Raw genomic sequence first — 72089 nt, 5'->3', positions numbered from 1 at the left:
AAACCACCATTCCTGGCTTAAGCTGGCGTGGCGTCAACCACCTCTCGGCCTGCCCCTGCAGAGCTGACAAAACATCCGCCCCAGTGTGGCTCCTGTCCCCCAAACAAACCAGCGAAAGCACGGCATGGCATCGTTTTGCCTGCGTACTTGCGTAGCCCCTGGAACGCCTATGAAGCACCGCTGGTTCTGAGGACAGAGCACTGGAAGAAGCCATGGAGGAAGAAGAAGAGGAGGGGGTGGAGGAGAGAGGTGTGTCACAACCAATAGTAGCATTTTGGAGGCGTGGTGGCGGAACAACCTCCAACACTACTGCACCTTGTCCTGCATCCTTCCCAGCTGCCAGAAGAGTGACCCAATGGGCCGTGAAAGACAGGTAACGTCCCTGTCCATGCCTGCTGGACCATGAGTCAGCGGTAATATGCACCTTACTGCTGACCGCCCTGTCCAGCGAGGCAAGGACATTGCCTTCCACATGCCGGTAGAGAGCCGGAAACGCCTTCCGTGAGAAAAAGTGGCGTTTGGGGACCTGCCACTGAGGAACCGCACATTGTACAAACTCACGGAAGGGGGCCGAGTCTACCAACTGAAAAGGCAGCAGTTGAAGTGCTAGCAATTTAGCCAAGCTAGCATTCAACCGCTGGGCATGTGGATGGCTGGGAGTGAACTTCTTTCGCCGGTCCAGCAGCTGGGGCAGGGACATTTGCCTGCTATAATCGGACGTGGGTGTACTGCTAGCAGAGTGCCCGGAAGCACTTGGCTGTGACACACCTAATTCTACACCTTCATTCCTCTCAGAGCAGGTTTCAGAGAGGACTGAAGGTCTAGTGGGGTTGGAGATGCCAGCTGATGAGGAGCAAGGAGAGGTCCGCTTTGTTCTTTGGTGTGGGTCTTTGAGGTACGCTTGCCAACGAGCTGCATGGCAGGTCAACATATGTCTGGTCAAGCATGTGGTGCCCAAGCGGCTGATGTTTTGGCCACGCGAGATACGCTTGAGACATATGTTGCAAATAGCAGCGGTGCGATCTGATGCACTCGTCTCAAAAAAGGCCCACACAAAAGAACTTTTAGAATAACGCGCAGAGGCAGCGCCCTGCACAGGCGGAGCTCTGCGGTGTGATTCAGTCGGTGTGCTGCCCCTAAGCTGGCCCCCGGAGGGCATCCTGCCTCGTTGGACATGTGCCTCCTCCTCCTCCTCCTCCTCTCTCCTTCCAGGCACCCACGTGGAGTCAGTGCCCTCATCATCCCCTCCCTCTTCATCGCTGTAGCAAACCTGGTAGTATGCTGCAGCTTGTGGAACATGACTGCCAGATTGCTGTCCTTCTTGAGCATCCCCTCTCTCTGCGCTCATGCTACTGCCTTCCTCTAGCTGAGTGTCATCATCAGAGCCCACATAACACTGGGCATCCTCCTGGAGCATGTACAGAACACTGTGCTCAAAGAGTTCAGGAGACTCCTCAGGAGGGCGTGGTGGGTCTAGGGAAGGAGTCACTGATGATGACATTGAGAGGAGGGAAGACAATGCGTTGGCAGCTGCTTTGCTAGTACCCTGAGACTGGGTGAGAGAGGATGAGGAGGATGAAGAGGGCTTTGTCATCCACTCTACCAAGTCGTTGGCATGTTGCGGTTCAACATGTCCAGCTGCCGAAAAGAAGGACAAGCATGTCCCATGGCCACGTGCTGATGACAATGCACCGTGTCCACGACCAGCACTGTTGTCTCTAGACACAGAGCCTGCTTGCCCTCTTTTATCGGCTCGCGCCTGTCTGCCTCTCCTTGCTGGCCTTCCAGACATGGTAATGGCCTGAAGGGAGTTGGGTAAAACAGCAGTGTAATGGAGTCACACAACACCCACTAAGCCCTGCAGATGGCTCTATTAGAGAACAGCAATAAACGGTAGATACAGGTGTATATTGTGCTGGAGTCATACAACACCCACTAACTCCTGCAGATGCCTTTATTATAGAACACCAGAGATAAAGGGGTATACTGTAATTGAGTCACACAACACCCACTAAGCCCTGCAGATGCCTCTATTAGAGAACAGCAATAAAGGGTAGATACAGGTGTATATTGTGCTGGAGGCACAAAAAACCCACTAACTCCTGCAGATGCCTTTTTTATAGAACACCAGAGATAAAGGGGTATATACAGATGTATACTGTGCTGTGCTGGAGGCACACACAACTTCCAATAACTCCTGCAGATGGGCTCAAATAGAGAAGAGCTATGTAGGTGGATATAGCGGTGTGTACTGGGTACAGAGCACGCAGACAGCACGCAGACAGCACGCACAAGCTCCTAACACTACTGACTGCAAGCTCTATTATAAAAGATAGATCACTAGTTATATAGGTGAGGTGAATATAGCGGTGTATACTGCGGTCAGGGCACACAGACAACAACCACTACACAACAGCAAGATCGAAAATCGGCCGAAAACGATCGGTGTGTACTGTGTTGAAGGTACACAGAACACCCACTAACTGCTTCAGACACCAACACACTACACTAGGCCGCCTTATATAGTGTGGGGCGTGTACTACACAGCCTGAGCTATGATTGGCCACAGGCATCCTGCCTGTGGCCAATCATGGCTCTCCTCGCTGCTGGCGCTGTGATTGGCCAAGCATGCGGGGGTCACAGTGCATGCTTGGCCAATCATGAGCCAGCAATGCACTGCGATGATGCAGTGCATTGTGGGCCGTGAGCGCCACACGAATTTGGCGCGAACGGCCCATAACGTTCGGAATTCGCCGAACGGGCGAACAGCCGATGTTTGAGTTGAACGTATGTTCGACTCGAACACGAAGCTCATCCCTAGCAGGGATACAAGGTTTAGGAATCCATGGTAAGTTAATCAGCGGGAGAGGAATCATTTTTTGTTCTAACTGAACCCATCCTTTGGATTGATGATGCAGGTGCCAGTCTACTATCCTATTTAAAAGGTTAGCATGGTAATAAGTGTGAATGTCTGGCAACCCTAGGCCCCCTTTAGTCTTGGGAAGGATGAGTTTCGCCCAGCTTATTCGTGGGGATCTGTGAGACCATATAAAGTTCCTGCATATTTTTTTGTAGGTGTTGAAAAACGATTTGGGGAGATCAATGGGTATAGATTGTAGTAAGTAAAGCAATCTGGGGAGGATATTCATTTTTAAAATTGCGATCCTCCCAAACCATGAGAAAGACGTCTTATGCCATTTCAGGAGATCTTCTTGTATTTTCAGGAGCATTGGGCCGAAATTGTATTCATACAATTGGGAAAGAGTGTTAGGAAGTTTAATACCCAGGTAGGTTAAAGTATGGCGTTCCCAGTGAAAAGGATAATTCCCTTTACATTGTGTTACGAGCCGTTCTGGTAGGGTGACCGGTAATGCTTTCGATTTGTCTAAATTGATTTTTAAATTGGATATTGTGCAGAAAGTATCTGAGGCCGCGTACACACGCGCGGACTGTTGGCCCAACTTTGTCCGTCCAACAGTTTGAGCGAACAGTCCGCTCAAACTTAGCATGGACGGACATGGCCACACACGACGGACGAACAGTTTGCTGAAACCGTGCGCGATGACGTGAACGGCACGTACGACGGGACGAAAAATACGACGTCCTATACACTGCAATGCAACCTTCCGACGTGGAAATCCTTTCTGAGCATGCGCGAGACTTAGTTGGCCGAACAAGCCTACACACGAGCGAACAGTCCGCTGAAACCTTGTTTCAGCGGACAGTTTTTCGGAATTTCCGTAAGACCTTGTTCGGCCAACTGTCCGCTGAAACTGTCCGCTGAAGCCCCACACACGAGCGGACTGTCCGCCCAAACACTGTTCAGCGGACAAGGTTGGGCGAACAGTCCGCGCGTGTGTACGCGGCCTAAGTCGTGTAATAAGTTGGGTAGGAAGAGCAGGATATCATCTGCGTAAGCAGCGATTTTGTATGTCTTGTTTTTGACCATTATCCCAACTATGTTTTGATTTTCTCTGAGCATGTGAAGAAGCGGTTCTAGTGTTAGCACGAAAATGAGTGGGGAGAGAGGGCATCCTTGGCGCGTGCCGTTGGTAATAGAGAAGGCGTTCGACAGTTGGCCATTAACTTTTATCCTCGCTGTAGGGGATGAGTATAGAAGCCTTATCATTTGTAACATCCGAGGAGGGATTCCAATAAATTGTAACGTTGAGTTCATATAATCCCAGGCCACCCTGTCGAACGCCTTCTCAGCATCCAGGGAAAGGAAGAAGCCCTCTGTACAAAACGTTGTGAGCCAGTGGTGTATGTTTAATGCTTTGATGGTGTTATCCCTGGCTTCTCTGCCAGGGACAAAACCTACTTGATCAGTGGATATCAGGTCAGGGAGTAGTGGTGACAGACGATTTGCTAGGATTTTGGCATAGATCTTCAGATCAACATTGAGCAAAGAAATGGGGCGGTAGTTAGTGACTAAAGAGGGGTCTTTATCTGGTTTAGGTATTAGGGTAATATGTGCTTCTAGAAGGTCCGAATTATTTCTAGTAGATTGCGGGAGGGCATTAAAGGTCTCAACAAGGTGCAGGGACAAAAGTTCAGGGAAGGACTTATAATATGCAGTTGATAAGCCGTCTGGGCCCGGGCTCTTGTCTGCTTTTAATTGCTTGAGCGTCTCGTTGACCTCTGTCAAGGAAATAGGGGCATCTAGTGGAGACATATCTAGTGTATTTAAGGGTGTCGGGGAATATTGTGAGAGAAAGTTATTTATAAGATCAGCCCTAGGTGAAGCATCTGTTGTGGGAGAGGCCTGTGGTAAATTATAGAGTGACTGGAAATATTGAACAAATTGTTTTGCTATGGCGTCAGGTGCAACAATAGAATTCCCAGCTGGGGACACAATCTTATGTATAGTGTGTAACATTTTTTTTTTTCTGTAGGGCTTTCGCTAAGAACTTGCCAGCCTTGTTTCCAAACTCATAGAACATTTTGTGCGTGAGAGCAAATTTACGCTTAACTGATATTTGTAATTCCTCTAGTAGCTCTTCCCTGGCTTTGGTAAGTTCATTAAGACCGGATTTGGCGAGGGAGTGCTTATGAGCCCGTTCCAGAATATGTACCTGGTGGTGCAAGGCAGCAATACGTGTTTCTCTAATTTTTATTCGTTTTGCGGCTAAAGATATGAACATACCTCGCACCACACACTTATGCGCAGCCCAGATGGTTTCTTTAGAAGTGTTGTCCGTGAAGTAATGTCGTAAACAGTCTAAGATGGATTGTTTGTTGTCAGTGTCTAGTAGCAGAGAATCATCTAACCTCCAGACAGACGGACGAGGTGGTGTATTCGTCAGAGTAAGTGTGATGGTGATCGGATTGTGGTCTGATAGAAGGGCTAGTTCAATAGTTGCTTGTGTCAGGTAGCTTATATCAGCTTGCGTGAGAAAAAAGTGATCTATTCGGGAGTATTTGTTATGGGGGGGAGAGTAATATGTGAAGTCTTTAGTGATTGGATGTAGCATACGCCAGGCGTCGTGTAGGGTTAGGGATTGGAGTTCTAGTTTGATGGCCCGCAATGCTCTATACGTGATACAGGAGGTACCGTTGGAGGTATCTAGGGTCGGGGTGAACGGTACATTAAAGTCTCCCCCAATAATAAGAATCCATTGTTGGAAGGTAGTAAGTTGGGAGAGAGTATCTCTGAAGAATGGTACGTGTCTTGCATTTGGGGCATATATGTTGGCTATAGTAAGAGGTCTGTTGTGAAGGTGTCCTTTGAGGAAGAGGTATCGACCCTGTGGGTCCGATTGAACTGCTGTGACAGTGAGGGGGCAATGCTTGGAGATTAACACAGAGACTCCTTTGGATTTTTAGTCAGCAGTAGTAGCGTGATAAACAGTAGGGTAATGTAAGTCCTGTAATTTGGGAATGGAGTCAGTCCGAAAATTTGTTTCTTGTATGAGAGTTATCTGTGCGTGCGCTCGGCGCAAGGTGTAAAGCAGTTTGGATCATTTTCCGGGAGTGTTTAAACCTCTAGCATTTAACGAGTAAAATTTAGTACCGTTAGCACAGTTAGAAAAAGGTGCGAGGTTGTCTTGTGGTGAGTGTATGTCCGTCATGTTATGCTTAGTGCGGGTAGGTTAAGGAGAGGGGATTGAGGGGGGAGCGGATGGGGGTGATGAAATTGAGTAGTAACTGGCCGACACTTACAGAATCACTTGAGAGGGGAAAGCATGTTCCGCTTCGATGTGTACGGGGGGGGCGGGGGTTGGGGGGGGAGGGTCAGACCACTTGCTCAGTGGTACTAGAAATAGAGCGGAGTAGGATGAACTAGGGAGCCCACGGCTCTATTGGAAGGGGTTCCCGAGTATCACCCCACGGTGGGGTTGGCTAGAACCTAACCTAATGGCGGATCAAAGAGAAACTGTCGAGTGAGTGCCTGTATGGCAACCAAGGACTTTGATACATGCTGTGTACAAGTGAGGTATAAATCGTGGATGGGAGAAAATGTTTTAACGATGGGGTAGAGGTCTAAAGGGGTCCCCTTGTGTATGACATCTGTAGAAAGATTAGTATGTGAACATAAACAACATAAGCAGCAGACAATCTACAGGTAACTGTAAACTATAAAGTGAGAACTCGAGAGGAAAAGCATAATACACATTAATAGCGTATTGAGAGATTTGAGCTGCTTGGTTTAAACAGCGGGGGCACAGTATAACATAGTACCAGTGATTTACCAACAGGGACTGGCATGGGCGTCCGCAGAACTTTTTCCAAGGGGGGGCATCATTTCAAGGCCACTCATGCTCCGCCCCTTTTCGACAATCTCATGAAAATCTTTACACTGGTAATACATATGTGTTATATAACAGATAATTCATCTTCACTTTGTATTGGAAGTTACTCTGACTGTGTTCCATGCCCATATAGCCTAGAGAATGTACATCTTTTTACATTGCAATACATCTGTTGTGGCCATATTTTGATCTCATACTGTCACTGGATTGGCTGTTTTCATCAAGATAAAAATATGGCAACAACAGATGTATTGCAATGTAAAAAGATGTACATTCTCTAGGCTATATGGGCATGGTACGCAGCCACCTGAGTAACCTTGCGGACGCCCATGCTTTCAAAAACCAGCCCTGGAAAAAATTTCATACCAGCCTCACAGCATTATTATACCAGCCCAACAGCATTATTATACCAGCCCAACAGCATAACGTCATTATTTTCTGGTTCATGAAAGGGAAAAACCATACATTTTAAAGCACCTTTGATGAAGAGAGTATTAGATATAGATATGAAATCACATAGGGCTTTATATATATATTCAAATTCCAGTTAATAGTGGTAAGTGATCAATCATCAAGGGGGACCCCAGAAACTCAGAACGTGGGGGGGAACCACCTTCTTCAGAAAGAATACTCTAAGGTAAGGGGGGTGGGTTACTAATATAAGGAGGAAACCCTTTATGTCAGTGCCCCTTACATTATCGTATTCACTCCCCCCTTACATCAGTGACCCCCGACTGGCCTGGCCGTGCTTTCACTGACCTCCTCTCAGGTGCACTGTGCAGGGCTCAGTCAGTCGGCTCCAGCTTGGAGGTTTTATCCTATAGTCTCCTATCCACAGTCCACACAAGTCTGACTTCTCCCATGACCCCCATCCCGGCGGTGCTCCCACTTTTGACTCCTCTCCAGACTCCCTCAGGGACTTCAGACATGCTACAGGAGATGGACAGAGACTACAGACTTGATGCAAGAGCTCAATGCAGCCTCACCAGTGCCCATCAAATTCAGCCTCACTGTGCCCACCAATGCAGCCTCACTGTGCCAACCAAATGCAGCCTCACTGTGCCCATCAAATGCAGCCTCATTGTGCCCACCAAATGCAGCCTCACTGTGCCCACCAAATGCAGCCTCACTGTGCCCTTAAAATGCAGCCTCACTGTGCCCTTCAAATGCAGCCTCACTGTGCCCTTCAAATGCAGCCTCACTGTGTCCATCAAATTCAGCCTCACTGTGTCCATCAAATGCAGCTTTACTGTGCCGTGAATGCAGTCTCACTGTGCACATCATTGCAGCCCTTCCTGTGCCCCATGTCCCAGTCTGCAGTCCCTGTCTGTGGGAAGGTGTGTTGTTGATGCTTGGTACGGTACCTTGCATGCCAGCAGGATATCCATGACGGCCAGCAGCAGGCAGGGTCTGTTCTCGTTTTGGATGGGGACGGTGCTCCTTCCAGAGGATTTGTCTGCTGTGAGATGGAGTGGTCCCTGGCCACCTGCACCTTCAGCCGTCCTCATTTTCTGGCCCCAGTCAGCCTGCCCTCTGGTCCTGGGGAAGTGGAGAGCACTGAGTGGGAGTTGGAGAGAAGGGGGAGCAAAGAGTACTGGCGGGGTTAGAGAACACATGGGTGGGGGCAAAGAGTGAGGGGGAGTGGAGATCACAGGGGTGGGAAGCGGAGAGCACTTGGGGGGAACTTGAGAGCACTGGGGGGGCCAACAAGAACAGGGGTAGAGAGCACGGTAGGCTGAGAGCACTGGGGGGGCTAAGAGTGTGGGGTGGTGAAGAGCACTGGGGGGGCACAAAGAGCAGGGGTGAGTGGAGAGCAATGGGGGGGGAGCTTGAGAGCACCAGTGGGGGCCAGAAAGAACAGGGGTGGAAAGCATGGGGGACTGGAGAGCACTATGGGGGGTGGAGAGCACATGGGTGGGGAGTGGAGGGTGCTAAGGGGGAGCCAAAAAGAACAGGGGTGGAGAGCACGGAGGGTAGAGAGCACTGGGGGGGGGGCTGGAGAGCACCAGGGGGGCAGATAGAACAGGGGTGGGTAGTAAGGAGGGCTGGAGAGCACTGGGGTGGGGGCTAGAGAGTGATGGGGAGAGCTGAAGAGCACTGGGGGGGGGGAGAACAGGGGGGGAGCATTGGGGGGAGGGGAGAGCACTGAGGGGAGAGCACTGGAGGGGAAAGAACAGGGGGAGAGAGGAGAGCACTGGGGGAGAGCACTGGGGGGAGTGGAGGGCACGGGGGGGGGGGAGCACTGGGGGGAGTGGAGGGCACGGGGGGGGGAGAGAACTGGGGGGAACAGGGGCGGAGAGCACTGGGGGGGAAAGCACTGGGATGGTGGCTAGAGAAGGATGGGGAGAGCTGGAGAGCAGCAAGAACAGGGGAGGAGAAAACTGGGAGGGGGGGCAGGAGAGTGTGGTGGTGGTGGTGGAGGAGAGCACTGTGGGGGGGGGGGGGCAGGAGAGTGTGGTGGTGGAGGAGAGCACTGGAGGGGGTGGCAGGAGAGTGTGGTGGTGATGGAGACCACTGGGGGGGCAGGAGAGTGTGGCGGTGGAGAAGAGCACTGGAGGGGGTGGCAGGAGAGTGTGGTGGTGGAGGAGAGCACTGGAGGGGGTGGCAGGAGAGTGTGGTGGTAGAGGAGACCACTGGGGGGGGCAGGAGAGTGTGGTGGTGGAGGAGAGCACAGTGGTGGAAGAGAGCATGGGGGGCAGGAGAGTGCGGTGGTGGAGGAGAGCACTGGGGGGGGCAGGAGAGTGCGGTGGTGGATGAGAGCATTGGGGGGGCAGGAGAGTGCGGTGGTGGAAGAGAAGAGCACTGGGGGGGGGGGCAGGAGAGTGCAGTGGTGGAGGAGAGCACTGGGGGGGCAGGAGTGTGCGGTGGTGGAAGAGAAGAGCACTGGGGGGGGCAGGAGAGTGCGGTGGTGGAGGAGAGTACTGGGGGGGGCAGGAGAGTGCGGTGGTGGAGGAGAGCACTGGGGGGGGGGGCAGGAGAGTGCAGTGGTGGAAGAGAGCACTGGGGGGGTCAGGAGAGTGCGGTGGTGGAGGAGAGCACTGGGGGGGGGGCAGGAGAGTGCAGTGGTGGAAGAGAGCACTGGGGGGGGGGGGCAGGAGAGTGCGGTGGTGGAAGAGAGCACGGGGGGGGGGGGGCAGGAGAGTGCGGTGGTGGAGGAGAGCACTGGGGGGAGCAGGAGAGTGCGGTGGTGGAGGAGAGCACGGGGGGGGCAGGAGAGTGTGGTGGTGGAGGAGAGCACGGGGGGCAGGAGAGTGCGGTGGTGGAGGAGAGGAGCACTGGGGGGGGGGGGCAGGAGAGTGCGGTGGTGGAGGAGAGCACTGGGGGGGGGGCAGGAGAGTGCGGTGGTGGAGGAGAGCACTGGGGGGGCAGGAGAGTGCGGGGGTGGAGGAGAGCACTGGGGGGGGCAGGAGAGTGCAGTGGTGGAGGAGAGCACTGGGGGGGGGCAGGAGAGTGCAGTGGTGGAAGAGAGCACTGGGGGGGGGTCAGGAGAGTGCGGTGGTGGAGAAGAGCACTGGGGGGGCAGGAGAGTGCAGTGGTGGAAGAGAGCACTGGGGGGGGCAGGAGAGTGCAGTGGTGGAAGAGAGCACGGGGAGGCAGGAGAGTGCGTGGTGGAAGAGAGCACGGGGGGGCAGGAGAGTGCGGTGGTGGAGGAGAGCACTGGGGGGGGGGGGGGCAGGAGAGTGTGGTGGTGGAGGAGAGCACTGGGGGGGGCAGGAGAGTGCGGTGGTGGAGGAGAGCACTGGGGGGGGGTGTCAGGAGAGTGTGGTGGTGGAGGAGAGCACGGGGGTCAGGAGAGTGCGGTGGTGGAAGAGAAGAGCAGGGGGGGCAGGAGAGTGCGGTGGTGGAGGAGAAGAGCAGGGGGGGGGGCAGGAGAGTGCGGTGGTGGAGGAGAGCACTGGGGGGGGTCAGGAGAGTGTGGTGGTGGAAGAGAGCACGAGGGGCAGGAGAGTGCGGTGGTGGAGGAGAGCACTGGGGGGGCAGGAGAGTGCGGTGGTGGAGGAGAGCACTGGGGGGGGCAGGAGAGTGCGGTGGTGGAGGAGAGCACTGGGGGGGGGGCAGGAGAGTGCAGTGGTGGAAGAGAGCACGGGGAGGCAGGAGAGTGCGTGGTGGAAGAGAGCACGGGGGGGCAAGAGAGTGCGGTGGTGGAGGAGAGCACTGGGGGGGGGCAGGAGAGTGTGGTGGTGGAGGAGAGCACTGGGGGGGGCAGGAGAGTGCGGTGGTGGAGGAGAGCACTGGGGGGGGGGGGTGTCAGGAGAGTGTGGTGGTGGAGGAGAGCACGGGGGTCAGGAGAGTGCGGTGGTGGAAGAGAAGAGCAGGGGGGGCAGGAGAGTGCGGTGGTGGAGGAGAAGAGCGGGGGGGGCAGGAGAGTGCGGTGGTGGAGGAGAGCACTGGGGGGGGTCAGGAGAGTGTGGTGGTGGAGGAGAGCACGGGGGTCAGGAGAGTGCGGTGGTGGAAGAGAAGAGCAGGGGGGGGCAGGAGAGTGCGGTGGTGGAGGAGAGCACTGCAGCCCCCTCCCCCCTCGATCCTCCTATCCAGGCACTGTAGCACGGATGGGCATCTACTCCTGTGCATCACAGCGCTGGATGGCTGTGTTCGGCGGCCGCTCTGTAACTATCACGTACCTTCTAGTAGCGAGCCCGGATTGCGGAGAGAGGCCTCCTTTACGACTCCCACTACCGGTTTCCTGGCAATGTAACAGGGAACACAGGAGTAAGGAGGGGTACAGGTGCCTGGCAGGATCAACAGATGGGTAGGATGGGTAGGCGAGGTTCAGTGGAGCAGGTAATCACAGTGAAGGGATCAGCAGGTAGTTTATAGCAGATACACAGTTCAAAGGAGCAGGTAACTTGGCAATAAGCAGTGCAGGAAAGCAGGCCACTTGTAGCAGGTGAACAGTATAATATACACAAGTGCTTGCAGCAGATAAACAGTCAATATAAGCAGGCACTAGGAGCAGATGGACAGTGCAATACTAGCAGGTTACTTGTAGCAGATGACACAGTCCAGTATAAGCAGGTGACTTGCAGCAGATAGGTAGTTCAATATGAGCAGGCACTTATAGCAGATGAACAGTTCAATACTAACAGATCACTTGTAGCAGATGACACAGTTCAGTATAAGCAGGTTACCCTTTTAGCAGACGGATGGTCAGAGCAAGCCGGATCGGATACCAGACAGGAACGAAGTACAAGGGAACAGGCAGGAGCATAGTCACAACAAGCCGAGGTCGGGTGCAGGCGGATAGCAGATAGGTCACAGGCAGGCCGGGTCAAACAGAAACAAACAATACGGATCAGGTCTCACAGATATAACGCTGTAGAGCAGACAGCAAAGACTGTTGGCAAGAGGCTGGTTTAAATAGGCCTTTTGGCGCCAATACGGACGCACGCACGCGACCGTGCGCGTGCCCGCGCACGCGCACCTGTGTACGAACGTAAGGGCGTTCGTACGATCGTGCGTACCCGCGACGATCGTACATCAGAAGACCTGGAGGACAATCTCTTCGTGAGATTTTCATGACATTGCCCCCTCCCAAGGGGCAGCCTCCGGATGCCCTTTCGGGCAAACTTTTCCGGATGGGCCCTTTTAAAGGATCGAATCAAGTTTTTCGCATGAATGTTGTCCTCAGGCTCCCAGGAGTTCTCTTCAGGACCATATCCTTTCCATTTGATTAAGAACTGGTTCTGGTTTCCTCTTCTTCTAGATTTTAGGATGGCTTCAATTTCAAATTCTTCTTCACCATCAACCAAGATCGGATCAGGAGGAGTGGTTTTTCGGTTAGGAAATGGATTGGGAGTGAAAGGTTTCAATAAGGATACATGGAATACCGGATGAACCTTTAGTGAGTCTGGAAGTTCTAGTTCAAAAGCAACTTCGTTAATCTTCCTTTTGACTGAGAAAGGTCCTAAAAACTTGGGACCTAGTTTCTTTGAAGGACACGCCATTTTCAAGTTTACCGTGGATAGCCACACTAAATCACCAGGTACCAGTACTAACTCTCCTCGTCTCTTCCTGTCAAAGGTTGCCTTGTTGTGCTCTTGAGTTTTAGTCATTGTTTCTTGTAGAAGTTTGTTGTTGGTTGAAAAAAAGTTCATCTTTTCCTGGACCGCAGGTACTGAACATTCAGGAAGGGAGTTGGGTAAAAATGAAGGGTGGAAGCCATAATTGGCAAAAAAGGGTGTCTGTTTGATGGCGGAATGGAGAGAATTATTATACGCAAATTCAGCTACTGGAAGTAGGGAGATCCAATCATCTTGTGCAAAAGAGGAAAAACAGCGTAAATATTGTTCGAGAGTTTGGTTTGTCCTCTCAGTCTGCCCATTGGACTGAGGATGATAAGCGGATGAGAAAGATAGCTCAATATTCAAGGCCTTGCAGAGGGACTTCCAGAATCGAGAGGTGAACTGTACTCCTCGATCCGAAACTATATTGGCTGGTACCCCATGGAGCCTAATTATTTCTTTGATAAACACTTGTGCAGTTTCAGAGGCTGAAGGGGTACCCTTCATAGGAATAAAATGTGCCATCTTTGACAGACGATCGACCACCACTAAGATAGTGGTATGATCGTCTGCCAGAGGCAATTCAACAATGAAGTCTAGAGACAGCATTTTCCATGGCCTGTCCGGAACAGACAACGGTTTAAGGAGGCCCCAGGCCTTGGTTTTACAGTTCTTACTCCTAATGCACGTAGTGCAGGTGTTCACGTATTTCCTGCAATCTTCCCGTAACTGAGGCCACCAAAAAGTACGCTGTACCAAATCAATGGTTCTAGTGATACCAAAATGTCCGGCGAGTGCGTGGTCATGACACAGCTCTAGAACAGATACCCGCAGAGTTTCGGGGATGTAGATCTTGTCTTTATACCACAGTAACCCACCTCTGGTTTGTAGTTCTGGTTCTGAGAAGGGTCTTTGTCCCATGGAGGCTTGTCTAAGCCGAGAGAGAAGATCTTCCTGAAGCAGAAGGAAATTCCCAGGAGCGAGAATGGTATCCGGAGGAGAATTCTCCTGGGACTTGTGGAACATCCGTGACAAGGCATCTGGTTTTATATTCTTAGACCCTGGGCGATACGTCACATGGAAAGAGAACCGGGAGAAGAAGAGTGCCCACCTGGCTTGTCTTGGTTTTAGTCTTTTTGCAGATCTTAAGTACTCCAGGTTTTTGTGATCTGTAAATATTAGAATTGGATGAGAAGCTCCTTCCAACAAATAACGTCACTCTTCTAATGCGGATTTAATGGCCAACAGCTCCCGGTCTCCGACATCGTAATTTTTCTCGGCTGCAGATAACTTACGTGAAAAGAAAGCCACAGGATGAAGCAGGGCCTTAGTTCCTTGTCTTTGGGATAATATCCACTTCAGGACCGCCGTATTGCCATTGTACGTCAGCACAATGGCACAGGCAGGCAGAATCACGTACATCTACGTGATTGCCTTCCAGCGGGTGGGGGGTCCCATCGGACCCCCTCCCGCTGGATACGGCGGTCCGATTCGGTCCAGGAGCGCTCCGTGATGAGGGGATGGCCGTTCGTTTTCGGCCACCCCCTCTGGATCGCTCCTGGCCAATGAGAAGCTTCCTCCCCTGTGTATTGTTTACACAGGAAGGAGGAAGTGATGTCATTCTCCTCGGGGCGGTCTTTTTGACCGGACTACGAGGAGAAGAGTAAAAGTAAGTCTGCACGAACACTACACTGACATGTAGGTACACACAGGCACACAAACCCCCCCCGATCCCCCCCCCGATCGCCCCCCGATCCCCCCCCCGCCCCCCCTCCCCCCCCAGTCACAGTGTCACTGATTGCATTGATCATTTCTTTACTGATCAATGCATTCAGTGTCAGTTGTGACAGTAAAAACTGTCAGGACAGTTAGTGTTAGGTCCAGGGTAGCCCCCTATCACCCCCCAATAAAGATTTAACCCCCTGATTGCCCCTAGAGTTAACCCTTTCACCCCCTTTTGCCAGTGTCACTAAGCGATCATTTTTCTGATCGCTGCATGTGTCGCTAGTGTCGCTAGGTAGCTAGTTATTTTTTTAGGTTCACCGCCAGGTTTTTATATCGCTAGGTACCCCGATATACTACCCAATAATGTTTTTAACCCCCTGATTGCCGCTAGTTAACCCTTTCACCCCCTTTTGCCAGTGTCACTAAGCGATCGTTTTTCTGATCGCTGCATTAGTGTCGCTACAGTCGCTAGGTAGCTAGTTATTTTTTTAGGTTCATCGCCAGGTTTTTATAGCGCTAGGTACCCCGATATACTACCCAATAATGTTTTTAACCCCCTGATTGCCGCTAGTTAACCCTTTCACCCCCTTTTGCCAGTGTCACTAAGCGATCATTTTTCTGATCGCTGCATGTGTCGCTAGGTAGCTAGTTATTTTTTTAGGTTCACCGCCAGGTTTTTATATCGCTAGGTACCCCGATATACTACCCAATAATGTTTTTAACCCCCTGATTGCCGCTAGTTAACCCTTTCACCCCCTTTTGCCAGTGTCACTAAGCGATCGTTTTTCTGATCGCTGCATTAGTGTCGCTACAGTCGCTAGGTAGCTAGTTATTTTTTTAGGTTCACCGCCAGGTTTTTATAGCGCTAGGTACCCCGATATACTACCCAATAATGGTTTTAACCCCCTGATTTCCGCTAGTTAACCCTTTCACCCCCTTTTGCCAGTGTCACTAAGCGATAATTTTTCTGAACGCTGCATCAGTGTCGCTAGTGTCGCTAGGTAGCTAGTTAACTAGGCTCCCAAAAAGTCCCCCACATGTGGTATCCCCGTACTCGGGAGAAGCAGCAGAATTTATTTTGGGGTGTAATTTGACTTCTGCCCATAGCATGTGTGAGCAATATATCATTTAGTGACAACTTTGTGCAAAAAAAAAAAAGTTTGTAATATTCCCGCAACTTTTGGCAAAATATAAAATATTCCATGGACTCAACATGCCTCTCAGTAAATAGCTTGGGGTGTCTACTTTCCAAAATGGGGTCATTTGGGGGGGTTTTGTGCTATTTTGGCATTTTATGGCCTTCGAAACTGTGATAGGTAGTGAGGAGTTAAATCAAAAATTTGCACCCTTAGAAATCCTGAAGGTGGTGATTGGTTTTCGGGGTGCCGTGCGCGACTAGACTCCCAAAAAGTCCCACACATGGGGTATCCCCGTACTCGGGAGAAGCAGCAGAATGTATTTTGGGGTGTCATTTCACATATAACCATGGCATGTGTGAGCAATATATCATTTAGTGACAACTTTTTGTAAAAAAAATTTTTTATTTTTTTTTTTGTCATTATTCAATCCCTTAGGACAAAAAAAATAAATATTCAATGGGCTCAACATACCCATCAGCAATTTCCTTGGGGTGTCTACTTTCCAAAATGGGGTCATTTGGGGGGGATTTGTACTGCCCTGCCATTTTAGCACCTCAAGAAATGAGATCGGCAGTCATAAATTAAAAGCTGTGTAAATTTCAGAAAATGTACTCTAGTTTGTAGACGCTATAACTTTTGCGCAAACCAAAAAATATACGCTTATTGACATTTTTTTTACTAAAGACATGTGGCTGAATAAATTTTGCCCTCAATGTATGACTAAAATTTAGTTTATTCGATTTTTCTTATAACAAAAAGAAGAAAATATCTTTTTTTTTCAAAATTTTCGCTCTTTTTTCATTTATATCGCAAAAAAAAAAAATCGCAGAGGCAATCAAATACCATCAAAAGAAAGCTCTATTTGTGGGAAGAAAAGGACGCAAATTTCGTTTGGGTGCAATATTGCATGACCGCGCAATTACCAGTTAAAGCAGCGCAGTGCGAAATTGCAAAAAGACCTCTGGTCCTTAAGGTGTTTATTGGTCCGGAACTGAAGTGGATATAGCTCCTACGGCGATTTCGGATGCATCCACTTCTAAAACAAATGGCAGGGAGGAATCTGGATGTCTTAAAATAGGAGCGGAGGTGAAAAGTCCCTTGAGAGTCTCGAATGCTTTTTGAGCTTCAGAGGTCCAATGAAAATGGGTTCCTTGTCTAGTTAGTTGTGTGATGGGTGCAACAATAGCTGAGAAACCTTTAATAAATTTGCGGTAGAAGTTGGCGAATCCAATAAAATGTTGGATTCCTTTCCTGTCTACAGGAGTCGGCCAGTCCAAAATCGCAGCAATCTTCTGGGGGTCCATTTTTATACCCTTACTAGAGATGATCAACCCCAGGAATGGTATACTTTCCTGTTCGAACAAACACTTGTCTGCTTTTGCATATAGTCCGTGTTGGCGGAGCCGACCCAACACGCTTTTGACGTGCTTGCGATGGGCTTCAAGGGAGGAAGAAAAAATCAAAATATCATCTAAATAAACGACAGCAAATAAGTCCAGAAAGTCCCGGAGCACATCATTGATAAAGTATTGGAAAGTGGCGGGGGCATTACACAAACCGAAGGGCATCACCAAATACTCGAAGTGTCCGAATCGGGTACGGAAAGCAGTCTTCCACTCATCTCCGGCCTTGATACGGATCAAGTTGTAAGCCCCACGGAGATCGAGTTTAGTGAACACCGTAGCAATTCCCAGTCTTTGGAATAACTCTGGAAAAAGAGGGAGAGGGTACCGGTTCTTTATAGTGATGTGGTTTAATTCACGGTAGTCTACGCAGGGTCGGAGAGTGTGGTCCTTTTTCTCAACAAAGAAAATACCTGCACCTGCTGGGGACGTAGACGGGCGAATGAACCCCTTCTTTAAATTTTCTTCGAGGTATTCTTTGAGTTTCTCCTGCTCTACCTCTGTTAAGGGAAAAACCCTTCCAAACGGAATCTTGGCTCCAGGAAGTAACTCAATGGGGCAGTCATAAGCCCGGTGGGGCGGGAGCACCTCTGCCTTTTATTTACTGAACACGTCCAAAAATTCATGGTAGACTTCGGGAATGGCTTGACGTAAATCGATCTCTGAGTCAATAGATAATAAAGTTGCTGGTCTCAGAGAACCGGATGAACCACAGAACTTCTGGCAATATGGTGAAGAAAAGGTAATTTCTCCTGTAGTCCAATTTATGGTTGGATTGTGAGCCTGTAGCCAGGGCATCCCAAGGATTACAGGAAAAAGAGGGGAGGTGATAATGTCCATCCGGAGAAGTTCTCGATGAGAACCAGAGAAAACAGTAGGTAGAGGTACAGTTTCTCGAGTTACAGGACCAGATTTAATAGCGGAGCCATCGGCCAAATGAATAGAGAGTCCACGGGTCTTAGGTAGGAGAGGAATCTGATGTTGGGCAGCAAAGGATGAATCCATAAAACAGCTGCATGCCCCGGAATCAATAATGGCGGGTGTCTGTAAAGTCTTTCCTGGGAACTGAAAGGAGACAGAAATGATAAGGTGGGATGGAAACTTTATTAAAGAGTCTGGGAGATCAGGAGGCATGGATGGACACTTACGAAGTTTTATTGGACAGTTCCTGACGTAATGTCCAGATTCCCCGCAATAGAGACATAAGTTATTATTCCGCCGACGTTGACGTTCTTCGGGGGTAAGAGATGGCCGCAAGACTCCAAGTTGCATTGGCTCAGGTGTGTCAGACGTGGATCGGGTGGCAGGTGCTGGATGTAAATGGCTTGGGGCCTTTGGAAGCATCCAGGTTGGACGAGAGAAACCAGTGGCCCTCTCAGCTCTCCTTTCTCTCAGACGACGATCGATCTGTATCGCCAAGTCAATTAGTGCGTTTAATGTCTGTGGAACACCGACTCTAGCAAGCTCATCCTTCAAAGAATCAGAGAGTCCCATGCGGAACTGATGGCGAAGGGCAGCATCATTCCAGTTCGTATCCGCACCCCATCGCCTGAACTCGGCCACATAATCTTCCACCGCCCTTCATCCCTGCTGGAGGGTCCGCAAATCGGTTTCTGCAGTTGCTGAAAGTTGAGGATCTTCATACAATTGAGCCATAGCATCAAAAAAGGTAGAAAGATTAGTCAATGCTGCGTCCTTGTTTTCTAACAGGCGGTGGGCCCAGGTCTGGGGGTCTCCAGAGAGTAGAGACACCACAAAACCCACCTTGGTAACCTCTAAAGAGAAGGTCCGTGGTTGGAGGGCAAAATATAATTCGCAGGAGATGCGGAAGGCCCTGAAGCTACTGCGATTCCCAGAAAATCGCTCGGGTGTGGGAACTTTAGGTTCTGGTGGTAACATCACAACTGTAGGTGTTGGACCTGCTTCAGCTGAAGAAACTGATGGTTGAGGGGCCCCCAAGGATCCGGAGGGGTTGGAAAGAGCAATTACCCGTTCCTCCAGCCGAGTGTAGCCTTGTTGAAGGCCCTTAACTGCCTCAGACAGTCCTGCCAGGTGTTGACAAAGTTCTTCCATGGCGGAGGCTCCCCGCTCGGGCTCAGACACTGGCTGTCTGCTACTATCACGTACCTTCTAGTAGCGAGCCCGGATTGCGGAGAGAGGCCTCCTTTACGACTCCCACTACCGGTTTCCTGGCAATGTAACAGGGAACACAGGAGTAAGGAGGGGTACAGGTGCCTGGCAGGATCAACAGATGGGTAGGATGGGTAGGCGAGGTTCAGTGGAGCAGGTAATCACAGTGAAGGGATCAGCAGGTAGTTTATAGCAGATACACAGTTCAAAGGAGCAGGTAACTTGGCAATAAGCAGTGCAGGAAAGCAGGCCACTTGTAGCAGGTGAACAGTATAATATACACAAGTGCTTGCAGCAGATAAACAGTCAATATAAGCAGGCACTAGGAGCAGATGGACAGTGCAATACTAGCAGGTTACTTGTAGCAGATGACACAGTCCAGTATAAGCAGGTGACTTGCAGCAGATAGGTAGTTCAATATGAGCAGGCACTTATAGCAGATGAACAGTTCAATACTAACAGATCACTTGTAGCAGATGACACAGTTCAGTATAAGCAGGTTACCCTTTTAGCAAGCCGGATCGGATACCAGACAGGAACGAAGTACAAGGGAACAGGCAGGAGAATAGTCACAACAAGCCGAGGTCGGGTGCAGGCGGATAGCAGATAGGTCACAGGCAGGCCGGGTCAAACAGGAACAAACAATACGAATCAGGTCTCACAGATATAATGCTGTAGAGCAGACAGCAAAGACTGTTGGCAAGAGGCTGGTTTAAATAGGCCGTTTGGCGCCAATACGGACGCACGCACGCGACCGTGCGCGTGCCCGCACACGCGCACCTGTGTACGAACGTAAGGGCGTTCGTACGATCGTGCGTACCCGCGACGATCGTACATCAGAAGACCTGGAGGACAATCTCTTCGTGAGATTTTCATGACAGTAACACAGTCCCGCCCCCCCCCCAGACCGGCTCATGTGATAGGCGGAGCGTTGATTCTCTCTACTATCACACGAGATGGTCTGGGGGGGGGCGGGACTGTGTTACAGAGCGGCCGCCGAACACAGCCATCCAGCGCTGTGATACACAGGAGAGAGCGGACTCAGAAAAAAAATAGTGCAGCATGGCGGCGGCGGCAGTGGCAACATCTTGGGGATTCCAGGGGGGGGCACTTGACCCCCCTTGCCCCCTGCTGCGGACGCCCATGGGGACTGGTCTCTTAGGAATTTCAATTTAGAAGAAAACAACTTATAAACGATGAAAATACATGTCAACGTTTCCTGGCAATAATACTTATCTATAAGAGATACAGCATAAATCCAGTCTTAGGGAACAAGCGTATATCCGGGACCTACGGTGATTATATTTCTGTCGTAAATGTGTCATTGACACGGTGGAGACTATGCTAATAAAGATCTGAAACCAGAGAAAGCGCGACTCCCTGAGTCGCAGCAAATCAACAGCTCAATGTGTAGAGGGGTACAGCCAGCCTTCTCGAATCAAAGATGCAGAACGTAGAAGCGTCATGTGAGTAATCCATCGGGATATACATACCCAGTGCGGGACATCAAGTTACAAGTTGGCCGGTGGCTGAGTACGATCGGAGGCAGGAGGGTAATGAGGGTAGACCAAACTGGCTTTCAGTCCGCTGACAAAAGTTGCCGTCCGGAGGTAGTGGCACCTGGTGTGTCTGAGAGTACAGTGCTAGAAGCGCACTGTGCGGGTAAGTATAATAGCATATGATTGGACATAGAGTGAGATGTATGGCAACCTAACGCAATGCAAGCTGTGGCCTTTCTCCAAGCAGTGTGGGAATTGTAGTTTGAAAGTCAGAGTAAAGAATGACAACAGATCTCCTTTTGGTCATCCAAGCTGCTTAATACAAGTGAAGCAAGGTCTGAATAATGCATTGGCGACAACATAAAACAGATAGAGGGTGTGATCTGCAAAATTGAAATATGCAGCAGGCGAAAGTGGAAAAAGAGCCATATAACAAAAAAGGCATTAACTGAAAAATAAGCTCCGCTAATGTGCGGTAATCACAAACATACTCAACTTGCGTGTAGGGGAGATGTCCCAACTTGGTAGTAAAGTAATGAACAAAGGGTCAGTTATAGAGCTCCTGCCAGAACTGTGAAGTGAGGAGACCAGTAGATCGATTAGTAATCTCTCCTTGCTCGTCGGGCACGTGGAGACGAAGAGGGGCTATGATCCCTGCGGGCGATGTCAGGCGGGTGATATCCTCTGGGCCCAGAGGGGGATCTCCTTCTGCGGAAGGAGGAATCCTGAGCTTCCATCGGATCCACGCGTTGTTTGGGCGTTTTGGGTATCAGTGGGTGGAAGGAAGCATACCAATTAGGCACCTCAACCAAGGGGATGTTCAGGATAGAGCAGAAGTTAGGCAGGTCTTCCAGTACCTTAAGGTGTGCTGTACGGCCTAGCTGTGATGCTGTAAGGCAGAATTGGAATTTCCATTTGTATAGGATGCCGTGGGTTTTCAGGACATCCAACAGGGGGCGTAAATCTCTGCGATGTTGTAAAGTGATTCCAGAGAGGTCTTGAAATATTTGAATAGGTGCAGTGCCAAATGATATGTTTTGTTTAGATCTAGCAGCTCTTAGGATGTCTTCCTTAAGACGATAATTAACTAGACAACAGACGATGTCCCTTGGGGGATCAGTGTCTCTTCCTTTGGGCCTTAATGCACGGTGAATGCGCTCTATCTCAATGCTAGACTGAGGGGGTCTATCCAGCACGTCATTAAAGATGGAGATGACGGCTGGGGTAATCTGGTCATTTTCAACTGATTCAGGGAGGCCTCTAACTCTCAGATTATGACATCTCCCCCTATTGTCCAAATTTTCCAAATGTCGCTGAATATCTCTCATTTATAATGTGTGGGTATCCAGTTTCCTCGTAGTCTTGCGGAGTGTTATTTCATGTTGGTCAGTGATCTTCTCCACAGTGTGCATGAGTTCTGATAATCCTCTGATATCCACCCGGAGTTCCGCAATGGTCGCAGACAGGGTGTCTTTAATATCCGAAGCTATCGAGCGCAAGTCGTTCATGTTGATTGGTTGTGTGGAGGGAATCTCCTGTGAATGGGGACCCCAGGGATTTGAAATTTTGGGGCATTGTCCCTTATGCTAAACACTGGAGGGGTGGACATAAAGTGAGGACCCTGAGCCAAATAGAGTCGAAGTGGATATTCACGCTTGACACTTTTAGCCCCAGAGGATTAAATATTGAGTTCGACTTAAACTGTTTTATCAGTAATTTTTAACGCCTTTTTTCATCTCCTCTCTTATATTTCTTGCCTTGATTACATAACTATGATATATTCTTATTTTAATTTTTTAATCTTTGATTTTAAATTTTATACTGTATTTTAGAGGATTAATCTATGGAGAATGACTGAATTTCTATATGTTAACTGTACTGTTAATACATACGTCATTTCCGAGATCCCCCTATACGTTTAAACCTTAGGCCCTTGGAAAATTGAACTTTTTAATTTTTTTCTGTGATTGGTCTCGCCTCTCTATTTTAAGTATTTTTATCAAAAACTTTTTTTATATAGACATTAGTATAATACATTTTACTCGTATTGATATATATACATATATACGAGTGTTTTAAATTACCACCTAATTTTAAAGTAATAACTAAAAGAGAAAAAAAGTTTTTAAATTTTGAGATGTTTCATTGGGTCCCTAAATAGTAAAAACTACTACCTTTTTTGTACCATTAAACTAATAGCTGTCTTTGCGTTGATCTTAACCTGGCCCTTGCCATCAAAATATAGGCCGTTTTTTTCGATGATAATTTAGGACTTCGAAAAAATGGCCGACGGGATAATCGTATATATTAGAATATGTAGTACCTGTGTCTACTTCCGTCAGAGTGACATATGTGTAAGTACGTTATACGATGTGAACCTTTGTCTTAGTTTTACGGCGGATTCGTAATTTTATTTTATTGTCTGGTCGTTGTTTTCTCCTTTTTTTCTCCTTTTCACATTGTCCGCACCCACTCGTTACTCGTTATTCCAACGAATGTATTGTGAGTACGGTGGGAGGCGAGATATAGAGCAGGATATATCCCCGGCATTCGAATGGCCCGTTCTACCAACAAACGCCTTAGCTATGCTAATGCTGGGCGATTCTATTGCCTGTCTGTGTGATTACACACTCGAGTTACGTAAACAGTGGGCGGACGCGATCCGCCCAGTACTCTCATATAAGCACTTCCGATCCTTTTAGAAATATCCCAGTTGAAGTCCATTCGTGACGTAACGCGTAGGAAATCGGAAGTGACGTTTGTATCATCCATCGATCCGTCTAGTTGTGTGTGAGTTTGTGAGTAGATATAGTTTCTTTTACAAATAAATCGTTCGTTTAAAACTACTACACCATGGAGGATATCTTTTACTTGTTATTTTGAGCATTGCTGGTCGACCAAAACTACAAGGAAGAGCAGGCACTGTCAGAAGTCCCAGTCACAGCCTATCTGATCCCCCGGAATTCCCTCTGCAAATCTATTTTTTTGCTGTATACCTTACAGCTGTGAGGTAATTATTTAGGAATATCAGCACTTACACGGGATACCGCTTGGAGGAAAACTACTTTGGCACATTGCACTTTATGTTTGGTTGTGAAATCACATTTTAGATCTGCACGATTGGACTGTGTATGGGACACTATCGAGAGTCACAATTTTTTGCTGCTATTTTGCTGCTACTTCATTTCCTTTTTACCAAGGATTATATTGTTTCTGTATGCACATCTTTTTCAGATCTAAATTATCCACAGTATCTTTTTTGGATTATTTATTACACTATTTTATCGGTACATATATATTTTTGTAGCTTTATCTTAGATGTTTTAATTTTCCTTTCTGTTTTATCTTAGACGCTTCACCTATTTATATAGTTATTGTAATTAACTATTTGCACTTTATAGTCGTAGATCCCTTGTTTCCTTACTGTATAGACACTGGAATGATGCACTAGCAATATTATACACCAGATGTTCATTTGTATGCAATTTTTTAGTATCACATACTAAGCACTATTGCACTTGTTTTTCACATTTTGTGAATGAATTGACAGTCACTATTTATTACATAAGTTTATTATTTATTTTTTCTCTTGGTATCTAAGGAAGCGCAACACACCACCCTTCCCCCCTTTTTTCTATTTTTTGAGAGTTCACTCAAAAAAAGTGTCTGCTGCTCCGATTAGAACTACTTTTTTTACTTTACTTCCAAAATCGTTCTTCTAGCCATAGAGCGCAGGAGCCCCTCTACATACATTCTTTGAGCTGCCGTGTTCCCAGCCGGGAGAGCGCCTGATAGAACAATCATCCTCTGAGGGGTAGAGCACGAGTCTGAGGCCTGTGAGGTACTGTGGCGGGAGGGCGCCATGTTCCCTCGCTGCGTTCTGAACATCTCCGGGATGTTATGAGGGGTTTGTCCGGCTGTGTTCTCCCGCGGGGAACGGGATCGAGAGGCCGAGGACGAGCGGGAAGCTGTACCCATCGTTAGGCGAATAATATAGGCGAGAGTACCTGCGATAGACAGATGTATTTGTCCTGGGATGCCGGAGCTAAGAGCTTAAGCGACCGCCATCAAGCTCAGCCAGACCACGCCCCCCGCATCTTCTGAATTCATGGCCTTCACCTGTCAGAAACCATGAATCAGACGTGAAAAACATACAGTTAAATCACACTTACAATAATAATTAAAAAAATGTAAAATGTAGTCAAAACATGGTAGAGTTCAGGAACGGGAACACATAGTCAGACAAGCCAAATTGTCAGGAAGCCAGAAGGAATGTCAGCCAAGCAAGTCTTTAACAGAAATACAGGAGAGCATCTCTTGAGATGTGACCAAGGGGAAGGCAGAGATCATCTGGACTTGACCGCTTAAGTAGGCAGGACAGACGAGCAGGATCATCAACAGGTGAGTCATTGTGGAGAGATAGGAGTTGCCAGTTATCCAACAGCTGAGTGGCCAGCTCAGAGAAGGAAGGGCTAGGCCCAGCCCTGACACCCCCCAGTTAAGCCTAGCTGGGGCCTCAATGTCTGGCTACTCTAGCTTTTCTTCCCCATGTGCAGAGTCCCTGTACAGGGGTCCCCTCCCAAAGAACTGGACCCAGGAACACTTTCTACTACTCAGGCCTCAGTCTACTTATGGCCTCTCCCTCCACCTTCTGGACACCTCCCCAGAAATTTACTGGAGTGCCATAAACACTCAAGCTTCCTGTTCTGCTCTCCTCCTACTATGCTTCTAGAAGCCTCTAGAATACAGGCCTCTGTAGCAAAACATCAGCTTGTCATACACTAAGCAACAGCTAGCACAGGGATGGTGGGAGCCCCTCATAATAAGCAGCCCCAGGAGGAAGTCAGCACAGCACAGGGATGGTGGGAGCCCCTCATAATATGCACAGCAGAGGTACAGCCCCAGGAGGAAGTCAGCACAGCACAGGGATGGTGGGAGCCCCTCATAATAAGCAGCCTCAGGAGGAAGTCAGCACAGCACAGGGATGGTGGGAGCCCCTCATAATAAGCAGCCCCAGGAGGAAGTCAGCACAGCACAGGGATGGTGGGAGCCCCTCATAATAAGCAGCCCCAGGAGGAAGTCAGCACAGCACAGGGATGGTGGGAGCCCCTCATAATATGCGCAGCAGAGGTACAGCCCCAGGAGGAAGTCAGCACAGCACAGGGATGGTGGGAGCCCTTCATAATAAGCAGCCTCAGGAGGAAGTCAGCATAGCACAGGGATAGTGGGAGCCCCTCATAATAAGCAGCCCCAGGAGGAAGTCAGCACAGCACAGGGATGGTGGGAGCCCCTCATAATAAGCAGCCCCAGGAGGAAGTCAGCACAGCACAGGGATGGTGGGAGCCCCTCATAATATGCACAGCAGAGGTACAGCCCCAGGAGGAAGTCAGCATAGCACAGGGATGGTGGGAGCCCCTCATAATAAGCAGCCCCAGGAGGAAGTCAGCATAGCACAGGGATGGTGGGAGCCCCTCATAATAAGCAGCCCCAGGAGGAAGTCAGCATAGCATAGGGATGGTGAGAGCCCCTCATAATAAGCAGCCCCAGGAGGAAGTCAGCACAGAACAGGGATGGTGGGAGCCCCTCATAATGAGCACAGCAGAGGTACAGCCCCATTAGGAAGTCAGCATAGCACAGGGATAGTGGGAGCCCCTCATAATAAGCATAATGACTGGATTGTCGTCGATTCGACGACAACTGATCCGAAATTCGTAAACAAAGGTTCATATTCTGTACAGAATTCGGACGCACGGCAATTCGGAATTCGGATCCTCCCGAACGTACGAATTTTGGGAAATTCGTACGAATTTGAGATTCGTACGAAACGAATCGCACATGTCTATTGGCTGCTAAACCCAAAACTTAAGGATTTTCCAACAGTTAAAGAGTCCAGTTGCGAGCGGCTGTTCCCTGGATTGTGTACATAGAGTGAGACTTTATCTGAAGTCAGCAGTTCCAAGCACCTGAGCTAAACTCTACCCTGATACCCTCTATTCCCAATTTAGAGACTGAGTTTGTTCAACTGTTCTATGCAAAATAAAAATCCTAACAAGAAATTCAAGTGTCGGTCTTTAGATTTACTGGGTTATCAACCCTGGGAACCCCTAGACAAGGACAGCGAATGCAAGCAGGAGGAGGTAATCGGTAAGCCCAGAAAAATTCAGCCGCTCCTTCGGGGGTAAGTGCCACATATAAATGAAATAAAATATAATGTATGTACTGTATAAGCAGTGACCAAAGTTTATTTTCTTCATAACAACCATAAAACCATTTATACCTTTTCCTTAGAATGTATGGCAATGCATGTTGCCAATGCATGTTGTAATGGAAATTTGTAGGTTCTGTATATAATTGTATTCTATTTTATATGTATTGCACAATGCCCTCACTGTGCACACGGCACTAACAATGTTTTCAGTACATGTTTTGCATTCTTTCAAGTCATGATTAGAATTAGCCTGCCTATGTAGCGCCCCTTGTTACCATAAAGGTACAACTGTAATATTAATGTGATACCTACGTAATCATGTGTATAAAAACCTTCACATGCAGGCCCGGACTGGCCATAGGGCAGACCGGGCATTTGCCCGGTGGGCCGGGGCCACCCATGGCCTGTTGATGATCAGGCCGCACAGCGGGAGGTAAGCGGCGGCCGCGGCCTGATCGTGGGTAACACAGGCCACGGCCGCCACTCGCCTACCGCCATACGGCCACAGTTCCTGTGGAACTGGCGGCTGCATGGGCTGTGCTGTGTGTCTCTCTCACACACAGCTCAGCCTCAGCGCTGATAGTTCCGCTATCCTCCTCCAGCTGTGGGCGTCCGCGCGGTGGGGAGAGCTTCAGGCTGCTGTCACTATTCCCCCCGTCGCTCCCCCTCCCCTTCTCACGTCGGCAGCAGGGGAAGAGAAGGCGTTCCTTTTTGGTAGTTTTCCCTCCCCATTGGCCAACACAGAGGGCCAATCAGAAGAAACTAAAGGGGCATCATGGGAAATGTAGTCCCAGAGATACATGGCACCATTGGTCTCAGCAGGGAGCAGACTACAGTCCCCAGCATGCACTCTGCTGGGGTGAAAGAGAAAACCCAGAAACAAGCTGAGGAGTGCTTGTAGCAGCTACTACAGGAGACATGGCAAATGAAACAAAGGACTGTGCTGGGGGAACTAATAGCCCCAGCACAACCAGCCACGCTGCACCACACCACCAGAGAGAGAGAGAGTGATGCTGCACCACACCAGCAGAGAGAGAGAGTGACGCTGCACCGCACCACCAGAGAGAGAGAGTGACGCTGCACCACCAGAGAGAGCGCGACGCTGCACCGCACCACCAGAGAGAGCGCGACGCTGCACCGCACCACCAGAGAGAGCGCGACGCTGCACCGCACCACCAGAGAGAGCGCGACGCTGCACCGCACCACCAGAGAGAGCGACGCTGCACCGCACCACCAGAGAGAGCGACGCTGCACCGCACCCCCAGAGAGAGCGACGCTGCACCGCACCGCCAGAGAGAGCCACGCTGCACCGCACCGCCAGAGGGAGCCACCCTGTACCTGCAGCGCCAGAGGGAGCCACCATGTACCCACTGCGTCAGAGAGCAGGTCAGTGTCACTGGGCCATGGACACAATAGGAGACAGACAGTACTGGCCTGGCCACAATAGGACTGGGACACTATAATATAAAGGGGACTGCCCCGTAAAAGGGCACTGTAATCATTGCAGTGCCCCTTTTTAGTGCAGTTCCCTTTATATCACAGTGTCGCTGCACATTACAGTGTGGAGGACCAACACCAGCCACCCCCGGTCCCTGGAAAGGTTGGCTGCTCAATCTAAAATGCCCGGGCCTATTTTTTGTCCCAGTCCGGGCCTGTTCACATGCGTCATAATAAAGGAGAACGGTTATTTGGAAAGATGCTGAGCGTATCTTTTGTGTCTGTTCCCTACTGCAGTAGTTATTAATTTGGAACCACTAATCAATATGAGGATAGGAGTTGCCTATCATCAAAATATCCATTTCAATGTAAAGTGTTAACATGCTTTGTGGGTAATGCACGCTCATTATGGAGGCATGATGTGAGCAGGCCCTTAAAGTGGTTGTAAACCCTTACAAACCACTTTGACCTACAGGTAAGCCTAGATTAAGGCTTACCTGTTGGTCCAAGAAATATCTCCTAAACCTATACGGTTTAGGAGATATTTGCCCGAAGACAGGCACCGCTGTCTATGGCGCATGCGCCGTAGACAGCGGCGCGCAGGCACACTGAGCGCGGCATTTCCAACAACGGAGCTGCCGCGCGTGTCGGCTCCCGTGCGCATGCGCGGGAGTGACGTCATCGCGGCTCTGCCGAATGACAGCGGCGGAGCTGCGGGACCCCACCGAAAAGATGAATGCGCCGGACTACAGGGGACAGCGGTGACATCGCTGGCTCCTGTGTCAGGTAAGTGACACATAATGGGCTACTATGCGATGCATAGTAGTCCATTATGCTTTGCCTTTGCAGGGAATGAAAGAGGAAGTAAACCCATCAGGGTTTACTTCCTCTTTAAAACTAACTATACCATTGTCAACCTTACACATCTCTGCTTTCTACTCTGCTGGTTCTGACAGCTGTAAGTTTTACACATTGATTTGGCTTATCTTTCTTTTTTTTTTTTTAAAGAGTATTTATTGAGAAATAAATAAAGACAACAGTACAGATGCAACAATGACAAGTACGACATTGTGAAACCATCATCGCAGATGAGGCGCATAAGAATGAGAGCAGATTGTAGCTTTATCATATTGAACTAAGACCATTAACTGAAATACTTAAACTGAGAGGAAGGTAGTGAAACTAGTAGAACAAAGCAGCAATCTGACAGTGACTGGATGGATCCTGAGTAAGAGATAGTTGCAAAAGTAATATATATATAACAGGATAATGGCATTTCCCAAGATTGAGAAAAGTAACAGATCATAGGATCAGGAGTATTAACTGAATGTAGAAAATAAATAAAAAAAGGGAGGGGAGGGGAAGAGGGGGACACTTACAAAAAGGAAAATAAAAGGGGTGAAAAAGGGGGGGAGGGGGGATACGAGGTTTTCATGTAAAGTCCCTGAGGTAAGGGGTTCCAAAGGGTAGTCCCGGAGGTCAGTAGGTTGCTGGGCATAACTTAGATATTAGATTGGGGGCGAATCTGACCCCGAGTTTGGTTGTCGAGTGCCGTAGTAGGAGAAGGTGAAGTGGTCCAAGTTAATGATGTCCACCGGAGGGAGAGTGGCAGATATGAAGGGAAGCCACCGCGCATAGAAACGAGACTTCACTTTTTCATCCCGGAAGTTTGCGTTATAGCGATCTTTGTATAGGAGTGAAAGGAGTTCTTTCTGCGTCTGAGCGACGGAGGGAGGAAGAGATGAAGTCCAGCTCTTTAGAATGGATTTCCTGGCAAGTAGTAGACACAGCAGAGACCAGTCCACATGGGAGGGTTTGTACGGCGTGCCGCTTAAGGGCACGCGGCTGCTGATGGAAGACCATGGAAGCAGGAGAGGGTCCCAGTATCCAAAGATGAGAAGAAGGGGGTCCTTTGGCAGTTTCAGCAGGGTTACTTTGAAGATGTAGGAGAGGATCTGGTCCCAGAAGGATGAAATGAAGGAACAGGACCAGAAACGGTGTGCCAGCGAGGGCCTGTTCTGGAGACAGTGGGGACACTTGGTGTTGTCCTGATCGGGGTTGGATGGAAGGAAGGGAAGGTATGCCCTGTGGGCAATTTTTAGTTGCGTTTCTCTCCAGAGCTCGTTAGGGGTTAGGCGGTAAACTTTGTTAAGTCCTTGCAAGATTTTTTCTACTATATCCGGGTCAGGGAAGTCTTTCTCCCAGTTGGCGACTGATGAGGATGTCAGTGGAGGAGAAATCTGCTGGAGTAATGGTTTGTAGATGTCTGAAATTTTATAAGTATCGTCCTTGAGCAGTCGATCCAAAAAGGTTAGGGGGAAACATTTACGTTCATCTCTGCAGATATCCTTTAAGTAACTGACACATTGCCTGTAGTGGAAAGCGTGAGCTGGCGGAAGGGAGAACCTTTCCGCTAGGAGTGAAAAGGGCAGAGGGCGGCCAGAGTCCAGATCGCAGAGTTCAGCAAAACTGGTGATGCCCTTCTCTTTCCAGATGTGGAATGGCTTGTGGAGTAGGCCAGGGGAAAAAGTGGGGTTCCCCTGTATCGGAAGGTGTCTGGAGACAAAGGGGGGAGCTTGAGGCATTTCCTGGTTTCCCTCCAAGCTATGGCAGTGTCCCTGAGTAGAAGGTTATGTTGAAGCAGAGATGGTACTGACTTCCACCTGCAGTGGAGGAGAGCTTTCAATGAGAGTGGGGAGACCATGGCGGCTTCCAAGGAGTAGTTGGAGTATCTGGAGGATTGAGAGATCCAGTCCAGACCAGTTCGTAACAAACATGACAGATTATACAGTCTTACATTAGGCAGGCTGATACCCCCCTCGTGTCTGGGAAGATGCAACTTTTTTAAGGCTATACGTGGGCATTTGCCCTTCCATATAAAGGAAGAAAAAGCCGATTCCAGAATCTTAATGTCCTTGTGAAGAAGGAGCAGAGGAATGGTTTGAAGCGGGTACAGTAGCCTGGCAAAGCTAACCATTTTTAGCAGGTGGCTTCTTCCCAGAAGCGAGAGAGGCAGATCCATCCAGTTCACCATTTCTTGAGAGATTTTCGTGAGCAGAGGGGGGTAGTTGAGGTGGTAAAGGGAGGAAGGCAACTTTCCAATTTTAATACCTAGGTAGGTGATATATGAGTTGGCGGTTGAAAAGATAGAGTGTTGTGTCCAGGGGGGTTTGCGAGAAGACCCTATCGGGAGAATTTCGCTTTTACCATAATTTATACGAAGCCCTGAGCATGATCTGAAGACGTCAAAGACCTCTTTAATAACGGGCATGTCGGAAGCGGGGTCCGACGAGAAGATGAGCACATCATCAGCAAAAAGGGAGGTGCGCAGGTCATGGTGGCCAATGCGGATACCGTGGAGAGGGGCTGTTTGGGTCAGATATCTGGATAGGGGTTCTAGGGCGATATTAAAGAGGAGCGGGGAAAGTGGGCAGCCCTGGCAAGTGCCTTTATGCAAGCGAAATTCATCTGAGAGAACTCCAGCCGCGACTAATTTAGCTGCTGGGGAAGAGTACATGGCTTTGATGAGATGGCAGAAGTGCCCCGAGAAGCCCATTTCGGATAAAGTCATAAAGAGCCAATCAAAGCTGACATTGTCGAAGGCCTTCTCCGCGTCTAAAGTTATAATGGCAAAATCCCCATCCGGATTATTTTTAGCATGTTCCAGAGCGAGCATAACCTTACGTATATTCAAGGTGGCAGTTCTGCCTTTCACAAAGCCAGATTGGGCAGGATGGATAAGGGGGGGTATAATTACAGCTAGTCTTGTGGCTATGATTTTGGACAGGATTTTGACATCCAGATTGAGGAGGGAAATCGGCCTATATGAGCCTGGGTCAAGGGGGTCTTTCCCTTTCTTGGAAAGGAGTTTTATAATGGCCTGGTTTCCAGAAGGGAGATATGAACCACCTGACCAGATGCCATTGTACACCTTAACCACTTCAGCCCCGGACCAATAAATACCTTAAGGACCAGAGGTCTTTTTCCAATTTCGCACTGCGCTGCTTTAACTGGTAATTGCGCGGTCATGCAATATTGCACCCAAACGAAATTTGCGTCCTTCTCTTCCCACAAATAGAGATTTCTTTTGATGGTATTTGATTGCCTCTGCGATTTTTATTTTTTACGATATAAATGGAAAAAGAGCGAAAATTTTGAAAAAAAATGATATTTTCTTCTTTTTGTTATAAGAAAAATCGAATAAACTAAATTTTAGTCATACATTGAGGGCAAAATTTATTCAGCCACATGTCTTTAGTAAAAAAAATGTCAATAAGCGTATATTTTTTGGTTTGCGCAAAAGTTATAGCGTCTACAAACTAGAGTACATTTTCTGGAATTTACACAGCTTTTAATTTATGACTGCCTATCTCATTTCTTGAGGTGCTAAAATGGCAGGGCAGTACAAACCCCCCCCCAAATGACCCCATTTTGGAAAGTAGACACCCCAAGGAAACTGCTGATGGGTATGTTGAGCCCATTGAATATTTATTTTTTTTGTCCTAAGGGATTGAATAATGACAAAAAAAAATAAATGTACAAAAAGTTGTCACTAAATGATATATTGCTCACACATGCCATGGTTATATGTGGAATTGCACCCCAAAATATATTCCGCTACTTCTCCCGAGTACGGGGATACCACATGTGTGGGACTTTTTGGGAGTCTAGTCGCGCACGGCATCCCGAAACCCAATCACCACCTTCAGGATTTCTAAGGGTGCAAATTTTTGATTTCACCCCTCACTACCTATCACAGTTTCGAAGGCCATAAAAAGCCAAAATAGCACAAAACCCCCCAAAATGACCCCATTTTGGAAAGTAGACACCCCAAGCTATTTACTGAGAGGCATGTTGAGTCCATGGAATATTTTATATTTTGCCACAAGTTGCGGGAATATTACAAACTTTTTTTTTTTTTGCACCAAGTTGTCACTAAATGATATATTGCTCACACATGCTATGGGCATATGTGAAATGACACCCCAAAATACATTCTGCTGCTTCTCCTGAGTACATGGATACCACATGTGTGGGACTTTTTGGGAGCCTAGCCGCGTACGGGACCCCGAAATCCAAGCACCGCCTTCAGGATTTCTAAGGGCATAATTTTTTTATTTTACTCCTCACTACCTATCACTACCTATCACAGTTTTGACGGCCATAAAATGGCAAGATGGCACAAAACCCCCCCAAATGACCCCATTTTGGAAAGTAGACACCCCAAGCTATTTGCCGAGGGCCATCTTGACACTATTGAATATTTTTTTTTTTTGTCCCAAGGGATTGAATAATGACAAAAAAAAAAAAAAATGTACAAAAAGTTGTCACTAAATGATATATTGCTCACACATGCCATGGTTATATGTGGAATTGCACCCCAAAATATATTCAGCTACTTCTCCCGAGTATGGGGATACCACATGTGTGGGACTTTTTGGGAGTCTAGTCGCGTACGGCACCCCGAAAACCAATCACCACCTTCAGGATTTCTAAGGGTGCAAAGGCCATAAAATGCCAAAATAGCACAAAACCCCCCCAAATTACCCCATTTTGGAAAGTAGACACCCCAAGCTATTTACTGAGAGTCATGTTGTCTGAACGAAAAAAAAGAGATTGATCGGTGGGTATGCCCACCATTAGATACCTCCCTTCATCCACCCACTTCTAATGATGGACATACATGCACCATTTATATATGCCGAAGCATGGGGGCATCCTCCCGCAAAAAAGTTATGCCGCGTACATACGTTCAAACTTTTCCATGGGCAAGCCCCCTGTCGGAATTTTGACCGTATGTACGCGGCATTAGGAGCAAAATCGCTCCTCCACCCCTTATGCCCCCATGCTTCGGCATATATGCTCTTTTTTAACTGTGGTGGTGAAATCACCGCCTACAGCACTGGAGTCACGGCTTTATGTATCGTGGGAGCAAACGCTGTTGCTGTCAAGATAAATAAATCCGCGCTGCAGCTGAATGGCGTACCTGCTAAGCAAATTATGGTTAACGTTAAAACAAAGTAACATCCCAGTAAAACCTTACCATACCATACCTGCAAAGCAATTGCCAAAAAAAACAGTAAAAAATAAAACCTTTTTTAACACAACCTGTGCCTAAAATATATATATGCCGAAGCATGGGGGCATCCTCCCGCAAAAAAGTTATGCTGCGTACATACGTTCAAACTTTTCCATGGGCAAGCCCTCCGTCGGAATTTTGACCGTATGTACGCGGCATTAGGAGCAAAATCACTCCTCCACCCCTTATGCCCCCATGCTTCGGCATATATGCTCTTTTTTAACTGTGGTGGTGAAATCACCGCCTACAGCACTGGAGTCACGGCTTTATGTATCGTGGGAGCAAACGCTGTTGCTGTCAAGATAAATAAATCCGCGCTGCAGCTGAATGGCGTACCTGCTAAGCAAATTATGGTTAACGTTAAAACAAAGTAACATCCCAGTAAAACCTTACCATACCATACCTGCAAAGCAATTGCCAAAAAAAACAGTAAAAAATAAAACCTTTTTTAACACAACCTGTGCCTAAAATATATATATGCCGAAGCATGGGGGCATCCTCCCGCAAAAAAGTTATGCTGCGTACATACGTTCAAACTTTTCCACGGGCAAGCCCTCCGTCGGAATTTTGACCGTATGTACGCGGCATTAGGAGCAAAATCACTCCTCCACCCCTTATGCCCCCATGCTTCGGCATATATGCTCTTTTTTAACTGTGGTGGTGAAATCACCGCCTACAGCACTGGAGTCACGGCTTTATGTATCGTGGGAGCAAACGCTGTTGCTGTCAAGATAAATAAATCCGCGCTGCAGCTGAATGGCGTACCTGCTAAGCAAATTATGGTTAACGTTAAAACAAAGTAACATCCCAGTAAAACCTTACCATACCATACCTGCAAAGCAATTGCCAAAAAAAACAGTAAAAAATAAAACCTTTTTTAACACAACCTGTGCCTAAAATATATATATGCCGAAGCATGGGGGCATCCTCCCGCAAAAAAGTTATGCTGCGTACATACGTTCAAACTTTTCCACGGGCAAGCCCTCCGTCGGAATTTTGACCGTATGTACGCGGCATTAGGAGCAAAATCGCTCCTCCACCCCTTATGCCCCCATGCTTCGGCATATATGCTCTTTTTTAACTGTGGTGGTGAAATCACCTCCTACAGCACTGGAGTCGCGGCTTTATGTATCGTGGGAGCAAACGCTGTTGCTGTCAAGATAAATAAATCCACGCTGCAGCTGAATGGCGTACCTGAAAACATGTAAAATGGTTAACAATAACACAGTAAACAGTAAAGTATAAAAAATTTGAGAGAAGAGAGAGAGAGAGAGAGAGAGAGAGAGAGAGAGAGAGAGAGAACAATAAAACGACAACTATTTTTGGTTTTTATATTTTATATTTTTTTTGGTTTTTTTATTTTACTTTTTTTTTTTTTTTATACACTTTTTTTTGAACTGTAAACTGTAAGTGTAATGGTTCGGGTCTCTCAAAATGCGATGGCATCTTGGGAGACCCTGTGTAAGTGTGCCTAGCCTGTGAAATGCTGTACCCTACGCTAATACTTCACTAGTTCATGGTAGCGTTCAAAACACTCACCCTGACAAAGACCAGGATTGCCAGGACAGCGTGGACAATAAGAACGGGTGTCACGCCTATATCCACGCTTGCTACAGACACGACATCTTTTTTGGGGGGCTCGTTGGGTAGGGGTACTCGGGAGGACATAAGAATAATGCCTCTCATGCAGCCGGCTTACTGCATTTGGTTGGGAATGGTGAGGTACAGAACCGTCTGGAAACAGAAGCTCTGTGACAACCTCTCTTTGGAAGAAAAGAAAGGTTAATGTTCCGCCTGAAGTTTTGTATAGCACAAAAGCATTCAGCAAAGCCAATTGAAATAAGTAAGCAGACACTTTTTTGTACCAGCGTCTGGTCTTATGGGAAGTTAGATACGGCGCCAACATCTGGTCATTGAGGTCCACCCCTCCCATATTTTTGTTATATTCGTGGACACAGAGGGGTTTCTCCACAATACCAGTCGCCGTAGAAATTTGGACCGTCGTGTCTGCATGAAGGGAGGTAAGAACGAAAACATTCTTATTATGCCTCCACTTCATAGCGAGCAAATTATTACACCGATAGCAGGCTCTCTCCCCCAGCCTAAGACGGGAATCTACAAGCCGCTGGGGAAAGCCCCGGCGATTAGGTCGCACGGTGCCACATGCTCCAATCTGATTATCAAATAAATGACTAAACAGTGGCACGCTGGTGTAATAGTTGTCCACGTACAAGTGGTACCCCTTTCCGAATAAGGGTGACACCAATTTCCACACTATCTTGCCAGCGCTTCCTATGTAATCAGGGCAGTTCTCCGGCTCTACGTAACTATCTTTACCCTCATAAACCATAAAGCTCCATGCATAGCCTGTGGCCCTGTCACAGCACTTATAGAGCTTGACCCCGTATCTGGTACGCTTGTTGGGAATGTACTGTTTGAATGACAAGCGACCAGTAAACTTAACCAGGGACTCATCAACGCAGACAACTTTTTGGGGAGTAAACAAGTCTGCAAAACGTTGGTTGAAGTGGTTTATGAGGGGCCGAATTTTGTAGAGCCGATCGTATTCAGGGTCTCCACGTGGACGACAAAGTTCATTGTCACTGAAGTGCAAGAACCGCAAGATCTGCTCGTATCGTTTCCTGGACATGGAGTTAGAGAACACGGGCATGTGGTCAGCCGGATGCGTGGACCAATAAGCCTGCATCCGCATAAATTTATGTGTGCCCATGTTGAGGGAAAGGCCCAAAAACGTCTTAAATTCGGAAACCGTAACTGGTTTCCAATCTCTGGCAAGAGACGGCAACTGGGGATTAGCGGCGATGCGTTGACCAGCATATAAATTGGTTTGGTCCACAATAGATCTATAGAGATCTTCCGTGAGATACAGAGAATAAAAATCGAGTGGCGTAAAATCATCTGTATCCACCTGAATACCGGGTTGGGCAGTGAATGGGGGAAGTACGGGTTCTGCAGAAGTGGTGGGCACCCAATTGGGATAGGCGAATTCTGCAGGAAGGGCACTATGGGTACGACGGGCCTGTCTTTGTCTTCTTCTTGGTGGCAGCGGGACACTACTTGTGCTTGCCACCTCGCCAGCTTGAACTGCACTTATGGGACTCGCCACGTCACCACGTGATACTGCAGTGCTGGATGTACGTCCAGGGTGTACTAGGCCGCTGGTGCTTGCCAGTTCACTAAAAGGATGAGCGGCGCTAGTACTGGCTCTATACTCCATACGAGGGACTTGCGGTTCCTGCACCTCAACAACATCAGAAAATCGGGGTCGGGTACGCCTGACAATAGCAGGGACCTCTTCTTCGTCGTCAGAGCTATCTGACATGGAGGCGCTGTCCTCTACAGGTTCGTATTCTGAGCCTGAATCTGACAGATCAGTGTCTTCCTCTTCACTATCTGTCATGCTCAGAAACGTGTAGGCCTCTTCACTAGTGTACCTTTGCTTTGCCATTTTGGGCTCTAAATTTAGGGGTACAGTAGTGAGACTCACAGGTAAAAAAGCACCTAGCCTGTCAGCGACTGTATAAAACGCTACAAAAAAAAACTGTTAGCGATCGCAGGGATCAGGCCTGACTCTGCGAACGCTGCAGTTATGTGTGTTGTGTTTTGTAAGTGACAGTGATCGATCGATACTGCACTTGGGTGGGCTGGGCTGGGCTGGGCAGAGGGGCAAAACGCAGGTGCTAGCAGGTATCTGGATTGATCCTGCTAACAATGCGTTTTTTTAGAACCCTAAATTGCTGGGCACGCTAGTATAGATCTGATCAGATCAGATATTGATCTGTTCGGATACTATACCACTAAGGGAGGTGTATGCTTTGCGCGTGGGTGTTAGCGGTGCTGGCACTAACCTAGCACTGCCTGGGGCGACGCAGACCCTTTCTGACCCTAAAACCAAATTTATATCACCCGCCGGGTGATCAGGGGGTTAAACCTTTATTAGGTAATAAATGGCGGGTGCCCTGATGCTATAAAAAGCGAACTACCTAACCAGCGTCACCCGTAACACTTATACGGTGATCACTGGTGAAAGGGTTAACTAAGGGCAATCAGGGGTTAAAACCTTTATTGGGTATTTATATGGGGGTACCTGAAGCTTTATAAAAACCTGACGGGGAACCTAAATAACTAAATAACTAACTGGCTAACCAGCGTCACCAGTGACACTTATGCAGCGATCGCTGGTGAAAGGGTTAACTCTAGGGGCAATCAAAGGGTTAAAACCTTTATTAGGTTATATATCGGGGTACCTAACGGTATAAAAACCTGGCGTTGAACCTAAAAAAAACTAGCTTCCTAGCGGGACCAGTGACACTATTGCAGCGATCAGAAAAACGATCGCTTAGTGACACTGGTAAAAGAGGGTGAAAGGGTTAACTGGGAGGGCAATCAAGGGGTTAAACCTTTATTAGGGGGGGGTAGGGGGCTACCCTGGACCTAAAGGGGCCTAACACTAGCTGCCCTGACACTTTTTACAGTCACAACTGACACTAAATGTAGTGATCAATAAATAAATGAACACTGCATTAGTGACACTGTGACTGGGGGGGGCGGGGGGCCGATCGGGGGGGTGATCGGGGGGTGACTGGGGTGAAATGTGTGCCTGTGTGTACCTATGTGTCAGTGGACTGTTGGTGCACTTACTTGGACGTCTTCACTCCTCGCTGTCCGGTTCAAAAAGACCGCCACGAGGAGTGTGACATCACTTCCTCCTCCTGTGTTTACATTTTCACAGGGGAGGAAGTTCGTCACTGGCCAGGAGCGATCGAGAGGGGATGGGCGGAAACCAACGGCCATCCCCTCATCGCCGATCGCTCCGGCACCGAAAGGGACCGCCGTATCTAGCGGGAGGGGGTCCGATCGGACCCCCCACCCGCTAGAAGGCATTCACGTACATTTACGTGATTGTGCCTGCCTGTGCCATTGTGTTGACGTACATTGGCAATACGGCGGTCCTGAAGTGGTTAAGGAAAGTGGGTTCCGTGATGGAGGAGAGGGTTTTGTAGAATTCACTGGTGAACCCGTCGGGGCCTGGTGCTTTGGACGGGGTTAGTTTGCGGATCGTGGAGGAGACTTCATTAAGGGAGATGGGGGCATTAAGAGCTTCTAGTTGTTCAGGGGTAACTTTAGATAGGAGCACGCTATCTAGGAAGGAACGAGCAGCAGTATTATCTATGGGGTCTGGGGCGTAGAGGGCCGTATAGTAGTTTAGCATCGCCTTGTTAATTGCTTGTGGGGTAGATTGTACAACACCCTTCGCGTCTTTAAGGGAAGTGATGTGCGTCGGGTGGAATGGGCCCTTGCACAGCCTCGCTGGGAGCTTGCCCGCCTTGTTACCAAACTTGTGGAGCGTTGCGTCGAGTTGGGATCTTTTAGTTTGTTCGAGTGTATCCGCCCAAGTGTCGAAACTTTTCTTGGCCGCCTGCCATTCGGCTCTATTGTCGAGGGAATCGTTAGTGGAGAGGGACCTTTGGGCTAGATGTAGTTGCGCACTGGCCCGTTTGTAATGGGACAGGGCGTTTCTCTTAAAGGAGGATGCATAAGAAATGATCTGGCCCCTGAGGAACGCCTTACCGGCATCCCAGAAGAGGTTCGGAGAGTCCGAGTGGGTGGAGTTTGCCTCCGAGTATTCACGCCAGGAGTTCGCCATAAAATGTTGAAAGTCAGGGTTGTTATGGAGATACGAGGGGAAGCGCCACAGTCTTGGGTGAGGTGGGAGATCTAGGTTGTCAAGACTAACTGAGATTGGGGCATGGTCAGAAATAGCTATATCAAGCACTTCAGCTTCAGACAAATTGGGGATGAGATCGTCAGAGCCAAAAAAATAGTCGATTCTCGAGAACATATTATGGGGGTGTGAGTAAAAGGTATATTCCCTGTCCGCTGGGTGGGTTAGGCGCCACAGATCACGAAGATGAAGAGATTCCATGGTGGATGCAAAGTGGGAGGGAGTAGAGGAAGCACTTGTCACCCTGCGGTGTGGGGGAGGGGATCTGTCGTCCGTATGGTGCAAGATGTCATTAAAGTCACCGCCAACTAAATGGGGGATCTGGGTGGTGCGGAGTAGCCATGAGGTCAGGTCACTATAAAAAGACTTGCTAGGGTTATTGGGAGCATAAACGTTAGTAATCACTAGTTCTTTGATTCCCAGGCGGGCGTGTAGTGAGAGGAGCCTTCCCCGAGAGTCTGAGTGCGTGGACAGTACCTCGCACGGGAGGTTTTTGTGGATCAGCAGGAGAACACCCGCTTTACGACTAACGGCATCGGAGCCTAGGACTTTGCCGACCCAGAGTTTCTTCATGCGATGAAAATCTGGAGCGGATAAATGGGTTTCCTGCAATAGGGCGATATCCGTTTTCAATCTTTTTAGGTGCCGGAGGACTTTCATTCTCTTATTAGGAGATCTGAGGCCTTTCACGTTCCATGAGACTATTCTCATGTCAGGGGGGTCGAGAAGAGGAAATGGGCCGAATTTAGAAATATGTCGCCAGCCGGTAGGCAGGGCAGGAGAAGCTTTTGACTAAATGAGAGGGACCCGGTGGGGCTGTGGGACACGTTAAGCATGATGGTCAGAAAGGAGACGCTGTCTCCGATGGAAGGTAGGGGGAGGGGGCAGGTGAGGTGGGGAGCAAACTTAAACACATACAAAAACATAAACACTGGAGCGAACTTCACTTTTTTCCGCATGGAGTCACTGTGTAGGCCAGCCCCCAGTGCACGACCCAGAGGTATAGGACAAGAGCGTCCGGGCGGTGAGCATGAATATGAACAAGGGTGCGGCCATAAATCAAGAGCCAAAGAGGGCACGCGTCATGGTGCGGCAGTAGTCATGCACAGTGAGTCCAGGGGGAGTACAATACAGTTAATAGACATGTGAACAAAGAGTATCAAACCCACGTGTAGCGTGAAACATTTCAGTATAAGGACCCAAGAGAGTGGAATAATCCACAGGTATAGCATATAAAAATATAAACTAGAAAGTATAAAATATAGTGTAAAAATACAAAAAAACAAGATACAAAAATATAAAAATATAAAGTGGCCGCAAAAGCAAGAGCAGCGGGGACTCCTGAAACCGAAGCCAGGATGCCAAACGAGACAGAGGTGGCCAATAACACCCTTGGTGCGTCTGCTAAATGGGAGCAGAGCTTAGGGCCGATGGAAAACTAGGATCAACAGGCATAACAGTGACCAAACCTGAACGAAAACAGAAAACAATAAAGTAGCTTACAGAGACAAGTCAGGCTGGTGGTCCTGGCGAGAGGGTCACCGGTGAGGTGAAGAGAGGAGGATCCAAGGGGACCGATATGTCATCAACGAGGGGTACCCCGATGTTGGTGATCCGGGGCAGAAGGCCTGAAGCGTTTGGGCAAGTCCTTCCAGGGGCTCCTTTGGTCCAGGGAGCGATTGAGCGATGAGGACTTGGACGGGGTGTGGGGGTGTGTACCCTGGTGAAGAGAGCGTAGAAATGCCTCAGCTTCGGAGGGGTCTTGGAAAGATAGTTGGTCACCGTTCTGAGCCTTTAGGCGAAGGATAGCCGGGAAGGCCAGGGAAAATTTGAGTTGCATTTTGAAGAGTTCCGAGCACACCTGCTGGAATGCTTTCCTTTTCTTGGAGACCTCGATGGAGTAATCGGCAAAGATTAGGACCTTGATCCCATCCAATTGGAGAGAGCGCGTTTGCCTGAACTTCTGCAGGATCAGGGCCTTGTCAGAGTAGTTGAGGTACTTTGCGATTATAGGTCTAGGGGATTTGCGTTCTGGCGCAGGGGGACCCATACGATGGGCGCGTTCAACCGTGCAAGGGCCCGGAAGGCCCAGGGCTTCTGGGATGCGCACTGCGAATCGCAGATTGCTCCGTCTGGCCCTATTTTCCAGGTCATCTAGTTTCTGTAGAATATATTGATTCGTTCTTTCCTGGGAGCGCTCCGTGGCTTGGGCCTGGTAAAGTTCCTCTTCTATATCTGACAGACGGTGTTCCAGGTCATTTAATCTGGTGTGGTGTTCGCCTATTTGGGCCTTGAGCTGTTGCATGCCTGCATTTACAGCCTTTTCCACAGATGCAGTTATCATGGGGGATAATAGAGCGGCCACGGCCTGGGCAATGCACTCTGTAGGGGAGTCCCCTGCAGGCTGTGTGGAGAGACTGCCCTGGAGTGGAGGGGCTGGAGAGGCTGGCAGTGATTGTGGAGAGGGGGGAGAAGCAGTATCACAGCTCACCTCCATGTCCGCTGCGCGCTGCGAGGAGAAGGGAGCCGAGTAGGCCGGGGCCTCGATTTGCGGCCGCGCCGCGGTCGCGGGCGGCGCCGTATGCGCTCGCGAGCCGTTTTTTTCCACGAACCGGTCCATGGCTATGGGGGGTGGTTCCGGGGGGTATTTCGTTGGGAGCCCGGCCGCTCAGCGGGATTTAAAAGCCGATTTCGGGGTCGTGATGCGGGAGCTGAGGAGGAGAGCAGTCACTCCATGCGGCGCCGGAACCGGAAGTCTTAAAACGGCTTATCTTTCTTTACATTTTGTTAAAGTATATTTAGATTCAAACTTAAACGTAATATATTGCACCTTATGAAACTGTAAATGTGGTTTAAGCACATTTTTAGCTGTTATTTATTTTTTTTCTCTCTTTTTTTTAACAAACATGTTATACTTACCTGCTCTGTGTAATGGTTTTGCAGCCTCAATCTTCCTCTTCTCAGGTCCCTCTTTGGCTCTCCTGGGCCCTCCCACCCATCGAATGCTCCCACAGCAACCCATCGAATGCTCCCACAGCAAGCAGCTTGCTATGGGGGCACCTGAGCCGAGCTGTATTCATTCAGACACAGAGTTGCGGCCCGGACCGCCCTCTCTCTCCTCATTGGTTGACTGACTTTGATTGACAGCAGCAGCAGCCAATGGCGCCACACTGCTGTCTCAGCCAACGAGGAGGGGAGTCCCGGGCAGCCGGGACAATCCTACAACATCGCTGAATAGAGATGGGGCCCAGGTAAGTATTAAGGGGCTGAGGGGCGCTGCTGCACACAAAAGGATTTAAGTTAATTTTAAAAAGCTGTGGACTCCCTGTCACGAAGGCAACCAAACCTTCTCACCTGATATGCAGGGCATCCAGAAAGTATTCACAGCACTTTTTCCACATTTTGCTATGTTACAGCCTTATTCCAAAATATATTAAATTCATTATTTTCCTCAAAATTCTACAAACAATACCCCATAATGACAATGTGAAAGAAGTTTGTGTAAAATCTTTGCAAATTTATTAAAATAAAAAATGAAGAAAAAAAAATCACATGTACAAGTATTCATACCCTTTGCTATTACACTCAAAATTGAGCTCAGGTGCATCCTGTTTCCACTGATCATCCTTGAGCTGTTTCTACAACTTGATTGGAGTTTTTTTATTTTAATAAATTTGTGGTAAATTCAGTTGATTGGAGATGATTTGGAAAGGCACACACCTGTCTGAATAAGGTCCCACAGTTAATAGTGCATGTCAAAGTACAAACAAAGCCATGAAGTCCAAGGAAAGGTACAGAAAAATGTCTGCAGCATTGAATGTCCCAATGAGCACAGTGGCGTCAATCATCCTTAACCACTTCAGGACCGCCGTATTGCCAATGTACGTCAACACAATGGCACAGGCAGGCACAATCACGTAGATGTACGTGCCTGCCTTCCAGCGGGTGGGGGGTCCGATCGGACCCCCTCCCGCTGGTTACGGCGGTCCGGTTCGCTCCAGGAGCGCTCCGTGATGAGGGGATGGCCGTTGGTTTTCCGTTGGTTTTCGGCCACCCCCTCTGGATCGCTCCTGGCCAATGAGAAGCTTCCTCCCACTGTGTATTGTTTACACAGGAAGGAGGAAGTGATGTCATTCTCCTCGGGGTGGTCTTTTTGACCGGACTACGAGGAGAAGACTAATAGTAAGTGTGCACCAACACTACACTGACATGTAGGTACACACAGGCACACAAACCCCCCCCCCGATCCCCCCCCGATCGCCCCCCGCCCCCCCCTCCCCCCCCAGTCACAGTGTCACTGATTGCATTGATCATTTCTTTACTGATCAATGCATTCAGTGTCAGTTGTGCCAGTAAAAACTGTCAGGACAGTTAGTGTTAGGTCCAGGGTAGCCCCCTATCACCCCCCAATAAAGATTTAACCCCCTGATTGCCCCTAGAGTTAACCCTTTCACCCCCTTTTGCCAGTGTCACTAAGCGATCATTTTTCTGATCGCTGCATGTGTCGCTAGGTAGCTAGTTATTTTTTTAGGTTCACCGCCAGGTTTTTATATCGCTAGGTACCCCGATATACTACCCAATAATGGTTTTAACCCCCTGATTGCCGCTAGTTAACCCTTTCACCCCCTTTTGCCAGTGTCACTAAGCGATCGTTTTTCTGATCGCTGCATTAGTGTCGCTACAGTCGCTAGGTAGCTAGTTATTTTTTTAGGTTCACCGCCAGGTTTTTATAGCGCTAGGTACCCCGATATACTACCCAATAATGGTTTTAACCCCCTGATTGCCGCTAGTTAACCCTTTCACCCCCTTTTGCCAGTGTCACTAAGCGATCATTTTTCTGATCGCTGCATGTGTCGCTAGGTAGCTAGTTATTTTTTTAGGTTCACCGCCAGGTTTTTATATCGCTAGGTACCCCGATATACTACCCAATAATGGTTTTAACCCCCTGATTGCCGCTAGTTAACCCTTTCACCCCCTTTTGCCAGTGTCACTAAGCAATCGTTTTTCTGATCGCTGCATTAGTGTCGCTACAGTCGCTAGGTAGCTAGTTATTTTTTTAGGTTCACCGCCAGGTTTTTATATCGCTAGGTACCCCGATATACTACCCAATAATGGTTTTAACCCCCTGATTTCCGCTAGTTAACCCTTTCACCCCCTTTTGCCAGTGTCACTAAGCGATAATTTTTCTGAACGCTGCATCAGTGTCGCTAGTGTCGCTAGGTAGCTAGTTATTTTTTTAGGTTCACCGCCAGGTTTTTATAGCGCCAGGGACCCCCATATACTACCTAATAAAAATTTGAACCCCCTGATTGCCCCTAGTTAACCCTTTCACCACTGATCACCGTATAAGTGTTACGGGTGACTCTGGTTAGTTTGTTTTTTATAGCATCAGGGCACCCACCATTTATTACCCAATAAAGGTTTAACCCCCTGATCACCCGGCGGGTGATATCAATTAGGTTTTAGGGTCAGGGTCTGCGTCGCCCCAGGCAGCGCTAGGTTAGTGCCAGTACCGCTAACACCCACACGCAAAGCATACACCTCCCGTAGTGGTATAGAATCTGAACAGATCAATATCTGATCTGATCAGATCTATACTAGCGTCCCCAGCAGTTTAGGGTTCCAAAAAAACGCATTGTTAGCGGGATCAGCCCAAATACCTGCTAGCACCTGCGTTTTGCCCCTCTGCCCAGCCCACCCAAGTGCAGTATCGATCGATCACTGTCACTTACAAAACACTAAACACATAACTGCAGCGATCGCAGAGTCAGGCCTGATCCCTGCCATCGCTAACAGGTTTTTTGGTAGCATTTTATATTCAAATCCGGAAGGCGGTGCTTGGTTTTCGGGGTCCCGTACGTGGCTAGGCTCCCAAAAAGTCCCCCACATGTGGTATCCCCGTACTCGGGAGAAGCAGCAGAATTTATTTTGGGGTGTAATTTGACTTCTGCCCATAGCATGTGTGAGCAATATATCATTTAGTGACAACTTTGTGCAAAAAAAAAAAAGTTTGTAATATTCCCGCAACTTTTGACAAAATATAAAATATTCCATGGACTCAACATGCCTCTCAGTAAATAGCTTGGGGTGTCTACTTTCCAAAATGGGGTCATTTGGGGGGGTTTTGTGCTATTTTGGCATTTTATGGCCTTCGAAACTGTGATAGGTAGTGAGGAGTTAAATCAAAAATTTGCACCCTTAGAAATCCTGAAGGTGGTGATTGGTTTTCGGGGTGCCGTGCGCGACTAGACTCCCAAAAAGTCCCACACATGTGGTATCCCCATACTCGGGAGAAGTAGCGGAATATATTTTGGGGTGCAATTCCACATATAACCATGGCATGTGTAAGCAATATATCATTTAGTGACAACTTTTTGTAAAAAAATTTTTTATTTTTTTTTGTCATTATTCAATCCCTTAGGACAAAAAAATAAATATTCAATGGGCTCAACATACCCATCAGCAATTTCCTTGGGGTGTCTACTTTCCAAAATGGGGTCATTTGGGGGGGATTTGTACTGCCCTGCCATTTTAGCACCTCAAGAAATTAGATAGGCAGTCATAAATTAAAAGCTGTGTAAATTCCAGAAAATGTACTCTAGTTTGTAGACGCTATAACTTTTGCGCAAACCAAAAAATATACGCTTATTGACATTTTTTTTACTAAAGACATGTGGCTGAATAAATTTTGCCCTCAATGTATGACTAAAATTTAGTTTATTCGATTTTTCTTATAACAAAAAGAAGAAAATATCTTTTTTTTTCAAAATTTTCGCTCTTTTTCCATTTATATCGCAAAAAAAAAAATCGCAGAGGCAATCAAATACCATCAAAAGAAAGCTCTATTTGTGGGAAGAAAAGGACGCAAATTTCGTTTGGGTGCAATATTGCATGACCGCGCAATTACCAGTTAAAGCAGCGCAGTGCGAAATTGCAAAAAGACCTCTGGTCCTTAAGGTGTTTATTGGTCCGGAGCTGAAGTGGTTAAATGGAAGAAGTTTGGAACCACCAGGACTCTACATAGCGGGCCGCCCCGGCTAAACCGAATGATCGGGGGAGAAGGGCCTTAGTCAGGGAGATGACCAAGAACCCTATAGTCACTCTGACAGAGCTCCATTGTTTCTCTGTAGAGAGAGGAGAACCTTCCAGAAGAACAACCATCTCTGCAGCACTCCACCAATCAGGCCTGTATGGTAGAGTGGCCAGACAGAAGCCACGAGACAGCCCGCCTGGAGTTTTCCAAAAGGCACCCGAAGGACTCTCAGCGCCTTCCTAACGTAACCCCATAGAGGTAATCTTGATGAAAGCAAAAAACTGCAGTGATATGCACCTGTCAAACATGTGCTGAAAAATTGGTCTTTGGGTGCCCATGAAACCTATACCAAAAACATTCTTCCAGATGAAATGATTGAACACCCTCAAGGCTAGGCAGCCTCGAAGTCCTGCAGGGATTCCACATCCCAAAATGACTTAATTAGTGATATTGGCATCAGGGGCTTCATAGCTGGTAATTCAGGACTCATTCATTTTTATAAAAGTCAAATGGTCCACGGAGTCTGTGGACAGACGTGTTCTATGATCAGTAACAAAACCTTCTGCAGCACTGAATGCCGGTCTGAAAGCACGCTGGATGTAGGGCAGCCCAACAACTCAATAGCATACTGGGCAAGTTCTGGCCAGTGGTCTATTCTAATGACCCAGTAAGTCAGTGGATCGTCAGCTGGAAAGCTCTCCATCTCTGTTTTGGCCCCGAGGAATTCATCGCCTTCTCCAACGCTCCTCTCTTGACCAACAGAAGACTCAAAACAACGTTTTCCACCACACTGTAACCTACTGGAGTCAGGAAAAACGTTCAATAAAATTCTCTTTAACATGTCCTCAAGAGATTTTATCATCTGCACTCTGTGGGGACGGTTGAGTTCTGAGACCTTCCCCTTATAATGGTCCTTTATGCCACATATTCTTGGGTCCTTTCACAGGCTTTGAAGCATGAGGTTTCCATCTGCCACAAATTTGCCAAGGCTTGAGAAGTAGACACCTCGGGGTCACTCAGGATGACAGCATCTGGAACTTCCTCCTCCCAGCCACGTACTACTCCCAAGGGTCCTGGGGTTGAAAAGCCATGGCTTACAGATTGACGCATACAGTAGGTGCTGCCAATATTGTGTTTCCAGCGCGATTCCGTTGCGCTGGTTTCGGCAGCAGGCTTCTCTAACCAGCGCGATCCTGTCGTGCTGGTTCTCCCACTGGCTGCAATGTCACATTTTCCAATAGCAGCGAGCGCGAGAAATAAGCGACAATGTCGCCTCTCTAATAAGACCTGCATGCCTTCAGGGGCATACCAGGCCCTTAGGTCTGGTAGGGATTTTAAGGGGAACCCCCTCCTGAGCCGTACCAGGCCACATGCCCTCAACATGGGGGGGTGGGTGCTTTTGGGAAGGAGACACCCTGCACCCCCCCACCCCAAAACACCTTGTCCCCATGTTGATGAGGAGAGGGGCCTCTTCCCGACAACCCTGGCCATTGGTTGTGGGGTTCTGCGGGCGAGGGCTTATCGGAATTCGGGAGCCCCCTTTACTAAGGGGGCCCCCAGATCCCAGCCCCCCACCCTATGTGAATGAGTATAGGGTACATGGAACCCCTACCCATTCACCTAGGGAAAAAAGTGTCAATAAAAAAAAACACACAATGCAGATTTTCAAAGTAATTTATTAAGCAGCTCCGGGTGTCTTCTCGCTGGGCTCCTCCGTTATCTTCTACTCTTTTACCTCTCTTTTGCTAGCGGAGGAGCCTGGCTTTCTCCTTCGTCGCCGTCTCCATCCTGGGGTCTTCTTCCGACTCCCTTGCGCTCTCCGGTTCTTCTTCAGCCATTATCGGACACCACCATTCCTGAATCCAGCTAGCGTGGGGGCACAACAAGCTGCAGCACCGAGTCCTGTTCTGCATCCTTTCAAGTTGCAAGTGGCGTTACCCGGTGTGCTGTGAGCTAAATATATCGTCCCTGCCCATGCTTGCTGGACCACGTGTCAGCAGTAAGGTGGATTTTATGGCTGACTGCCTTGCCTAAGGATGCCATAACATTCCCTTACACATGATGGTAGAGAGATGGAATGGCCTTACGTGAAAAGTAGTAGCGACTAGGAACCTGCCATTGTGGTACAGCACATTGTGCGAATTTCATGGAAGGAGCAGAATCCACCAAGCTGAAAGGCAGAAGCTGGAGAGCCAACTGCTTTGACCAGCTTGCATTCAGATGCTGGGCATGTGGGTGGCAGAGACTGTATTTGTTTTTTCCACTGCCTTCTCTCTACTCTCTTGATGTCGGCCTCCTTGGGGTTGTGCTGCCTTACCTTCAGTTTCCTCCTCTGCTCTATCTGGTATGTTGTATCAGTGACCTCATCATCATCTCCATCTCCTCCTTCTACATCATTACCACTGGAAACAACTTGGGGAATATGCTGCGGCTTGGTGAACATGAATGCCAATTTGTCTACCAGTGTTCTTCCCTCTCTCTATGATCATGTTCCTGTCATCCTCAACCTCAGAACCAACATCTGAATACAGTAATGGCTGGGCATCATCAAGGAGCAAGTGGATGATGCTGTGGTCAAATAACTCAGCTGACTCCTCAATGGCTGATATTGGGGGGCAGGATTAGATGTGGACAAAGAGGTAGGTTTATCCACTCTTGCAATTGCAGGGGACTACACACGTGTCTCTATTTGCATAACAGAGGATGAGGAAGGTTTAGTAAGCCAGTCCACCACCTCATAATAATACCTTTTATTTATAATGCCCTTTTCATCAAAGGATCTCAAAGTGCTACAGGTTAAAAGAGAAATGAATAATTGATACAATGAAAACAAACATCTAAAAGGGACAAAAAGCTTTGCTAAAAAGAAATGTCTTAAGACCTTTTTTTAAAATAGTCAGTGGATTGAGGAGCCCTCAAAGCGTCAGGTAGGGCATTCCACAGGCGCGGCGCAGCTACACAAAAAGCTCGGTCTCCCATTGTCCTTAGTCTAGTTATAATTATATAAAGAAGGTTTGAATGAGTGGAGTGAAGCGAACGTGTTATGTTTTGTGATTTGAGAAGTTCTTTGAGGTGGGGGGGGGGGGCATGTTCATGGATGCAGTGGTGTGTGAGGTGGAAAACCTTGTACTCAATCCTGGTGGAGACAGGAAGCCAGTGGAGTGAGTGAAGAATGGAGGTAATGTGCTCATGTTTCCACACTCTCATCAGGATCCTTGCTGCAGAGTTTTGGATGTATTGAAGCCTCTGCAGACTCTTTCTAGGAATCCCACTGAGAAGTGCGTTACAGTAGACAAGTCTGGAGGAGACAAAAGCATGAACCAGTTTTTCGGCATCTGAGAAGGAAAGAATAGAACGGAGTTTAGAGATGTTACGGAGACGGCAGAAAGAGGTCTTACATAAATGATTTATATGGTCTTCAAAAGTGAATTGAGTGATCAATGAGTCGATTTTTACACCAAGATTTGTGACTGTTGATGAGAGGTGGATGTTAAAACCAGAAAAGCTGATGCTGATTAACAATGCTGTTTTGGTCTGGTAATGAGTAGCATGGGCAAACTCACTAAACAGAGGAAATGATGCACTGCTGAACCGTTCGCCCATCCCTACTGACAAGACTAGGCATGGAAGCTAATCCATCCCAGAATAGTCTGTTTTCAGGCTGTGCTGGGAGCTCAGCCTGCCTGTCCGCCAATTGTCAATTTTTTTTTTATAGATAACACAAATATGCTGCTTTTCATTTCTATTTTAAATTGAATGGGTTGTTTTAAACAGGTAAGGGTTCACATATGCTTTAAGAGCAACTAATATAGGTAAACACATCTGGTTGAATAAAAGTCACTACAAGCACGTATAAAGACACTACCAGAAAATAGACACCCATCAATAATTTTTTTTTTATTATTATTTTTTTTTTTACAAGTGTTGCATTTTACAGCCAAGCAGAGAAATTAACATACAGAGCATAATCAACATATAGCATTAAGAAAGAAAATCTCTCAATTAAAGTTGCAAACCGGCCGACCTAGCAAAACACAGTATAGACGGTCAAGTAGAACAAATCGAGTATAAGGATGGTCTACAATTATTCATACACGAGCAACACAGAAAACGTGAGAGACCAAGCACTAAAAATTCATAAGACACATACCTGTTTAGTGGTAAATAATATATTATGTGTTAGATTAAATATTGTTTTTAACAAAAAGGAGCATTCAACTGGCAAATTTGGACACAATCTGCTAAACAGAGAAATAACTAAGTGTCTAAGAGTCAGGTTCTATAGCACTGAGCTGAAATTTAAACATGAATCAGAAAATCAGCACTAAACTGTGCACTGAAATAAATTATCTAGGGTATAGTGTAGCATCTCCTGACAGGTACCTCTTCAGCTAAGTAACAGTGGCAAAGGTCACTGGGTAGCAACTGATAAGGGGCAGGGTTTAGTCCTGGTTAAATGCTGGGGCCCAATAAAAATCGGCACGCTTGTACACAAGGCATGAAGGCAGTAATAGAGCTTGGGGGTAGCTGTTAGGTAGCTCCTAAGGGCTCAGTCCCCAGTAGTAGCAACAAGTGATAGTCGAAGACCCTCTAACCAGACCCATCCCATAATTCCAAATCCCTATCTAAGTTCTAATCTCTCAATAAAATAACAAAAACGAAGTACTGGACTGTTTTCTGACTCTGAAAATTTGGCGTGCCTGGCTGTGCACGGTAGGGGGTCCCAATCTACTTGCTGCTCCTTAGGGAGTGTGCTACATTTGAGGAGTGGGACTATTATTGGCTTAACACTCACTTAGATCCCTCCTAGGCCGTTTTATGAGCCAAATGTTCTCTTGCAAACATTTAGTCCACATGGAACACATGCATAAGTTCAGTGCACATGCAAGAGATTAAGAATGCATATCACACTAAAATTACTTAGTCATGAGTGATAGCACACACCTAAAGTTCTTAAACAGATATGTGAGAACACACAAAGTTCTTAAACATAAAGAAACACGCCTTTCAATCTAAAAAGTATGACTGAACCTAGTGAGTAACTGATAAAAGGCATGATAGTGTACTATTTATATCCTGTCAGTAGGAAATGCTAATCTATTCATGAACAATGTTTTTCCACTAGTTATAAACAGTTTATTATAAAATGTCTATATTAGCACCACAAATCAAAGAATATTTGTACTTATACTTAAATATTAGAAGAGGTATGGACTGCAGAGAGAGAAACATATTTTGTCCCCTGTACCAAAAATTATTAAAGCGGGAGTAAACCCGCTGAAGGTTATTTTTTCAGACCTACAAGGGAAAAGGCATAATGAGCTAGTATGCACCGCGCTGACATGTTCCCTCGTCGTGTCTTCCGGGTATTGCGGCTCCGGCCACTGACAGCGCGGGAGATCTCTTTCCGGCAGGGTCCGGCGTCTGCCGGGCTTTCAGCCGACAATCCCCTGTGCACATGCACCACTGCAGTCAGCGGCTCATTGTGAGGGGAATATCTCCTACACCATACAGGTTTAGGAAATATTTTTTTTACCTACAGGTAAGACTTATTATAGGCTCACCTGTAAGTAAAAGTAAAAAAAAAAGACCATACAACCACTTTAAGACCACTTTTAGATTTGCAGTTCAGTTTTGGGCACCAGTTCACAAAAATATCTGGGAACTGGAGGAAATGCAGAGAAGAGCAACCAAACTTTTAAGAAGTATGGAGGAGCTCAGCTGTTTCCATAAGAACGAGCATGCACAATTTTAAAGAATGCCATGTTAAATATCTATTTACTCTACGTAACATCATGTTTTATATATTACCAAACAATTGTGATAAAAAAAGTATTATATTGTGTTTTTGTGCATTAAAATTCATTAGCCTAGGTTCACACATATGCAAACACAGACATTGCATGTGATTCGCACCCGCATTGCTGTGCCGATCACATGCGATGTCTGTGCAATTAGATTTGCACAGAAAAAAGGTGCAAAATCCCTTTTTTTCCCCCGCACTGGAAAAGGATCGCATGGGTGCGAACACCCATGCGATCCGATTTCTGTCCAAATTCACAGTTTGCACTGTGATCTGTGAACCGATCTGGGGGTGTCATTAACTTTGTTTTGACTTCTGCAGCAGTTCGCAGAGGGCAATGTGAACTGCCTGCTGGGGAGATGCGATGCAGGAACCAGCACTGGAATTGCACTAGTTCCGGCATCACATATATGTGAACCCAGGCTTAAAGTTTATATATTTTTTAATTGCTTTGAAAAACCACCGAGCTAATGCAGTGTGACATAATTGCAACACCCACGATTGTATTCTTTAGGGCCTCCACTTAAAAAATATGTAATATTTGGGGATCAAGCAATTTTCTAGCAAAAAAAAGAAAAAGCAGATTTTTTTCATTTACAGCATGTGAGAAGTTGTTAAAATAGGCTTGGGAAGCAAGTGGTTAAGGGAGGCTCAGATAAAATGTTAGCTCTCTGTCAATTTTCAGTGTACACAAAAATCATATGTAATGGCAGTTTAATTTTTAAAATAATGATTGTGCTGAGATTTTTTTTATATGTCTGTGAGACTCTGGCTTAGTACGAAAAGGCTTTTGTTTTATTTAACAAAGCCCCTTTAAGCCCCTCACACTCTTACTACAATTTGGCCCCATCCAAAATTGCCATGGTGCGCTGTGCATGCCGTATTACTGCTATACTTAAAGCGGAGTTCCACCCACATTTTTCACCCCTCACCACAAGGCACTAATGTGCATCCTAAAAATGAAATGCCAATTTATTTTTATTTTTTTTCTGTTAACTTACCTGATTTATGCTTATATCTAATTTCACTTCCTCCTTTAGGGGCCATGGCGCCATACGTCATTTGCGGTTTCGCATTGGATCCTGGGAAATCTTATTCAGCTTGGCATGGCACTGCTCCCGTAACATTAACATTGGCGTCTATGGAAATTCTTGGTTAGCTTGGCATGACACGGCTCCAGTATCTTTTAACATTGACGTCTATGAAAAATCTTGGTCAGCTTGGCATGACTGTGCCATGTCAAGCTGACCAAGATTGCACTGCACATGTGTGAGATCGGCTGGTGCGTGCTGGGTAGCCAGCATGAACGGAATCCAGGAACAAGGACACTGTCAGAGAACCATTGTAACTAACATTTGTTCCCACATGCCAGCCATCAATCTTCGTTCCTCCAATACGAACGTGCATAAGTCATGTCGTAGGCAAGAACGAACGAGTCCCGGACCAAGCATGCGCACTGGCGTACACCCACAAGAACAGGTGTGCGTGCGCACACGCCAACGAATCAGGGCACATGGCGCTCTGAACACCTGGCTTCGTTGGACCACTCTCTCAGATTATGCCCACATCCTTGTCTGCCTCTGCTACCTGCATCGACCCAGTCTTGGACTTTTGACTACGGTCTGTCTCCTGATCTTGTACCCCACCTGCCAGTCTGTTGCCAACCTCTGCCTGTCCCCGACTACGAGCCTGCCTTTTCGATTGTGTACTTCACTGCCAGCCTGTTGCCGACTCCTGCCTGCTACTGACTCTGCAAGTGACCCTGCCAGAATTCTTCCAGACTAATCCGGTGATCAGTGTCTCGCCTTCTCCACGAAGGCTCTGGTGTCCCTGACCTTCAGCCACCTGTCTACAAACACCTGCACCCTTCCGTTGCCCTAGCAGCTCCTGTCTCAACCTCCAGGGGTGCTAGGACCGGGACCATGCAAGGGGCCGTCCTCATCATTTTGGACTCCGCTGCAAGGTACATGCCAGAAACTGTGGCTTCAGATGCCCACACTGGAGATGGCCACACTGTGCAGAAACTTCACAAAGTAAGTGAATGATGCTGCACAAATAGAAAGCTGGGCATAGTTTACAGCATACCTTTCTTATATTGCACATACTCTAGGAGTACTCTAGGAGAGAGACAGAGAGAGACAGAGAGAGAGGGAGAAGAGAGAGAGAGAGAATAAAGAGAGAGAGAGAAAATATATATATAGAGAGAGAGAGAGAGAGCGAGAGAGAGAGAAGGGCTGGTCATTGTTTGTTTTTTATAGGATTTTTAAGGATGTGGTCAATACATTTTAAATTGTGTTATTTGTCATTTTCAATAAAAGGTACAGGTTTGACGTGAGTGGTATTGCTGGACGACTGAATTTTAGATATTTGAATATATATTGAAATCTTGAAGTGGAGTCTTAAGCCAGGTTTTTATGATAATACCATAAATCATCAAATGCTGTAATACATAATGACATGCACCACATGAATGAAATAATCAACAAATTGTGTACCACATTGATATAATAATCAAAAAATGTGAACATAGAGAATCAAAAACCTAAAGGCAATAAATTGCAACCAAAAAACAGTGTCCATTACAATTACATCTTCAAAAATCCTTGTGCAATATGTGAAGACATAAACATACAGTGGTGCCAAAAAAATTTAGACATCCACCTTCCCCAGTGGTACATGCTCATAGAGTATGATGGTGAACTCAAAAACGATAAACGAAAATTAGTGTGCTCTCTGTAACATACAACAGCTTTATTTAAAAAAAAAAATCTGGCTCATACAGTAACTGCAGGAAGACATCTCTCAATAGCTGGTAAAGTACAAACTCTCAACATTCATAGAGTGCAATCCCCACTAGACAGTCTTAGGGAACATCTCCCACATACACAATCTCTTTGTTCAAGAAAAAGGAGATTTGATTTGATTTTCTATGTCCACATTGAGATTTGTTATTGTGTGTTGATTTTTATTTTAATATGAAACACAATTTGTTGATTTTATTCATGTGGTACAGGTTGTTGTGTATTATTGTAAATCATGATTTACAGTATACTAGGTGTATGGATATAGAGCAATGGTCTCCTTATTGCAGAAGGAGGCCAGATGTGTCTTGGCTATACTGTTAACTTGCAGCCAAATCAGCTGTGCAGTTAGGCCGCGTACACACGGGCGGACTGTTCGCCCAACCTTGTCCGCTGAACAGTGTTTGGGCGGACAGTCCGCTCGTGTGTGGGCTTTCAGCAGACAGTTTCAGCGGACAGTTTGACGGACAAAGTCTTTCGGAAATTCCGAAAAACTGTCTGCTGAAACTGTGTTTGAGCGAACAGTCCGCCCGTGTGTAGGCTACTTTCGAAATGAGCAAACTGTTCCCGCTCGGAGGAAAGTCTGCTCATTTCGAGCGCGTGTGAAGGTAGGCGGGGCCCGCGACGGAGACGTCGCGGGCACCACCGCCTGGAATGGGCTTAAAGGGGAACCCCAACGCCGAAAAAAATCGGCGTGGGGGTTCCCCCAAAGTCCACAACAGACCCTTGTCCGAGCACGCTACCCGGCCGGCCAGGAAAGGGGGGCGAGCAAGCGCGCCCCCCCTCCTGAGCCGTACCAGGCCGCGTGCCCTCAACATGGGGGGGTGCCTTGGGGAAGGGGGGGCCGCGCGGCCCCCCCACCCCAAAGCACCTTGTCCCCATGTTGATGAGGACAAGGGCCTCTTCCCGACAACCCTGGCCGTTGGTTGTCGGGGTCTGCTTTAAGAAGGGGGCCCCCGGATACCGGCCCCCCACCCTATGTGAATGAGTATGGGGTACAATGTACCCCTACCCATTCACCTGTGAAATAAAGTACAAAAAAAAACACAACACAGGGAAAAAATATTTTATTGCACAGCTCCGGGGGTCTTCCGTCTTCGGGGGTCTTCTCGCCGGACTCCTCCGCTATCTTCGTGTAGCTCTTTTGCTAGCGGAGGAGTCCGGCTTTCTTCCTCCCCGCCGCCGGCCTCTTCTCCCGACTTCGGGGGTCTTGTCCCCCTCTTCGGTTCTTCTGCCGGGCCACCGCGCCTTCTTGTAGCTCTTTTGCAGGCGGTGGCCCGGTCTTCTGTCGCCGCTGCCTTCCGTTCTTCTGTCGCCGCCTTCGGTTCTTCTGCCGGGCCACCGCGCCTTCTTGTAGCTCTTTTACAGGCGGTGGCCCGGTCTTCTGTCGCCGCTGTCGCTGTCGCCGCCTTCCGTTCTTCTTCTTCTTCTTGTTCTTCTTCTTCTTCTCCAGGAGATGTTGACACGTCGCTCTCTCCGGCCGGAATGCCAGAGCCGCGCTGTGCGGTCACTTATATAGTGACAATGGGGCGGGGTCACATGGTATATGTCACATGGGTTGGTCACATGGTGACCCCGCCCCCTTACGACGTCATAGTCCCCATGTGACATCAACCCATGTGACCAACCCATGTGACATATACCATGTGACACCGCCCCATTGTCACTATATAAGTGACCGCACAGCGCGGCTCTGGCATTCCGGCCGGAGAGAGCGACGTGTCAACATCTCCTGGGGAAGAAGAAGAAGAACAAGAAGAAGAAGAAGAACGGAAGGCGGCGACGGCGACAGCGACAGCGGCGACAGAAGACCGGGCCACCGCCTGTAAAAGAGCTACAAGAAGGCGCGGTGGCCCGGCAGAAGAACCGAAGGCGGCGACAGAAGAACGGATAGCAGCGGCGACAGAAGACCGGGCCACCGCCTGCAAAAGAGCTACAAGAAGGCGCGGTGGCCCGGCAGAAGAACCGAAGAGGGGGACAAGACCCCCGAAGTCGGGAGAAGAGGCCGGCGGCGGGGAGGAAGAAAGCCGGACTCCTCCGCTAGCAAAAGAGCTACACGAAGATAGCGGAGGAGTCCGGCGAGAAGACCCCCGAAGACGGAAGACCCCCGGAGCTGTGCAATAAAATATTTTTTCCCTGTGTTGTGTTTTTTTTGTACTTTATTTCACAGGTGAATGGGTAGGGGTACATTGTACCCCATACTCATTCACATAGGGTGGGGGGCCGGTATCCGGGGGCCCCCTTCTTAAAGGGGGCTCCCGGATTCCGATAAGCCCCCCGCCCGCAGACCCCGACAACCAACGGCCAGGGTTGTCGGGAAGAGGCCCTTGTCCTCATCAACATGGGGACAAGGTGCTTTGGGGTGGGGGGGCCGCGCGGCCCCCCCTTCCCCAAGGCACCCCCCCATGTTGAGGGCACGCGGCCTGGTACGGCTCAGGAGGGGGGGCGCGCTCGCTCGCCCCCCTTTCCTGGCCGGCCGGGTAGCGTGCTCGGACAAGGGTCTGTTGTGGACTTTGGGGGGACCCCACGCCGATTTTTTTCGGCGTTGGGGTTCCCCTTTAAGTCCATTCCAGGCGGCGGAGCCCGCGACGTCTCCTTCGCGGGCCCCGCCTACCTGTACACGCGCTCGAAATGGGCGGATTTGCCTCCGCCTTACGTGGGCGAGTCCGTTCATTTCAAAAGTTGAGCGAACTGTTTGGCAAACAGTTCGCTGAAACAGTCCGCTCAAAAAGTGCCGTGTGTGGCCATGTCCGTCCATGCTAATTTTGAGCGGACTGTTTGCCGAAACTGTTTGACGAACAAAGTTGGGCGAACAGTCCGCCCGTGTGTACGCGGCCTAAGGCTCTAAAGGCTGTACACACAATAAGAAAATTGTATGATAATAGCCAGGGAGTGGTCTGGAGCCGTTCCAAGATGGACGTTTAGATCTGGAGCTCCGGTTCCTGGAGGTCCAGCTACATCTGCTAAAAAGCCTAATAAGCACTAGGATATGGTGAGAAGATCCCGCAGTGTCTTGGCAACATGGTCCCGATCCCTGCGGGGTCAAGACACCCAGCTAAGTGGCCACATTCCCGACGATCTTCCGATCATGGCCCAGGAGCAAGATGCAAGCCTCACACTCGCGCTCACCCTCCTCACATGAGCCCCGCTCCCCGAGCATAAGCCCACAATGTTCCGGTACTCAGGGCCTAATCGGAGCGGAAGCAGGGAAGAGGCATCCCCCTGCTGTGAGCCTGGAAGACCTCCGCAGCGTCGTGGCTGATATAAAAAATGCACTCATGTCGGCCAACACGGACATGAGATCTGACATCCAAGCAATAGCCTTAAGGGTGGAAGAAGTAGAAATCACGCAAGGCCGCCAAGACACTTCCCGCTAGAGATACAGTCTGCTGCCTCATGGACTTTCCTCTGAAGGAGGAAATCCTACGTAAAGAAAGGAGCCGTAACCAACTGTGCTTTCATGGGGCGACCATAAAGATCTACCAAGATCTCTCCAATATTACCTTACAACGCAGGAGGGAGCTGCGTTGTAAGCTTCCTTTACTGGAAATCCTGAGAGCTAGATCCATCGTTTACCGCTGGAAGTTCCCCTTTTGCCTTCCAGTGACACACCAGGGCCGAACAGCAAATCTTAAATTGCTGGAAGATTTAGAACACTTCTGCTCTGCATTAGACATCCTGTTGGTTGACCTACCAGACTAGTATAGTGACTTCCGTCTGCTATTACCCAAAAGAGACACCTCCATGGAAGGCTTAGATGAAGCGGGCAACTACAGCATCAGCTGCCGCAGATCACATCCTCTACCTCCTCATACTCCACCACGAATCCCTGGCTCCCAATGCAATGGCAGCCCAATGGCCTCTCTGGCGTATTGCAAGGCCCGCATTGCCTAGACAGGTAACCAGCCCTCCCTTCCTCTCTTTACATGACATGGGGATCCAATCCCCAAATCAAAAAACATAAAGAGAAAACAAAAAAGGAAAAAAGAAAAAAAACTTGTTTCCAAAATACCCGAGAGACCACAACCTAACCACTACCTTCACGGTCCGCTTGAAACCTGAAACTGAAGTGTCATGGTTCCAAAGACACAGTAGAACAATCTGTCTACGTAACATACCCCCCTCACCCTACTCTTTGAACAACCAGAAAAGCAAGCAACATATCCCGAGCCCATATACTCCGGAACACTGAAGACTACGATCAACGTACATGCTGTCTACCTCTCCACTCCTCACTGAACTTTCACTCCCCAAACTGCAATACAAATAGAGAGACAGACTTGAAGAGCTCAAAACAGGGTACTTAATCCTCAAGGAAAGAAGCCAACACCACCCACAGCAAAGAAGAGCACAGCCTACTTTACTTTATCACCTGCTGGAGATTTTAAACTACACAATAGACCTATGTCCTTTGGATCTCGTCCTCAACAACCACTCTGGACTCTATTAGTGCACCGGACCGGGTACTTTCTTTTCTTCTGCGGTTCCATATCGGAATATTCAGGTGACCTACGCTGCACGAACATAGGGTATCATATGCCTTATGGTACCTTTTTCCACTGTCTTCTGAAACTACGATAAAGAATGCCTCAAACCCTTCCAAGAATGGACCGAGATCTCACTGCCACCTCTCCAGTACCTGCCTTCCTCTTTCCTCTCCCATTACTACCATCTCTCTTTATCTACACCCGCTTCAACACCCCACCCTTGTCCTCACTTCTTTCCTCCTTCACCCTCTACTCTTACCTTCTCCCCCCCCTTTTTTTTTCTCTCTAATACTCGTTCCTAGGATAACAAATAATACTCTCTCTAATACTCGTTCCTAGGATAACAAATACAGCTGCAAAAAAAAAGTATGTGAACCCTTTTGGAATGATATGGATTTCTGCACAAATTGGTCATAAATTGTGATCTGATCTTCACAACAATAGACAATCACAGTCTGCTTAAACTAATAACACACAAAGAATTAAATGTTGCCATGTTTTTATTGAAAACACCATGTAAACATTCACAGTGCATGTGGAAAAAGTATGTGAACCCCTAGATTAATGAGATCTTCAAGATCTAATTGGAGAGAGGTGTCAGCCAACTTGAGTCCAATCAATGAGATGAGATTGGAGGTGTTGGTTACAGCTGCCCTGCCCTATAAAAAATACACACCAGTTCTGGGTTTGCTTTTCACAAGAAGCATTGCCTGATGTGAATGATGCCTTGCACAAAAGAGCTCTCAGAAGACCTACGATTAAGAATTGTTGACTTGCATAAAGCTGTAAAGGGTTATAAAAGTATCTCCAAAAGCCTTGCTGTTCATCAGTCCACGGTAAGACAAATTGTCTATAAATGGAGAAAGTTCAGCACTGTTGCTACTCTCCCTAGGTGTGGGCGTCCTGTAAAGATGATTGCAAGAGCACAGCGCAGACTGCTCAATGAGGTGAAGAAGAATCCTAGAGTGTCAGCTAAAGACTTACAAAAGTCTCTGGCATATGCTAACATCCCTGTTAGTGACTCTACGATACGTAAAACACTAAACAAGAATGGATTTCATGGGAAGATACCACAGAGGAAGCCACTGCTGTCCAAAAAAAACATTGCTGCATGTTTACAGTTTGCACAAGAGCACCTGGATGTTCCACAACAGTACTGGCAAAATGTTCTGTGGACAGATGAAACCAAAGTTGAGTTGTTTGGAAGAAACACACAACACTATGTGTGGAGAAAAAGAGGCACAGCACACCAACAATAAAACATCATCCCAACTGTGAAGTATGGTGGTGGGGGCATCATGGTTTGGGGCTGCTTTGCTGCATCAGGGCCTGGATGGATTGCTATCATCGAAGCAAAAATGAATTCCAAAGTTTATCAAGACATATTGCAGGAGAACTTAAGGCCATCTGTCCACCAGCTGAAGCTCAACAGAAGATGGGTGTTGCAACAGGACAATAGAAGTAAATCAACAACAGATTGGCTTAAACTTAAAAAAATATGCCTTCTGGAGTGGCCCAGTCAGAGTCCTGACCTCAACCTGACTGAGATGCTGTGGCATGACCTCAACAAAGCGATTTACACCAGACATTCCAAGAATATTGCTGAACTGAAACAGTTCTGTAAAGAGGAATGGTCAAGAATTACCCCTCACCATTGTGCCCGTCTGATCTGCAACTACAGGAAGCGTTTGGTTAAAGTTATTGCTGCCAAAGGAGGTTCAACCAGTTATTAAATCAAAGGGTTCACATACCTTTTCCACCTGCACTGTGAATGTTTACATGGTGTGTTCAATAAAAACAAGGTAACATTTAATTCTTGTATGTTATTAGTTTAAGCAGACTGTGATTGTCAATTGATGTGACCTAAAGATCAGATCACATTTTATGACCAATTTGTGCAGAAATCCATATCATTCCAACAGGGTTCACATACTTTTTTTTGCAACTGTTTATACTGCTATGCATACTACACATGACATGTTATCAATCCTTTCTCCTACCACAGGTAACCATGGCAGCTACTCCTCATGTGGCTCAGCCACAAACATGGGGCTAGGGATCCGGGAGGGCCACGCTCGGGTAAGACTGTCAAAAAGCACAAGAATATGAACATGCTCCTCTTCCTTACTGGAGCAGATGGGTGCTCCCCCCCCCCCCCGACCCCCCAAAAAAAAAAAACTACCACACCTCACCCATACCTAATTGGCCATATAGGGCCACTCATAAGGAATTCCCTTCTAACTCAGGGCTGGGTGTGGCCCCCTCGGACTGGAGAATACTTCTCATGTCTCACACGGGTACAATTATAAGTTTTAATTACCATGCCTGCTGTTTCTAATGATGTTATTGTTGATATTGATGTTCTTGTTAAAACATTTGTTTCCAACCCTAATGCCGTGTACACACGATTGAATTGTCTGGCGGATTTGGTCCGGCAAACAATCCGGCAAATAATCTGCCGGACTTTATAACGAACGGACTTGGCGACACACGGACACTCCGAGAGTCCGACGATTTCTAACGCGATGACGTACAGCACATACGACGGGACTAGAAAAAGTTCAATAGCCAGTAGCCAATAGCTTCCTTCAGACACACTGACGAACGGATTGTCTGCTGAAAGCCAAGTCCAGCGCACAAATTTTGAGTCAAAACTACTTTCTAAGTCTGCCGGACTTTTACAATGAAAAAGTCAGTTGGAGCCCACACACGATCAAATTGTCCAGCGTACTGTGGTCCGGCAGACTAAGTCTGCCGGACAATTCGATCGTGTGTACGCGGCATAAGTCAAACCGCCAGTTTTAAGATTTAAGTTTTAAGTTGTAAGTTAATACATTCAAACTCAAGCCATGAAACTCCTCCTTGACATTACCCCGGCCCGGGTCTACCAACAAATCAAAATCCCATACATACCCACGTATAAATCTACAGACTAAGAAACCTTTCTCACTAGATAAAATCCCTGAATCAGACCTACCCTACCACACCAAATGTTGCTTTCCTCACCGTGGCAACATATTCCCAACTGAGTGCCCAAAGAGATCGGGCGGGGTGCCTTTCCCTCACCTGATCTCCGACAGCACTGACCAGAAACGCCCTACATCAGATCATCACAGTTCACTGCCCCCCCTTACCTCAAATCCACTCTACCTCTCCTACCCACACATCAAGACCTGATACTCCCCGTCCCCCCTCAATGTCTCTGACTTCCCCGAACAACTATAAACGACTCAGACTCCCCACATCTACTCTCAACATGACACCACAAAAGCCTAACACCTCCAACCTCTCCCTAAAACTATTATCCCTGAATGCCAAAGGCCTGAACACCCCAAAGAAACGTTCCCAACTACTAGCTAATATGAGAAGCATGAAAACAGGAAACCCACTTTTGCACCAAGAAAATGCAGACTCTAGGGAACCGGTTCTACCCCCATAGCTACCATTCCACTTCCCCGATATCAACGTCTAAAGGAGCTTCAATACTCCTATCCAAAAATGTTCCTATCCAAGTTTCAGAAACCCTCATTGATGACCAGGGCAGATATGTCTTTCTAAAAGGTACCTTTAATGACAACCCTATCACCCTAGCATATATATACAGTCCCAACAAAGCACAGGTCCCCTTCTTCCGTGCCCTTACATGAAATCTAGCAAACTACCAAAAAGGGATATTGATCCTTGGAGGGGACTTCAATGTCCAGCTAGACCCTCTGTTAGACTCCTCCTCTGGTCACTCCCTCCTGCCCTATAGAGCCCTAAAACAAATCAGAAGATGCCTCCAAGAACTATTATTACATGACACTTGGCATACCCTTCACCCAAGTGACAAAGACTTCACCTTTTTCTCTACCCCCCACAACAAATATTCACGTCTCGACTATTTCTTCCTTACGCAACAAGACCTCCTCACTCTGACAGCGGCAACTATAGAACCGATGACGCTATCAGGCCATCACCCTGTTTCAATGACAATCACATTCCCAGACAAACTCAATCACACATACATATGGAGACTGGACCCTGCTATCTTTACAGACAAGACAAAAGAACAAGAGATTCGCAAATGTTTAATCAACTACTTTGCTGAAAATGATACCCCAGACACTTCTAGACTGACACAATGGGGCTGATTTACTAAGATGAATGCGCTGCGCCGGTTCATACCTCATAAGCGCAACAGATAATATGCCGGCGCACGCGATAATGATATGCCATTGATAATAGCATTTGCCGTATCATTAACAGTCCATTCACACAGGGGCAACCCGACTTTCAGCGCGACTTTGAGAGGCAACTTGGACATGACTTGAGTGTGAATCACATCGCGACTTGGGGCGACTTACAACACGACTTGGGGCAACTTTAATAAAAATAAAATTAAAAAAATGGCATGGGTTCCCCTCCAAGAGCATACAAGGCCCTTCCGGTCTGGTATGGATATTAAGGGGAACCCTGCGGCAAAAAAAAAAATGTGTGGGGGTCCCCCTCAAAATCCATACCAGGCCCTTCAGGTCTGGCATGGATTTTAAAGGGAACCCCACACCAAAAAAAATAATAATGGCGTGGGGTCCCCATACCAGGCCCTTATCCTAGCACGCAACCTGGCAGGCTGCAGGAAAAGAGGGGGGTGAGATAGCGCCCCCCCCTCCTGAACCGTACCAGGCCACATGCCCTCAACATTGGGAGGGTGCTTTGGGGTCCCCCCCAAAGCACCTTGTCCCCATATTGATGAGGACAAGGGCCTCATTCCCACAACCCTGGCCGGTGGTTGTGGGGGTCTGCAGTTGGGGGGCTTATCCGAATCTGGAAGCCCCCTTTAACAAGGGGACCCCCAGATCCTGCCCCCCGTGTGAAATGGTAAGGGGGTACAAAATGTAAAGACCTGAAGGGCCTGGTATGGAATTTCGGGGGACCCCCATGCATTTTTTTGTCTTTTTTTTTTTTTTTTACTTAATGCTAACATGACCTGTGTGCAAATAGCCTTAAAAAAACCCCATAGAAGTGAATCAGCGCAAAAAAAAGTCAAGTTGAGAGGTGCGCCTGTTCAACTTATGCAAATGAATCTACGCGGCTTGACATTTACTAAGATTTTTCCTGCGCAGTGAACCAAAGCACTTGAACGTGCGCAAATGCCGCTTGCGCATGCGCAGTACATAAATTGACCTTGCGCATTTCCAAGTGTATTTGCAGGCGCAGCAAGCTTTCTCAGAGAAAATTACTTTTCCGTTCTATTTTGGGCATATTTGTTACTCGAACAGTTATAACCATACTTCCTTACATCACCCACACCACCCCCATAATATTGGCACTTCCAGTTTCTTTTAATTCTGAGTTGAAGAATGTGTACGCCATGTCTATAGCGGTGCACAGATCACCGCCTCCCGTGCGACGGCATGCTAATAGTAAATGGGGAATTGCGCTGTGTTACAATAATAAAATAAATAAAAATACCATGCCTACCTATACGATCTCAATACTTCCAACCCCACTACGACCTCTCCCTCCAAACACACTAGCGAAATAAATTCATTCCTAGCTCAATATGCCCCAGACAAGATCCACAAAGACATTGTTGCAAATTTCGAATCCCCTATCAAAGTAGCAGAATGGGAACAAGCGATAAAATAATTGAAACCAGGCAAGAGCCCAGGCCCTCATGGCCTAAATGCGGTATATTACAAAACGTGCACACGATCGGAATTCTCATCGATAGAAGCTCTGATGGTTTTCCAGACGGAATTCCGACGGAATTCTGACGGAATTCCGCTCAAGCTGTCTTGCCTACACATGGTCACATCAAATTCCGATCATTTAGAACGCGGTGACGTACAACACATACAACGGGACTAGAAAAAGAAAGTTCAATAGCCAGTAGCCAATAACTTTGGTCTCGTAGTTGAATCTGAGCATGCGTGATTTTTGGCATGTCAGAATTCCATACACATGATCGGAATTTCCGATAGAAAGTTTTTCCGTCAAGAAAATTGATAACATGCTATCAATTTTTGTCTGGCGGAAATTCGGACAGCTAAATTCCAATGGAGCATACAAACGGTCAAATTTTCCGATGAAAAGCTCATCAGTCTTTTTCTGGACGGAATTCTGATCGTGTGTACGCGGCATAGCACCCTCCAAACACCCTTTTTAAATGCTTTTAATTCCCTCTCTTCCTCAAACCCTCTAACAAGAGAGATGTTTGAAGCCCACATTGTAGTCATTCCTAAAGACGACAAAGTCCCCACATGTACAAGTAACTACAGACCAATCTCACCATTAAATTATATTAAGATATTTTTCAAAATACTAGCAAACAGATTTTTACAGGTATTCCCCTCTTTCATCTCTCGAGACCAGGTAGGATTTATCCCTGGCCAAGAAGCTAGGTATAACACCATTAAAGCAATTAACTTACACCACCTGATAACCCACACAAACCAAAAGGCTTTTTCCTATCCCTAGATACGGAGAAGGCATTCGACAGAGTGGCATGGGACTACATGAGAGTGGTCTTACAGGCAATAGGCTTGGGCCCACACATGTCTGACCTAATCCTTTCGCTTTATACGGTCCCATCAGCTAAAGTCTGAGTAAACAACACTCTGTCAAATGCCTTCCCCATCCGTAAAGGAACGAGACAGGGGTGCCCCTTGTCCCCCATCCTCTTCGTGCTCACGCTTGAACAATTCCTCCGTAAATTGAGATTCAACCCCCGATATCCAAGTAATTTGAATGCCCAAAAAGGAGTATAAGTATGTCGCCTTCGCAGGCGACATACTGCTATTCTTAACAAAACTGCCAGAGCAGCAGTGGTAAAAATTAATGCTTTACAGATGCTCTACATATTACAAACTGTTCCTATACAACCGCCACCTGCCTTCTTCAAAACATGTAGAAGTATTTGCTCTATATTCCTCTGGGGGGGACGCAAACCCAGAAAAAAATTACTCACTACTCACCAGACCAAAGTGACTAGGAGGCACAGGTCTCCCTGACCTCCTAAACTATCACATAGCTACCCACCTCACAAGAATAGTAGATTGGAACATACACTCACTTCAAACAGACTGGGTTTCCCTAGAGGCACCTTTCACCAATTTGCGACTAGATTCCCTTTCGTCGATCCCCCAGCGACACATCCCCCAGACTATACAGCATCACCCCTTAATCGGACCTACACTAGACTGCTTCTGCAAGACATGTCACAAAACTTCCATCTCCTTCGTCCCTGGACCGCTCACTCCACTGAAATTAAACCCTGACTTCCCGCTAGGAGTGCATGGCCACTTTCTAACAGACAACTGGTCACATGATCATATGAAGACATACCATTTCTTTCACCAAAATGAACCCCTGCCCGCTTTCCAGCTATCCACCTAACTGGAAAAACCCACCTATCCCCCCATGGACTTACCTATTGCTGACCCACTTTATAAGATCCCTTAATAAGGATCTGCAATGCTCAAGACAGCTCACGCCCTTTGAAAGATTATGTACCAAAAGACACCACAATCTCACCTAATATCTGCTACACATGAACTCATTTTCGATGACATATCAGCCAACAAGAGCCCTGCCTGCAAAAACTGTGAGAGAGACCTAAATATCTAAAAATATATTTTTATAAATATTCATAAGGGATCAACAAATGTCACCACTCAAGAGAACGGGTACAAAATCCAATTCAGATGGTACCGCACCACATCCCTCCTACACAAATTCAACCCTATTACACAAGATATTTTTTGGAGATGCCATCAGGAAAAGGGCTCTCTCCTCCACATTTGGTGGTCCTGTATATCCCTACAAACTTTCTGGAAGGAAGTCTGCCGTATCACTACCCAGGTTACTTTCTATATCCTGGAATTCTCGCCCAGCTCAATTCCTTCTATACCATTCACCCATGCCACACAACTCATACCACAAATTGCTAGTGATGCATATGATCAACGCAGCAAAACAGTGCATTTCCTTGTTATGGAACTCAACCTGAACACCCACGCTCACAGACTGATTCCTCAGAATCCGCAAAGTAGCAGAAACTTATCCACATTTCACGGGACACTCCCGCGAAATTTAGCAAAGGGGGCCTGTTGGTTACACTACCAGACAACATCTGAATACATTAACGTAATGGACCCACCTACCTGAACAGCAACCTGAATTATGATAATCCCCACTTATCCCATGCTGTAACCTACTTTCACCTTTCTCCTTTCCTCTTCCTGACATTCCTTCACCTCTTTACCCACACACACTTCTTCTTTAAGCTGGAAATCCTCCAACAAACATAAATAGCCACTGGAAGTCAGAGAGGTTCCCCATCCCTACCTCCCTTCCCTTTCCCCATTTATCCTCCATTCACCCCCCCCCTCCTCCCTTCCTATCCTCCCCTCATCCCATCAATATCATATCCTATCCATTCCAAATCCTCCACTTACATACCCCCAAACTAATACCATTTATCTAAACTACACAATGCTAACGCACCCTCCCCACTTACAAGGTCCTGGACCCAGAAATAGCTTTCTCAACCTTATTCCTGACCACCCCCCAATCACATGAAAGTAAGCCACGCAGATACCTAATGTCTGTCTAAGTCCCTCTCCGTAAACAAACCTAGCCCCTATCACACCACCTTCATTCCCTTTTTCTAAGCTTCGATTCTCTGCTACTGTCAGCATGCCTAGATTAACAGGTTGGGGCACGATCACAAACCCTTCTCCACGTTATAACGTTGAAGTATACGCTGTTATATACTGTGGCAGTCTGTGACCTTGTTAACCCCAAATGTATACCTGATGTTCAAGATTCTTGTCAATGCTTTCTGTTTTTCAATAAAATTAATTTTTGGAGAAAAAAAAAAGATAATAGCCATATCGGGCAAGCAGGAAAATGTTTCTCACAGTCACAGTATACTCAAACGAAATGGGGTAAATAGGCAGCATTAGCTTCACTTCCGGTCTCCGTATCCTATGCATTACATCACTTCCAGTGACTTCAACTGGCTTCCCAGTTGAAGTCACTGGAAGTGATGTAACGCGTAGGATACGGAGACCGGAAGTGACGCTCGCACCAGAGCGGTCGATCTGAACTGTTTTGCTGCTAATGCTGCCTATTTACCCCCATTTCGTTTGAGTATACTGTGACGGAGATCTGAGAGTGACCCCCTGAGGCCCCCCCTTCCACCCCCTTTCCTGGGACTCCTGGTATATCCAAGAGGAGGCTGCATATACGCTATATTTTATATAGCGGGAAGGTAATTACCCAGTGTGCACACTTATGCGTGGAATCACTTATGTGGAGGAAGAACCTCTGAGATATTTCCCAGCACAGAATCACTTTAGATGTTTATGTAACATCATCACGGGACTGTGTTCACGTCATTAACAGCTGGATATAGTCCAATTTTTTGCACTCAGCACTTTCTGTTTATGGAGTTTTGTTCTATAGTTTTGATTATTATATGTTTTTTATTAATATTTTGTGTTACACTAAGCACTTTGTTTGCATTTTTTGCACTTTATTTTTGCTTACTTGCATTTTTTGCACTGTAGTTTTGCATTTTTTGCACTTTATTATTGTCACTAGTTTGCGCTTACGTAGCCAGTAACTGTTTATATTTCAGTCACTTTGGTTTTGCTATGATGCACTTTCTGTCATAGAAGTCTGATTTATAGTTAGACCACTGTATGTGGTTTTGCACTTAGCACTATTTTCATATCATAGAGATATAAGTTGCACTTGGGATTGTGACAGTTATTATTGTGTACACACTGTTGCAGGCACTATTGATAGAAGAATTTCTACATTAGGATAAAAGCTCTCCCTTACTACTTTACCATACTAGTTTGAATATATACCATCTGACATATCTCCATCTGAATAATTAGCTCTATAACATTTTCGTGTAAGGTCCCATTTTTTTGGAAGCGCAGCACCACCATTTTTTCTTTTAAGAATCATTAATCACTACTCTCTGAATTCTGTATTTTAGCCAATTTTCTATCCATTTACAAACTGATATTTCCAAACCTGTAGACTTTACCTTACACATGAGCCGTGTGCGGGGAACTGTATTGAACGCTTTTGCAAAATCCAAGTATACCACGTCCACCGCCACCCCCCTGTCCAAGGTTTTACTTACCTCCTCATAAAAAGAAATCAGATTTGTCTGACAACTTCTGTCTTTCATGAATCCATGCTGTCTGTTGCTTAAAGTGTTTTTGTTCAGCAAGAACTCGTCAGTGTGGTCTTTTATTAAACGCTCCAGTATCTTCCCAGCTATAGAAGTTAAGCTAACAGGTCTATAGTTACTTGGTAAAGACTTTGATCCCTTTTTAAATATAGGCACCATGTTCACCCTGCGCCAATCCAGTGGGACTATTTCCGTCATGAATGAGTCCCTAAAAATTAGATATAATGGCTCTGAAATTACAGAGCTCAATTCTTTTAGGATCCATGGGTGGATTCCATCAGGGCCAGGTGCTTTATCCACCTTTATTCTGTCTAAATATTTCTGGACCATATCACTTTTGAGCCACTGTGGATCATTTGGGGCTGTGTCACTATGACCCCCATTATAGACATGCGCTCCCCCATGCTCTTTTGTGTACACAGAGCTGAAGAAAGTATTTAATAAATTAGCCTTCTCTTTGTCCCCAGTCACCCACTCTAGATTATTTTGTAAAGGGCCTACATGCTCAGACTTGACCTTTTTACTATTAATATATTTGAAGAATTTTTTGGGGTTTGTCCTACTATCTTTTGCAATCTGTCATTCGTTTTGAATTTTTGCATCCTTGATTTCCTTTTTACATATTCTGTTAAATTATTTGTAACATTTAAATGACACTAGTGATCCTTCATTTTTATATTTTTTAAAAGCTCTTCTCTTATAATTTAAAGCTTTTTTAACTTTGGTCGTGAGCCACATAGGTTTTGTTTTTAGCCTTTTAAAATTATTGCCCATGGGAATATACTTTGCAGTGAGGTCCCAAACGTTTTTTTTGAAGAATTCCCATTTCTGTTCTGTGCCCATTGAAGCGAATATTCTCTCCCAGTCTAAGTCCTGGAGAGCAGCCCTCATCCTTGGAAAATTTGCTCTCTTGAAGTTAAATGTTTTTATCTTACCCGTATGTATTTCTTGTTTAGCGCTAACATCAAAAGAAATCATGTTATGATCACTGCTACCCAGGTGTTCCTTTATCTGAACATTAGTAATAAGCTCTGCATGGTTTGAGATTACCAGGTCCAACAGAGCTTCATTCCTAGTTGGGGCCTCCATAAACTGGACCATAAAATTGTCCTGTAATAGGTTTATCATTTTTTGCCCTTTAACTGTCCCAGCAGTGCCATTACTCCAGTCAATTTCTGGGTAGTTAAAATCCCCCATTATTATCACTGTCCCATCCCTTGCAGCCCTTTCCATCTGTGCAAGGAGCTGAGTCTCCACCTCCTCATTAACATTGGGTGGTCTATAACAAACTCCAATGATTAACTTTGAACTACACCCATCTAAATGCAGTTCCACCCATAATGCTTCAGACTGATCACACTCTCCATCCACCAGGTCCTCTTTCACACTTGCTTTGAGATCACTTCTCACATAGAGACAGACCCTGCCACCTTTCCTTTTTACCCTGTCTCTCTGAAAGAGTGCATAGCCAGGAATATTAATATCCCAGTCATGTGAGGATTGAAGCCAAGTTTCAGCAATACCGATTACATCATAGCTCTCCTCATGCACCACAGCTTCCAACTCACCCATTTTGCTTGGCAGACTTCTGGCATTGGTGTACAAACATTTGAATGCATTATTACATTCTGCTCTGGTGTTTTTCAT

The sequence above is a fragment of the Lithobates pipiens genome, unplaced genomic scaffold, assembly GCF_037356315.1.
Source record: "Lithobates pipiens isolate NorthernLeopardFrog02 unplaced genomic scaffold, aLitPip1_a1.2 Scaffold_28, whole genome shotgun sequence".
Lineage (NCBI taxonomy): Eukaryota > Metazoa > Chordata > Amphibia > Anura > Ranidae > Lithobates > Lithobates pipiens.
The sequence above is the reverse complement of the archived record's forward strand: the minus strand, read 5'-3'. Positions refer to the sequence as shown.